The sequence below is a fragment of the Sycon ciliatum genome, chromosome 8, assembly GCF_964019385.1.
Source record: "Sycon ciliatum chromosome 8, ocSycCili1.1, whole genome shotgun sequence".
Classification (NCBI taxonomy): domain Eukaryota; kingdom Metazoa; phylum Porifera; class Calcarea; order Leucosolenida; family Sycettidae; genus Sycon; species Sycon ciliatum.
In genome coordinates, this window is record NC_088650.1 from 4,185,727 (window position 1) to 4,246,674 (window position 60,948).

Consider the following 60,948-nt stretch of genomic DNA (forward strand, 5'->3'; position numbering starts at 1 on the left):
GACGGAGATTTCTACTTGTGCAGCCATTCAGGGAGGAGCACGAAGGCTGTTTTAACATTACATGATTCGACTGTGCACGCACTTTCCAAAAGTGTACTTATCACACACCACGTGAACTCTTAGGCTGTTTGCAGTGCGATATACTTACATGTGCATGCCCTTGCCGCACATTCACACTCCAGTACAAAACATAATTATGCAAATACGTAATGCACATAATGTAACATTCTACGCTTGAAAGCAGATCAGCATTCGAACTTTTTCATTGCCTTCAGGCTGCAACAGCATATTGCAAGAGGGCACAATGGTCCAACCCAACATCTTCCAGTGAACACCATCGGCCATGGCAGTACAGACCATCTGACATTCACTCACACCACCCACATAAAAGAGAAGCAATGTTGATACTTCATAGTTAACACGTTACAAATACTACTGAGGGTGCATATAGGCAGTACACCAGGTTCAGGATGCATTGATCCATTCTTCTGATTCAACTACCTCAGCTGCTCATTTGATCTATGGCTATGCATGCTGTCGTCAGTGAGCCACATCATTGCGAAAGACTGATGACGGAGAGATCAGTGCGCGTGTGTAGTCACAATACTATCAGAGAAATACGTTTGGCAAATATAGGAATACTGTGGACAAAATTGTACACAATAACCTGCCTTGAAGCAAATCTCAGAAAGAAAGCGCTGTGCAGATGCACGTCAGCCGCTTCAGATTCAGTCACTTCGTGAGATCCAATATTCTTCCAACTGTACTGTTCAGCCTTCGGTGATCCACAGAGACAGACAAACAATCTGTTCCGTCCTTCCACATGAGAAACAGAGAGTGAACATGTTCCAGTTCATTCCAGTATGAAGGTGGCGGATACAGGCAATGAAAGTCATCGTTGGGCCAACATAGTCCATCAGCCAGTGGTGCCAAAGTGAGTCCCCTGTTGCACTTACAAATCGAACACCTGGAACTGACATCAATCGACAGCAAAAGCATCACTGAATCCAACCTGCCTACTTTCCCTGGCGAAACTCTTGCACTCCTTTTACAGTGCGCCTTGGAAGTTCGACAAATTTCTTCTTCTTCATCAGCCATTACGAGGTTTTCCATCCGTTTTATCAGGACATCCAATGCGTCTTCAGTGAAAACGTGGAGTTTTGTCAACGTTTGGTGTGGTTTTCCGTGGCGATCGACCTAAAATCGCGAAATAAATCGCCGTCGATTTGAGCAGAGGTGAGTTGGCTTGGAGCACGTACAGATTCAAAAAATATGTGTACATGCGCACCGGGAAGAAGATGAAGATGCTCACCATTTTCAAATAACTAATTCAAAAACTACATGACTATTGTCAAGAGTGGACTCTTGCTATTGTACTGCAATTGTTGTAGTTACTTGTTTGCAACTACAATGGTATCAAGTAGATAATCAAGCGAGGTACACAGGGATTGATGGCTGATCAAAGCCCAAGGGACCAGCCCGAGGGCTTTGATCAGTCATCAAGCCCGACTGTACCTCGCTTGAATATGCTTCAGACGATCCCCAACAATTTTTTTGATTTAGAATTCAATCGCTTTATTCTTTGGGTGATCTCGAGTGTGGTAGATAGTACTTCGAAGTACTGTAGTACAACTGTAACTGTACTACTACCTGGTTGCAACATGTTCAAAGCAGCCTTGCCTTTATTTCAACTGTTTGCTGTCAGCATCCAGAGCCATGGCGTTTGCTAGTTGGTCGTAATGGAGAAGAGAACTGCAGGGCATTCACTCGATGTACAACATCCATCGCCGCAGATTCCTTACTTTTAGCTCTCCACGTTCCTTATTTTTCCAGGGATCAGGACCTTCCCGGGGTGATTCCATTCAGGGTGGAAGCGTAGATCACACTTTTGCCAAACAGTAAAAACTACGCTTCAAACCTGCTTGACATAACTCGGGGTGCACACTTCGGAAACCCGAAGGTGGATGATGTTCAATACTAGCTCATTGTAATCTTCCTGAAGGTATGTATTCGGATGCTCAATTAAATAGAACAGTGAAAGAGATGTGTAATGGAACAACACTCTACAACTTTAGGCGAACAACAATTAATTATTTTATTGTAATTTGAATCCAGGCACACGTGTAATACGGAAACTGCAATGGTTTACACTGCAAATCTTCTCGATTTGCAAGATTTTTCCCGTAATTCACAAAAATCTGAAAGTTCATTCCTGAAACGCGCATGGCACTGATTGGAGATTGGGTTTAGGTCACAACAATGGCTGTCGATGAAATGCCAAAAATGGTCACTTTGTCGGCTTCCCCCTGCAGAGCGTGCAAGTCGTTTACTCTTTTTATTTGCGGATTCGGTGTACAGGGTACCTTACCTCCCCATTGAGGCCAAAATCAAGTATTCGATTTCTAAGTGCAACAGGGTTCTTGAATTTGACGACTTCTGAGTTCTTGGCTGATGGACTAACATGACCAGCCTTCAGACATGAGTTCTCAGAGACCTTCGCTCATGATAATGGTATTCACCCTTGGCTACAATCCTGCAAAACACGTGAAAAGATTGCAGCAAAACAAACTGGATGTTATAAAGAAGCAATTTAGGAAAACTAAGCCTATCGTATTTGTAGTACAGTGAAGCTAAGGTACAACACCCAGCAGGCAGGCAAACTTGCTAATATCCGATGAATTAGCATGCCTGGTCATGGCACACCGGGTACAAAATATGCAACCAGCATAACGTTTCCACCAGTATTGATAATCTATCGTAACGTTATTATCAAACTACATAACTGCTAAGTATGTACAACTACTAACATAAGGTACGATCGGCTTCGAAATCCAATGATTATGAGCAAGCGCGCATATATTTCTACATGTGCCATGTAGATAGAGTGTTTCATCAGGTTCAGTAGGCATGGATCCACAGTTCATTGTTCTGCTTCAACTACCGTAGCTGTGATGTACAAGTTTTGATCTCTGGCTACGCATGATGGTATTAATGAGCCCAATGGCCCACAAAAACCGAAGTGATGAAACTTTCTGCCGTGGGCAGAGGGATCATCGAGTTGCCCACTCTTGGTTATGTACTCATGCCATTACCAACTATCAGCGCACAAGTACTGCTACGCCCTCACTCTGATCCATTGCAACAATATCACCAGGCACATGCATGCTACTGCATCCATTAAACCAAGAGTCGCAAATAGGAAAATCTTTGCTGTGAACCACAGCTAGCTATAAGGTGCTTTGAGTCCAGTTTTGTGGGAAAGTTGCACTGCATGATGCACAATACCACATTGAGCGAAATTCTTTTTTTCACATAGCGTGAAGTGTCTCTCGGGAAATGCAATGCACAGTGCATAGCACATCGCAGAAAAATCTTGTATTGCACCTGCAGTCTAAAACTGCTTGCCAGCCAGAGCTCTTGAGTCACATGCACCAGCATGCAGGAAGTGATGCCCATCACGTGTCACCCAACCTAGAAGTGAAGCTGGACTCAATTTCCCGTGATACGACCTGTGATGGAGCTGCAACAACCAGCGATGCAAGTTTGCAGTCCAATTATTTGAAACTGGCCCGCTATGTTGCTGAGAACATACTCAAGGCAACATTTGAGAAATTACCTTTCGAAAAAATGTTCGGTACAAACATGGCCGGATATTGTTTAAACTTTACGGTACTGTGTGAAGAAAACAACTATTTTATTGCATAGACTAAAGGAGCTATCCAGCATTATCCATAATTTTCACGAAATGAAAGAAGGACCCTCCTCCACCCCCCCCCCCCCCCCCCCCCGATTGATGTCTGTAATATCAATATTTTTTCGAAACGAAACTCCCCTTGACCCACCCACAAACGAAACTTTTTCTCTTCGTGTAAAAGATCGACAATTATGGACCCGGCATTATCGATAATTTTCACGAAATGAAAAGTTTAGTTATGAGTAACTTGTGACCGTCCCCCACCCCCACCTACTCACCCCTCAACGAAAAATAGCTGGAATGGACTAGTGTTTCAGCTATCAATATTTTTCATTACGAAACCCTTCTTGACCCACCCGCCCATGAACGATTTTTTTTCTCGTTTCAAAGATACTCAATCTGTTAAAGATAGATAATTATGGACGGCCCCTAATGTGCCAGGTTAAAAATGAATGGACCGTAGAAGATTGTTTGTGATATCACACGATCAGAACAGGTGACAACCAACACTACATGGCTGTATACTTGATGTGCTGCATTTACTGGGTGCAACGCAGGGAGTTGTAGCATCTAGGTAGACGGCACAGGCGACTGTAAAGCTAAATGACATGGGGTTCGACCCAGGGGTTCCTGTTTCAGCCACCCTTGGGGCACCATTGGGCAGATCTATACACGCTCGTACATGGTATTGCTAACCTGGGCCGTTCTCAGGGTCAGTAGGTCAAGGCCGTGATCGCGGGTTGCACAGATCACGGAGAACCTCCAAATCCTGAACCAAAATTCTATAAAGTATTGTGTAGTCTCCCTACAGTGTAGGTGCTATGACTCCCTGGTGCGATGTACCTGCTGGTAAATAGACAAATTGCAACCAGGCCATAATTCGGATAGAGCAGACGATCCTGTCCTGGACCCTGTTCCACATTCAAAGTATCTAGACTCATATAGTGAGGGAGGAATATTGTGGTACTGACTCCGATTTTCATGCGCTAAGAAATTATCAAGTACATTGTATATGTAACTGTAAGTGATAATCACTCAAAGTACGAAGCTAACAGTAATATTCACTGGTTAGAGGGAAAGGCACAAACGGGAAAGGTCTGAAGAAAAAATTGACTGTCACCACCAGGATTCGAACCAGGGACCTTCGCTTGAGGCCAGCGATGCTCTAATCACTGAGCTAAGGTGTAGCCGTCATCCCAGCCGAGATCGTTCAACATTTTCTTCAGACTTCGTAACGCACACTAACAACATCAGCTAATGGTATACGTACTCTTTTTCGATTGTACATGCAAGCTCTACCTTGTGATGTTGAGCTCTCTTCGTTTGGTGGGGGAACTCCGATCGTCTAATGTGAACCACAGTCCACCTACAATTCTACATTTGCAACGTTGTCCAATGTGCATCGGCACGCATTGTACATAACTGTTACAGCAGAGTGTAGATTATCCGCACCCCTCGGGCGCACGCTTTCTCCAGGGGGTTCGGATGGGGAAAAATTCGGATAACGGAGCAGTCACACATCCATCTAAGACTTGCACATTCCTTCACGTTTCCATCAGTTCTCACATTCTCTTCACAGGAACTAGACACACTCTAGCTCCTCAATATGAAAACTGGCATTTCGAATAAGTGATTGTTCGGAATATCGGCATTCTACTGTACCGTAAAGTCGCGGATAAAAGCCGGGCTTATAAGCACATAAGCCGCTTTCTCCATCAGGTTTTAATGCAAACCATGCTTATTATGCACCACTGATATTTTTGCCAGACTTGTATGCCAGGCTTCTACGTGCGATACCAAGAGTACATAACCCCCCAGAGTGTGCAACGCCTGATCCAGCTCTGCATAGGGTCTTGGTCGAGCGGAATCGGATCTTTGCGTCATAATACCGTACACATCTGAGGGGAACCCGGGGAGTCGCGGGTACTCTTGGATCAAAAACAATGGTGCCCTGCCTCGAGACCGGCCTTGCGCTGGTGTGAAGTTTACGCATGACATCAGAAGATCCGATTCCGCTCGACCAAGACCCTACACAGAGCTGGATCGGCGTTGCACACTCTGGGGGGTTATGTACTCTTGGCGATACGCGTAGATCTACCACTGACTACCGGTATGGCGGCAGTTTTACTATGCACCATACATAGCGCATGCACTCTTGACCCACCCGATCCGCGCTTGCATAGAGCAAGGCTTCTACGCGCGACGGGCTTATATGCATTCGACCCGTTTGATTTTCAGGCTTCTATCTGCGATGTGCTTGTATGCAAACCCGGCTTTTATCCGCGACTTTACGGTATTCATATTCACGCTCTGGAACAGGAGATCCTAGTTCGACTCAGACTGCCCTTTCCATAATACGTTTCCCATGTACTCGCAGTTCTTTTATCGGAACATCTTTTCTTCCCAACCTCAAATCCTGTGCAACACCGGTTGGCTTTCCTCAGTTTCCTGAATGGTGTTACCTCTCAATAGAAGCATGAGTGGCCATTCAATATACCGGTATAGTAAAACATGTCCATAATTATCGGAGAAAGGATCGGATGCGGCTAAATAATTTGAAACTGTCCACCTCTCCTCACTGCGCTCTTGGCCCACATTTACTACACCATAGCGAGGAAGTTTGTTCTTGGATAGATGCTCTACATCCTCCAGACATCTATCCAAGAACAAACTTCCTCGCTATGGTGTGGTGAATGTGAGCCAAGAGTGCAGTGGTGGACAGTTGCAAATAATTTTACTACAATGTGCTAAGCAGAACAGAGGCACTAGCACCTGGGTGGAAACTATTCTGAATTTTGAATGCCACGGAAGGCTGAAGGATACCCATGAAACCACTACCAAAGCAAACACAAATTTGAAAAGCAGTGCATGCATGGTGGCGGTGGGAAAAAGGAGCCAAGGAAAGTGTGTACATATTTTTGTTGAAAGGATGAGAATTCAAAGAAAGCTGGCTGCTTCCTCTATTTCCATGATCGGCCAGTGCCTGCAGCACGAACAGTACATTGTATTACATGTATGTGCATAGACAGACAAATAAACACTAACCTGAGCATGGGTACCGCTTGTATTCGTGGTCAGGAAAGTGAAAGTACGAACGAAGGAGAAGAAGATTGTTGACCATGGCGAAGAACTGCATATCCAGAGGGCACACGGCTTGCCAGAATGGGTCGGCTACATCTTCGCTAATTTTCTATCCTTACAACATTCAGCTTCGAGGTCAAGGACGACGGCATTTTTGGAAAGAAATTTCGAATTTTGGAGAAGAAGCTTGCTTTCGGAAAAATGTTTCTTTCACGCAAGGCAGCATGCCAGGTCAGGCGTGTGAACCAGGTGAACTGTGTCGGCAGATCCTCCCACGTTTACGTTCCAGGCCGAAAGTTTTTTGACCAAGCCGATCGCCCTCGCTCTGACTCCCCCGGGCTACGAAGGAGTAATTTTACAACTCTTCAGGCCAGCTACAGGTCTCTGATGGGGAGCTGCAAGTGACGGATATCGGTCATTTGCAGCCACTACTAAGAGCCTCCTGGTCGTTGCAATCTGATACATAATATACCTCCGTTGTGAGTATGCAGCGAACACACTACGACTGTAGGGTGCTGCCCCGGGCTGAAACGCAGGGCTGCAAGCCATACTCAGGTTATAAACCTGATGAATACGAGAAAGGACGACTGACGACACATTATCCAGACATTACAACGGGAACAGGTAGGATGGTGGAACGACATTTATTAGAGACGGGACAAGAGACCAAGACGAACGAAACGACTACATGCAGTCCGTGCGCCAAGGGGTACTCAAGGGCTGATTTTATTTGCAACCGCGGGAAACGAAGTCACCAAGACGCCTTCATTTGAGGCTTTTGGAATTGGAGAATTTATTGAATTTAGGTATGGCTCTCGTCCCTTCTAGAGAACTAACCAAGACCCTGTGGGGGCAGAAGGAGACTTCTTTGGCTCCGTGAATACACTAGCTATGCGGTGGTCTAGTTAGTTTGAGTGTGTGGTTCGTATTCAAAGTGTTCCAAGCCGCAGTTCACTCGAAGGTCATCGTGGATACGTCTGCACTTGAAAATCAAGGCTGGAAAGGACTGCCTGGTGTGTCCGAACGGTATGTTTTGCACTGAAGGCATTTTTTGTATGAATTGTTGAAAGTGTCTACTTGTTCGAAATGCAAAAGACATGGTCGTAGATCCTTGGCCCACAACACCCCACTAAATAAACTATGACCTGTCGTGAAATTATGTGAAATTGATCAACACAATCATACACAAATTATCCTATGGCAAAGCACTGCAAATGCAAATAATAGCATCCCTTTACCTAGGTCATGTTTGTAGGGCCTTATGCCACATCTTTGCATGATTTCCTCATGCAAATCGTGTGCCTAGCTTCGAAAACACATTGCGCTAAGTGCCGAATATATACCTGTGAATCAGAACAACAGCACTCACTATTGCTTTCATGAGTGGTAATGGTCAGCTGAAAGGAAACTTCTATCCATCAACTCATAAGTAAAGTAATGACTAATCTCCTTGCTGCGCATGTGGTTCCTTCGTATTTACATGTACCGTAAAGTACCGCCAGAGCGCCCCACCATCTCGTCCTTTCGGGGTCGTATTGTGGGGGTGGTCTCCGGTCTGTAGGTTATACGACACGATTTTTGTACACATATTGCACGTTCTGCAGACAATCTGTGCCTTCGAGCGGACACGAGCTCCACACAAAAACCTGCTTAGTGTGACCTTAGTACACTAAGTTGCTCACACCGTACGAACTTCGTTGCACTCTGCCACACGATTTTCCTTTCCCTGGCTGTATTATATAAATCTGTCGCAGCAAAATCAAGGTGGGGCGCTCTCGCGGTACTTTACGGTATGTGCGCCTCTCTGTGTTCGGTGAATGATTTTGAATATTTGCGCACGACTTCAGGATAGTGCACATTGTATGCATGTACCTGCATATGTAATCCTTTCATGATTTAAAAATTAGGAGCCGTGCTTCTCATCACCGTGGACAAGTAAATGTCGGCCAATTACGTAGCGTTTGGAGATTTGCACAAGTACAGTTGCGTGTCGATTATGCGGCAACCGCGGAATAAAATGAATATTCTGGACGACTGAAGCTACAAAGCCATCTTGTGTTAACTTAACAGATAAAAAAGACAGTACTTCGAAGTACCTGTATTTATCACTAGTATTACCCTGAGACAGTCGTGCTCATCTCTAGAGACTGGCTTGTATTTAACTCTACGTAATGGCAACTTTCATGATGCTGACTGTCTACATTTACTTGAAGTAGGACTATAAATACTAAATATAAGGTCTATAAGCTGTCAGTGCGGTGCTGTTGGATACCCGACATGCCATGTGACTGACCGCCAGATACTAGTAAACGACATGCGATTGTACCGGTCACAGTGTAGCTGGGTTTTCACGAAAATTTGAAACTTATACGATTGTGAGAAAAGTTCAGAAACCACACTTACACATACACACGCACGCACACACACACACACACATGCGCGCACGCGCGCGTGTGCACACACACACACACCTGTCCTGTTCTGTTGAGCCACTACCACAACTTAGCACAAGGATCGCATCGGCCCCAAAGGGGCAGTAGAGCGAAAGTGAGAGGTGTTGGCTTCGAGTTCACCTATCTCTACGGTGAACGCAACCTCGATCGAAAGTCATGCCAAACGGATTTATCTACCACACGCGCGCGCGTGCGCGTATACAAAACGGAGGAAGGATTACTTACTCTCCCTGTATGATGTTTCTGTTGTATTCGTGAACAATGTCATTGATGTTTCCCATGCATGTTTTTGAATATGCGAGCATAACTTCCAACATCAAGCACATTCTTGCTTCTCATCAGCATGTACAAGTTTATGTTGGGCAGTTATGTAGCGTTTGTTTTACCGGCTGCGTTTGTTTTACCGGCTGCATTTGTTGGTGCTTGCAGGTCATTGGCATGCTGTCTGTTTCACAGAAGCTCGTGTAACAGGTTCACCGTACAGCTATGAATGCAATGTAGCGTGTTGAAGCCACTTCGGTATGACGTGATGCCTAATTTCCTGGTTGTACCAAAATTGCGAGTATGCAAGTGATCGTCAAGCCTGCCCCTGTACAGTAGCCGTCTTGCCTTGTTACGCCTGGTTCTGACTCTGCGTTCTCGTTTACTCCATGCAATGTTACAAGGAATACTGCTCCCTTCTCAAGCAATTCATTGGCAACAAAACGCTCGGCTATGCCCTGTAACTTTGCTGTGCGGTTTGTGCTTTGTCAATGTTGTGTACCAGTTCATGATCTGTGCTTGCTGGTCTGTTTGTTTTCTCTCGCACAATTGAGGCGCTGTAGCACAGTGTACAGTGTCGATCATCCTGCCCAGGCTCTGATTTCACGTACCACAGTACGGTTTCTCTTGTTGCTCACTGTAATGTGCATGATACAAGCTCCTTGGTACTCCATAATCACCTGGTGCTGTTGCTGCCATTGTTGGACCCTGCTGATATCCTTCTCGCAATGCCCGAACGTTGTTCCAACAAATGCACAACTCGCTCTTAGTTGTCACATTCGGTTTGGTCTCGTTCCAGTCTTTCGAATTGAGTGAGTGCGTAAACTTGTATGAAGTGGTGGAGCAAAAGCCGTGTGCCGGCAAACATTCAATGTCCGGGTGTAATGACGCACCAAGGTCCCGGGACTTGCGTCCAATTCCTGAGTGATTTTTGTGTGCCTAGCCTCTAGGTATCATACCATATTTGTTTGGTTCAACCGTTTTGGATGCCCACTGCAATACCATTCACTGTATTATGTGTGTATGTTATCCAAGAAATCTCCCATATTTTTGGGTGGACAAACCTCGCCATAAGTCAGTAACCTGGCATTTTGCACTAACAGAACTCCTAGGATATCAGCGCCGTCTCAGTACCTGGGGACAGTTGTAAAGAAAAAGAAAAAATATCCTTGGCCCACAATGCCCCACTAAATAATCCGAAGGGTGTCGCGAAGACGACAATTTCCTTACCTTTCTTTCGTGGACGAAAAAAGACACTTCGCTTCGTCCGTTGCGCATGAAACGAAACATGAGGGTAGTGTTTATCAATTAGAATAGGTATCATGCACGAAGGAATGGCGAAAAGGTACTATGCTCGAGCGCTGGTCGTCGTCTTGTTTGTCAATTTTGAGTCCCATTGAGAATTTTCTTCTCCAGACCTCTCAAATTTCCCGCGGTTGCAAATAAAAGTGCAACTTCTAGACGACTTTTTTGAATTTGGCGCACGGACTGCATGGTGATTATTGACGAGTGAGAAAAGAGAGAGTGTCTGAACGGCAAGATAAAGGGCCTGGGTAGCTATGGCAAATATGGGCGCGCAAGTAGCTACCCAGGCCAACGGAACAAAAGGAGACAAAAGGTGAGTACGCAAGTGCATGCAGGCCAGCTAGAAAAGGTACGGGAGGAGGTACCTAACATACCACCCCTCCATGAAAAAAAATCCCGCGTCCTCGCGGAGAGAAAAAAAAGAGAGAAAAAGATTTTAAAAAATGACTGGAGGAGAAAACACACACACACACACACACACACACATACACACACACACACACATATTGCACGCGCGCACGGATCTCACGAAAGTGTTTACTAAAAATGCACTACAGATCATCCCTGTACTACTTATAGTGTGTAATAACTATTGGAGTTTGACGAGGAACGTGAATTACTAGTATTTTGCACGGCTAATACAGCCTAGTTACACTTTTGCTAAACATCCAAAAATTAGAGCCTGGCTCACCATGATGGGACCCCTAACTTGGTAATGTTTTACGAACACACGCGCGCGCACACACTACAAAAAAATTCAGGAAAATAAATTTGACGAAGAAGAATACAAAAAAAGAAAGAGAGAAAGGTAGCTGACCTGCATGGCTTGAACGAGACGAGGTTGACATAGACGAGACGAGGTTGGAGTAGGAGAGACGAGGTTGATAGAGACGAGACGAGGTTGGCGTAGACAAGACGAATGGCGGTTGAGGACGGCTGGGCATGGGATGATCTCAGGGTCGTGGGTCGATCAATAATCGGGCGCCAATGTTGAATACGAAAAAGGATAAAAACTTTTTTCTCACACAATGTATTCTTCTGCTGATTTCTTTTCGCGCTGTGGCACATGCTTGGTGTGTTGTATCACCTCGTTTCTTTTTCCTGTTTTTCACATTTTTAGCTGTCCATATCAAAGTATTTTGCAAGTAGTCCCCCTTCCATTTTAATGTAAATCATGCATGTCGACAAATAAACAGTGCTCACTGCACATCCTTCTTGTTTCTGTACAAAAAGCTTCATAGATTTTCAAGACAATATCGGGAATCCTCTTTATAACTTCCCTCAAAAGGTAAAAGTACCTATTTTGTAGTATGAACGCAGTGTCGACACCATAATAATACATGTACAACTCTAGCCCGGGCTGGTCTGTTTATATGTGCTTTTTCTGGCCCGCCTAGCCGTGATCCCGGGTGCCTCCAGGCGGGATCCCGCCTCGCCGGGCGAGGTATATTATGTATCCGATTGCAACGACCAGGAGGCTGAAAGTAGTGGCTGCAAATGACCGATATCCGTCACTTGCAGCTCTGCATCGGAGGCCTGTAGCTGGCCTGAAGAGTTGTAAAATTACACCTTTGTAGCCGGGCGAGTCAGAGCGAGGGCGATTCACGGCTTGGTCAAAAACTGTCGGCCTGGAACGTAAACGTCGATCTGCCGACACAGTTCACCTGGTTCACACGTCTGACCTGGCATGCTGCCTTGCGTGAAAGGAACATTTTTCGGAAAGCAAGCTTCTTCTCCAAAATTCGAAATTTCCTTCCAAAAATGCCGTCGTCCTTGACCTCGAAGCTGAATGTTGTTAGGATAGAAAATTAGCGAAGATGTAGCCGACCCATTCTGGCAAGCCGTGTGCCTTCTGGATATGCAGTTGTTCGCCATGGTCAACAATCTTCTTCTCCTTCGTTCGTACTTTCACTTTCCTGACCACGAATACAAGCGGTACCCATGCTCAGGTTAGTGTTTATTTGTCTGTCTATGCACATACACGTAATACAATGTAATGTTCGTGCTGCAGGCACTGGCTGATCATGGAAATAGAGGAAGCAGCCAGCTTTCTTTGAATTCTCGTGCTTTCAACAAAAATATTGTACACACTTTCCTTGGCTTCTCTTTCCCACCGCCACCATGCATGCACAATCGAGCTTGCTTTAGTGCCCTGCAGTGCAGAATGCTCCCACCACCGCAACTACCAGCACCGCCACCACCACCAGCAGCAGCAGCACCACCACCACCACCACCATGACCACCACCACCACCACCACCGTGACCACCACCACCACCACCACCACCACCACCACCGTGACCACCACCACCACCGTGACCACCACCACCACCGTGACCACCACCACCACCGTTACCACCACCACCACTGTGACCACCACCACCACCGTGACCACCACCACCACCGTGACCACCACCACCACTGTGACCACCACCACCACCACCGTGACCACCACCACCACCGTGACCACCACCACCACCTTGAACACCACCACCACCGTGACCACAACCACCACCGTGACCATCACCACCACCGTGACCACCACCACCGCCGTGACCACCACCACCGCCGTGACCACCACCACCACCGTGACCACCACCACTGCCGTGACCACCACCACCACCATGACCACCACCACCACCGTGACCACCACCACCACCACCACCGTGACCACCACCACCACCGTGACCACCACCACCGCCGTGACCACCACCACTGCCGTGACCACCACCACCGCCGTGACCACCACCACTGCCGTGACCACCACCACCACCGTGACCACCACCACCACCGTGACCACCACCACCGCCGTGACCACCACCACTGCCGTGACCACCACCACCACCGTGACCACCACCACCACCGTGACCACCACCACCACCGTGACCACCACCACCACCACCGTGACCACCACCACCACCACCGTGACCACCACTATAGAAGCATTGTCCTGCACGGCTGCAAGAGAAAATTATAGTATGCCAGTGCTGTAATGCCCTGCAGTGCAGTATGCTCCCACCACTACCACCACCACCACCACTATGGAAGCATTGTCATGCCCTATTCATCGATCCACAAGAGAAAATATGCCAGTGACTTACTAGCACCTCCATGCTGCATGTGGACCTGGACACAGCACTGTTCCCTCTGCAGGAATAGGAGCGGGGGTATTTCATTGTCCCTGCCTGAAGTAATAATGACTACATGACATGATGCCCAGCTAACTTTGCCAGTAACGAACGACCCTTGATCGGGCATGAGAAAAGTGTTGCTATTTGGGAGTTGTCGTCATTCACAGGGTTGAAAATATACGGCTATATTGTTACTAGGTCTGAAGATAGTGTCACTATCCGTGGGTTGTTATACCCGTGGTTGACTGCAGATACGTTTGGATTATTCTATGAGTATATGAAGGGTATATGTTCAATATTTTCCCGAGGACGTAGCACGAGGAAATTATGGGGAATGCAGTACATGTATACAATGGTGCAATCCATTTCTCCCAGGGCACTTTCCCAAGACTCCTCCCAATATTCATTCTTGGCGCGACCCATGTGAACTGAGCGGGGTGTATCGTTGAATATACCCCTCTCAGAACGTCTACTGATTGGCTGAAATCGCCCAAATCATACCGTGCCATGGATCAATGCATGTCAGGGAGTCGTAGCACCCAAGGAAACAACACGAGATCATGATACCCAAAATGATGTACTGTAAAAGCAGAAATTTTCAGTGGTGTTTTATTTTCGGTAACTTCGGTGCCGACAATTTTTACCGCAAAAATGCACCAGTTCTAGCACCCTTACCTGGAAAGCGGGTATTACCGACAATTATTATTTCCCTCCACCGAACCGCCGATTTTGGAGAATTCCGAAAATATTACACCACCGAAAATTTCTGCTTTTACAGTACACAGATTGGATCCATGGAGATTCTACATGATCTGTGGTTTATACAACTCGTGATCGCGGACTTGACCCACTGGCCCCAAGCATGGGTCAGTCAAGCGATGCTATATGCCAACATGTTTGTATCGCACTTGCCCCTAAGGCAGTAAGGGCAACTGTCACTGGCAGCCCGGGGTTGAACCCACATTATTAATTTGTGAAATTTTCTAGGGTGACACGAAAAGCTTCACGCACTGGGTGGTCACTCTCTATTCATGTATACCACTCTGCCAATAGTGCATAGCACTCTCTTTTGAGCTGCCCGGCTGGCCCTTGTTATGATTTAGGCTGAAAGTCTACCGTGCCGTCTCCCTTATGCTATGACTCCATAATGCATAACTTATGTACAGAAGAAAAAATCACGGGGCTCCGTTGATGAAATTCTGTTTTGTCAAGTGGGCCTTTTTTGATTATTGTGAATGGCGTGTAGTGCCGTAGTACAGTTCCTTTTGCTACATAACGTTTGCAGAAGTCACGTTTCAGCAATTGAACTACTTCGTAGGAAGATCTATGTCTCTGATCTTGTCATTTGGCCCGGCTGGTGCTGTGCATTAACAACCATTGTCAGGCACCCTCGAAAGACCAACAGCGATGAGTTCATGACCCAAGCATTATTTGGGCCGTTAAGTTGACTAAACGGGAGTGTAGCAAGCTTTGATCGGCGTACTTCCTTCCGTACGTAGTGAAATGTTGTCCGAGCTGGATAGATTCTATCTCCTGAGTGTAGCAAGCTTTGATCGGCGTACTTCCTTCCGTACGTAGTGAAATGATGTCCGAGCTGGATAGATTCTATCTCCTGCGGTTTAGTACAAAAGTTTCACACCTAATACTGTAGATTCGACGTCTCCAAGAAAAACCTCCATGGAGACTGGAAACTATAGCAGATCATAAATGACGCAGCAGCTCAGCTGATTTCCCAGCTCGTGTCTAGGTTCATGTACTTTGGTCAACGTGTTGTGGCAGACTCCATGTACAAAGCTGCATACTCTTGGGGTTATTGATTCTTGCTGATAATTCCATCAACGTTATTGCATAGATATGAACATCATAATAATTGAATGTTGGCAAGACCCAACAAGGTGTCCCTAATGACTTACATCAGATCTTCACAAAATGCACATACTGTAAGACATGATTGTATATAACGAGGAAGCAAATCTAACGTTTTAACGGATGACATTTCTTCGTTATAATAAGATCCGTTGAGTCCGTACTGCTTCATATATGCTGTGTGTGGATATGGCAGAATACTGCAAGATCGTTAACATATCTTCTCGTTAACCTATGAGTTTTGGACAATCGTTAAATTTGCGACTCGTTATAATAACATGTCTTACAGTTCATCTTGAAAAGCCATATTTTGGTTTCACATACACGTCTCATTTCTATCACAGAGATCAGCAGCCATGGGCCATTGGTGGCAATACTGGTAGGAGTCGCCCGAGGCTAAGCCAATAATTTCCGTTCTATACCCAATATACATGCCCGAACTGGGCACAAATCTTTCCCATTCCTTGGTGCTGACCCCTTTGATGCGCCCCCGAATCCCTTAGCATTATTAGTACCTCCAATTCATTTCGTCATCAGCTCACCGCATGCTCAGTACTGTGTTGTAAAGTATGCAAATTTTCGGTGCTTTTAAATTGCAGCCTCCCCAGGGCAAAAACACATCTCGGCCACATTGAAATTTCAGCCTGTACTGCTGATGCCTGCATACACTGTCACATTGAACCTTGCAAAACAAATTTTAGGCTACAAATGCCCAGTAAATAAAAGGGGAGAAGGCACTGAACGAAGTGTCAACCTACGAATACAACCTCAGGGCAACAACGTGCTCTTTCTGCTTGTGTAAGCAGAAAGAGCACATTGTTGCACTGAGGTTGTATTCGTAGGTTGACAGTTCGTTCAGTGCCTTCTCACCTTTGGTTACGTAATCTTGTTACCTTTTGCGTTTCCTCTAGTAAATAAAAGGGGGTTGTCAAATGACAACCGCTCTATTCAGTTGCTATTCACTCTTGGCGCATGCGCTGGACGAAAAATTCTTTTATTAGTGATGTCGAAAAAGTATGCGGTTGTCAGTTGACAAACCCCCTTTTATTTGCAATTCAGTTGCGTGATGCCCACCACTTTCCGAATTAAAATGCACAGGCCGACAATAGCCGAAAATAAAATATGTGCCGAATATGCAGTACCTTGCGCAATCTGTTAGAAGACATTGGGGCTACTGGGAATGAATGCCCAAGTAAAATGATGAAGTACAGTAATACAATACTATAGGGAGTGCATTTGGCATGAATGCACCAAGCCAACTCTCCTATACAAACAGTATAGTGTTGCTGCCAAAAATATGATCAGCTAAAGTTGCCTTTTTGCATTATTATGGTTGAACTTTTTTTTCCTGTAGCCCCGTTCCCATGGTGTGGATTTAATCACGAAATTCGTTAGCAAGACTAAGAGGTTTTATGTGAGCTTACTATATTCTACCTGCACTTGCTTTTATCTTTTTTGTGCAGGACTCTGAGAAGCTGGAGGGACCCCACAAACTTCAAGCATTGAGGATACAACTTTTAACCGGGCCAAGAACCAGGCAACATGATGTGCATGTATCACATTCGCTGTGATTGCATCGTTTCAGGGTACACTGACAACATACTAGTACTTGTAGCTAGTCCTTGATTAGCAGCAGTGGCCTGAATTATTGCCTGGTCGCTATTCGTATAATCCTTTGGTGCTTACTCATCGCCTTGTTCTGTCTCTAAAATGGAGTATGGGTGTTCCGAGGCTTGTAATATTTGCTCAAGCCGCGCATTGGCATTGGTGCATGTCGTAAATGCCAGCCACTGCTGCCTAGCTCAACATGTTTTGTATGATGTAGAATGCGCTCTGTGTATCTACAATCGAGTGACCTGCTTGTGTGGGCTAACTGTAACTACACCAACAGTTGCACTAGTATGTGCACTGTGCTGGCACAGTGTATCATACTCAGTCTTGTCGCTTCTCCCACGTTTACTGTATTGTTTAATTCACTGTACACCTCTTGCCCAGCTCCTCTAAGGCCACACAGAATTAGTTTGTTGTTTTGGGCCACTACACTCAGCTCAGGGTGGTGTAAGGTTGGTCTGCTTCTCTCTTCCTTCTCTTCGACGTGTCCAGCCAATCATTCATGTCAAGCTGTGCATAACTTAGATCACTGTATATACAGTCACCTGGCTGGAAACGTCCATGGCTGCAAAATCACATCTTTCTTGATGGACCCCATTTTATAGAGTGGACGACATTCACTTTCCTGATAGACTCACCTCAGATGTTGGTATTGTACCCATCCCTGATTTGTACATGCACCACTTTTTTGGCAACTCCGAACAGTGAGAATGTCTGCTGTGGATAGTTCTCATGCTTTAAACTCATTCCTAAATTGAATGTAAACAAGTACGGTATAATACCACCAAAATGTAGTTCATTACAAGTCATCGATTATGATTCTTTGTTGAGACGAAAGCTTCGGGACCTGGGAGTACTTGTGGGCTCTGATGGTCTGCACTCCTCTTTGCATGGAGTCATCTCCAGGGGTTATGGCGATCGAGTGCATGTATGTTCGGATAAGGGCGTGGGAAAACACTCATCTAAAACATACTCATTTCCTCATGCATACTTTCATTTCTCATTCTTTTTGGCACGCACTCCAGCTCCTCGAAATTATCATGGGATGCATGTTGATGACAGCCTGCTGCCATGCAGCCTGAGCAGTTTGGACAATCAAGTCAATCAATCATTCGGATAATCGGCAATCTATAATAAGACTATATTACTAGAGTTGTAGTAGCTGTATTTCATGTGCAGTGCTACACGAGCACCGAAGAACGTGTTGACCAAGAATGTCCAGCCTGAAATGCTACCGTACTTCCCCACATACAAGCGCATGCGCTTATAAGCGAAAATTTGCTGCAAAAAAGATCTTTGGCTGTGTAAACATGTTCGGGTAGAAGCCCATGCGCTTATATGCGCAATACAGGTTTGTCTGTGTCCTAAACAATGGTGTCATCACACCACTTAGTGGTATATTTCGCTCCCGCCTTTTCACCAATAGTGTTCACATATAAGCACATGCGCTTATAATTGAGGGGTGCGCTTATATTCGGACATAAGCACATGCGCTTATATGTGCGGAAGTACGGTAAGAACGCCACCGCCTAAAGTTTAAAAGAATGGGGGTGTTGGTTATCCGGCAGCTTTCGGGATACATATGATGCTAACATGTTTGTTTCTAAGAACATGCTATAAGAGCGCAGCCGGACAGCTGAAAAATAAGAACACCCCGGGCTAACCTCTTGGACACAACGTTCTTGGACGCTCGACTGTACTGTAGTATGGAAGAACGCTCTTCAGCAGGGATGTTACATTTTAGAAATCATGCGTACAAGATGCCTATTTAAGTCTGCTCTTCTCTTATGACAAGCTTTTATCCCAAAGGTGGAGTGCAATGACATGCATTTGAAACCGTGATCACTAAAAATCCTGCGCTAAATTCTAAGATTTAGAACTATAAGTGATGTTGCACACCCAAGAACGTCGTTCCGAGGGCCTAGGTCGGGGGCGTTCTTGGAAGAACATCATGCTGGATTGTAGATAAACTATATAACCCACATGTGTGTGATAACAAAAGCTGCGGTACAGTGCGGAGAAACTAGTATAACATACTAATATCACCAGTAGGTTTTCTAAACTTCTTGGTCTATACCGGAGAATACCGTAAAAGCCCGTGTATAGGCCCCCGGGCGTGTAGAATAGCAGCCTCGATTTCCTGGGTGTATACAAGGGCACGGGCGTTATTTTGGAACCGGGCGTACACTTGGAATAGGGATAGCAGTAAGTATTGGGTATCAGTACCTGTACATGTACTGGTGTTTCCGGCATACCTGGGCATGGGCGCTATTTTGAAACAAAAGTGTTGTCTTCCCCTGACTGGGCGTGTACACGGAGGGTGGGCGTATGCAGGGGCTTTTACGGTATTCCAGCGAGGGAATCCAGAGCAAGTGCTATGGAAATGGACTAGCGAGAGCTCACAATAGCCAGACAGACCCACGGGTCCTTTCTTGAACCGAACAATAATCATCTATGGCATTCAACGTGCAGTTTGGGAAGCCATGCAGTCCTGGGACAAATATCCAAATGCATTCTTGTCTCTAGACCAAACAACGATTGTTATCATACTTGACAAATTCCAACTCTACGACCACCATGCCAGCTCAAGCAAAAAGAAGCAAAGGAAGCCGGAGATTTCTACTTGCATAGCCATTCAGGGAGGAGCACGAAGGCTGTTTTAACATTACATGATTCGACTGTGCACGCACTTTCCAAAAGCGTACTTATCACATACCACGTGAACTCTTAGGCTGTTTCCAGTGCGATATACTTACATGTGCACGCCCTTGCCGCACATTCACACTCCAGTACAAAACATAATTATGCAAATATGTAATGCACACAATGGGACATTCTACACTTGAAAGCAGATCAGCATTCGAACGTTTTCAGTGCCTTCAGGCTGCAACAGCATATTGCAAGAGGGCTCAATGGCCCAACCCAACATCTTCCAGTGAACACCATCGGCCATGGCAGTACAGATCATCTGACATCACTCACACCACCCACATAGAAGAGAAGCAATGTTGATACTTCATAGTTTTAATACGTTACAAATACTTCTGAGAGTGCATATAGGCAGTACACAAGGTTCAGGATGCATTGATCCATTCTTCTGCTTCAACTACCTTAGCTGCTCATTTGATCTATGGCTATGCATGCTGTCATCAGTGAGCCACATCATTGCGAAAGACTGATGACGGAGAGATCATTGCGCGTGTGTAGTCGCAATACTATCAGAGAAATACGTTTGGCAAATATTGGAATACTGTGGACAAAATTGTACACAATAACCTGCCTTGAAGCAAATCTCAGAAAGACAGCGCTGTGCAGATGCATGTCAGCCGCTTCAGATTCAGGCACTTCGTGAGATCCAATATTCTTCCAACTGTACTGTTCAGCCTTCGGTGATCCACAGAGACAGACAAACAATCTGTTCCGTCCTTCCACATGAGAAACAGAGAGTGAACATGTTCCAGTTCATTCCAGTATGAAGGTGGCGGATACAGACAATGAAAGTCAGCGTTGGGCCAACATGACCAGCTTTCAGACATGGGTTCTCAGAGACCTTCGCTCATGATAATGGTATTCACCCTTGGCTACAATCCTGCAAAACACGTGAAAAGATTGCAGCAAAACAAACTGAATGTTATAATGAAGCAATTTAGGAAAACTAAGCATATCGTATTTGTAGTACAGTGAAGCTAAGATACAACACCCAGCAGGCAGGCAAACTTGCTAATATCCGATGAATTAGCATGCCTGGCCATGGCACACCGGGTAAAAAATCATGCAACCCGCATAACGTTTCCACCAGTATTGATAATCTATCGTAACGTTATTATCAAACTACATAACTACTAAGAATGTGCAACTACTAACATAAGGTACGAACGGCTTCGAAATCAAATGATTATGAGCAAGCGCGCATATATGTCTACATGTGCCATGTAGATAGAGTGTTTCATCAGGTTCAGTAGGCATGGATCCACAGTTTATTGTTCTGCTTCACCTACCGTAGCTGTGATGTACAAGTTTTGATCTCTGGCTACGCATGATGGTATTAGTGAGCCCAATGGCCCACAAAAACCGAAGTGATGAAACTTTCTGCCATGGGCAGAGGGATCATCGAGTTGCCCACTCTTGGTTATGTACTCATGTCAATACCAACTATCAGTGCACAAGTACTGCGACGCCCTCACTATGATCCATTGCAATAATATCAATAGGCACATGCATGCTACTGCACTCATTAAACCAAGAGTCGCAAATAGGAAAATCTTTGCTGTAAACCACAGCTATAAGGCGCTTTGAGTCCAGTTTTGTGGGAAAGTTGCACTGCCCGATGCACAATACCACATCGAGCGAAATTCTTTTTTTCACATAGCGTGAAGTGTCTCTCGAGAAATGCAATGCACAATGCATAGCACATCGCAGACAAATCTTGCATTGCACCTGCAGTCTAAAACTTCTTGCCAGCCAGAGCTCTTGAGTCACATGCACCAGCATGCAGGAAGTGATGCCCATCACGTGTCACCCAACCTAGAAGTGGAGCTGGACTCAATTTCCCGTGATACGCCTGTGATGGAGCTGCAACAACCAGCGATGCAAGTTTGCAGTCCAATTACTGTAATTTCACAAATGTTAAGTGTACTTTTATTTTCGGTACTTTCGGTGCGTCTGTTTCATACCTAAAATTTCAATACACCGAACAAACCCTAACACATAATCCGATAGAGAACTGCTTCTCTGTACCTAAATTATCTGTTCACCTAACCTGGCCTTTTGCTCTCATACCGAAAATATTGAGCACCTAAAATTTCTGAAATTAGAGTATGTGAAACTGGCCCGCTATGTTGCTGAGAACGTACTCAAGGCAACATTTGAGAAATTACCTTTCGAAAAAATGTTCGGTACAAACCTGGCTGGATATTGTTTAAACTTTACGGTACTGTGTGAAGAAAACAACTATTTTATTGCATAGACTAAGGAGCTATCCAGCATTATCGATAATTTTCATGAAATGAAAGAAGGATCCTCCTCCACCCACCCCCCACCCCCCTGTATTGATGTCTGTAATATCAATATTTTCGAAACGAAACTTCCCTTGACCCACCCACAAACGAAACTTTTTCTCTCCGTGTAAAAGATCGACAATTATGGACCCGGCATTATTGATAATTTTCACGAAATGAACAGTTAAGTTATGAGTAACTTGTGACCGTCCCCCACCCCTCAACGAAAAATAGCTGGAATGGACTAGTGTTTCAGCTATCAATATTTTTCATTACGAAACCCTTCTTGACCCACCCATGAACGATTTTTTCTCGTTTCGTGTTAAAGATAGATAATTATGGACGGCCCCTAACGTGCCAGGTTCAAATGAATGGATCGTAGAAGATTGTTTGTGATATCACACGATCAGAACAGGTGACAACCAACACTACATGGCTGTATACTTGATGTGCTGCATTTGCTGCGTGCAGCGCAGGGAGTTGTAGCATCTAGGTAGACGGCACAGGCGACTGTAAAGCTAAATGGCATGGGGTTCGACCCAGGGGTTCCTGTTTCAGCCACCCTGGGGGCACCATTGGGCAGATCTGTACACGCTCGTACATGGCATTGCTAATCTGGGCCGTTCTCAGGGTCAGTAGGTCAAGGCCGTGATCGCGGGTTACACAAATCACGGAGAACCTCCAAATCCAGACCCAAAATTCTATAAAGTATTGTGTAGTCTCCCTACAGTGTAGGTGCTATGACTCCCTGGTGCGATGTACCTGCTGGCAAATAGACAAATTGCAACCAGGCCATAATTCGGATAGAGCAGACGATCCTGTCCTGGACCCTGTTCCACATTCAAAAGTGTATCTAGACTCATAATAGTGAGGGAGGAATATTGTGGTACTGACTCCGATTTTCATGCGCTAAGAAATTATCAAGTATACCGTAAAAGCCCGTGTATAGGCCCCGGGCGTATAGAATAGCAGCCTCGATTTCCTGGGCGTATACAAGAGCACGGGCGTTATTTTGGAACCGGGTGTATACTGGGAATAGGGATAGCAGTAAGTATTGGGTATCAGTACCTGTACATGTACTGGTGTTTCTGGCATACCTGGGCGTATACATGGGCATGGGCGCTATTTTGAAACAAACGTGTTGACTTTCCCTGACTGGGCGTGTACACGGAGGGTGGGCGTAATTTCGAGTGGGCGTATACAGGGGCTTTTACGGTATGTAACTGTAAGTGATAATCACTCAAAGTACGAAGCTAACAGTAATATTCACTGGTTTGAGGGAAAGACACAAACGGGAAAGGTCTGAAGAAAAAATTGACTGTCACCACCAGGATTCGAACCAGGGACCTTCGTTTGAGGCCAGCGATGCTCTAATCACTGAGCTAACGTGTAGCCGTCATCCCAGCCGAGATCGTTCAAGATTTTCTTCAGACTTCGTAATGCACACTAACAGTATCAGCTAATGGTATATGTTATGTACTCTTTTTTGATTGTACATGCAAGCTCTACCTTGTGATGTTGAGCACTCTTCGTTTGGTGGGGGCACTCCGATCGTCTAATGTGAACCACAGTCCACCTACAGTTCTACATTTGCAACGTTGTCCAATGTGCATCGAAACGCATTGTGCATAACTGTTACAGCAGAGTGTAGATTATCCGCACTCCTCGGGCGCACGCTTTCTCCAGGGGGTTCGGATGGGGAAAAATTCGGATAAGGGAGCAATCGCACATCCATCTAAGACTTGCACATTCCTTCACGTTTCCATCATTTCTTCACAGGAATTAGACACACTCTAGCTCCTCAATATGACTCTACGGTGATACATTGTTGCTCCAACCTGTTGCAAACCATCTTGTGCACCGCTTGAATGGTGCTTGGGGTTGTCCCTTCAATTCAATGGAAACTGGCATTTCGGATAAGTGATTGTTCGGATTATCCGCACTCTACTGTATTCATATGCACGCTTTCGGTACAGTCTGGAACAGGAGATCCTAGTTCGACTCAGACTGCCCTTTCCATAATACGTTTCCCATGTACTCGCAGTTCTTTTATCGGAACATCTTTTCTTCCCAACCTCAAATCCTGTGCAACACCGGTTGGCTTTCCTCAGTTTCCTGAGTGGTGTTACCTCTCGATAGAAGCATGAGTGGCCATTCAATGTCATATTATAGTAAAAAATGTCCATAACTATCGGAGAAAGGATCGGATGTGGCTAACTAATTTGAAACTGTCCACCTCTCCTCACTGCGCTCTAGGCCCACATTTACCACACCATACCGAGGAAGTTCGTTCTTGGATAGATGCTCTACATCCTCCAGACATCTATCCAAGAACAAACTTCCTCGCTATGGTGTGGTGAATGTGAACCAAGAGTGCAGTGTGGAGGGGTGGACACTGTTGCAAATAATTTTACTACAATGTGCTAAGCAGAACAGAGGCACTAGCACCTGGGTGGAAACTATTCTGAATTTTGAATGCCAGGGAAGGCTGAAGGATACACATGAAACCACTGCCAAAGCAAACACAAATTTGAAAAGCAGTGCATGCATGCGCATGGTGGCGGTGGGAAAAAGGAGCCAAGGAAAGTGTGTACATATTTTTCTTGACTGGATGAGAATTCAAAGAAAGCTGGCAGATTCCTCTATTTCCATGATCGGCCAGTGCCTGCAGCACGAACAGTACATTGTAATACATGTATGTGCATAGACAGACAAATAAACACTAACCTGAGCATGGGTACCGCTTGTATTCGTGGTCAGGAAAGTGAAAGTACGAACGAAGGAGAAGAAGATTGTTGACCATGGCGAACAACTGCATATCCAGAGGGCACACGGCTTGCCAGAATGGGTCGGCTACATCTTCGCTAATTTTCTATCCTAACAACATTCAGCTTCGAGGTCAAGGACGACGGCATTTTTTGGAAGGAAATTTCGAATTTTGGAGAAGAAGCTTGCTTTCCGAAAAATGTTCCTTTCACGCAAGGCAGCATGCCAGGTCGAGGTCAGGCGTGTGAACCAGGTGAACTGTGTCGGCAGATCGACGTTTACGTTCCAGGCCGACAGTTTTTTGGCCAAGCCGTGAATCGCCCTCGCTCTGACTCGCCCGACTACGAAGGAGTAATTTTACAACTCTTCAGGCCAGCTACAGGCCTCTGATGCAGAGCTGCAAGTGACGGATATCGGTCATTTGCAGCCACTATTTTCAGCCTCCTGGTCGTTGCAATCTGATACATAATATACCTCGCCGGGCCAGCCCGCTTGCCATGTAAAGAGGTATATTATGTATCAGATTGCAACGACCAGGAGGCTCTTAGTAGTGGCTGCAAATGACCGATATCCGTCACTTGCAGCTCTGCATCAGAGAGCTGTAGCTGGCCTGAAGAGTTGTAAAATTACTCCTTCGTAGCCGGGCGAGTCAGAGCGAGGGCGATTCACGGCTTGGTCAAAAAACTGTCGGCCTGGAACGTAAACGTCGATCTGCCGACACAGTTCACCGTTCACACGCCTGACCTGGCATGCTGCCTTGCGTGAAAGGAACATTTTTCGGAAAGCAAGCTTCTTCTCCAAAATTCGAAATTTCCTTCCAAAAATGCCGTCGTCCTTGACCTCGAAGCTGAATGTTGTTAGGATAGAAAATTAGCGAAGATGTAGCCGACCCATTCTGGCAAGTCGTGTGCCCTCTGGATATGCAGTTGTTCGCCATGGTCAACAATCTTCTTCTCCTTCGTTCGTACTTTCACTTTCCTGACCACGAATACAAGCGGTACCCATGCTCAGGTTAGTGTTTATTTGTCTGTCTATGCACATACATGTAATACAATGTACTGTTCGTGCTCCAGTCACTGGCCGATCATGGAAATAGAGGAAGCAGCCAGCTTTCTTTGAATTCTCATCCTTTCAACAAAAATAATAATGTACACACTTTCCTTGGCTCCTTTTTCCCACCGCCACCATGCATGCACTTCTTTTCAAATTCGTGTTTGCTTTGACAGTGGTTTCATGGGTATCCTTCAGCCTTCCCTGGCATTCAAAATTCAGAATAGTTTCCACCCAGGTGCTAGTGCCTCTGTTCTGCTTAGCACATTGTAGTAAAATTATTTGCAACTGCCCACCACTGCACTCTTGGCTCACATTCACCACACCATAGCGAGGAAGTAACTAGTTTGTTCTTGGATAGATGTCTGGAGGGTGTAGAGCATCTATCCAAGAACGAACTTCCTCGCTATGGTGTGGTAAATGTGGGCCAAGAGCAGTGAGGAGAGGTGGACAGTTTCAAATTATTTAGCCACATCCGATCCTTTCTCCGATAATTATGGACATGTTTTACTATACCGGTATATTGAATGGCCACTCATGCTTCTATTGAGAGGTAACACCACTCAGAAAACTGAGGAAAGCCAACCGGTGTTGCACAGGATTTGAGGTTGGGAAGAAAAGATGTTCCGATAAAAGAACTGCGAGTACATGGGAAACGTATTATGGAAAGGGCAGTCCGAGTCGAACTAGGATCTCCTGTTCCAGACTGTACCGAAAGCGTGAATATGAATACCGTTAAGTCGCGGATAAAAGCCGGGTTTGCATACAAGCACATCGCAGATAGAAGCCTGAAAATCAAACGGGTCAAATGCATATAAGCCTGTCGCGCGTAGAAGCCTGGCTTCTATGCAAGCGCAGATCGGGTGGGTCAAGAGTGCATGCGCTATGTCGGTGCATAGTAAAACTGCCGCCATACTGGTAGTCAGTGGTAGATCTACGCGTGCCGCGCGTAGAAGCCTGGCATACAAGTCTGGCAAAAATATCAGTAGTGCACATAAGCATGGTTTGCATACAAGCCTGGTTTGCATTAAAGCCTGATGCAGAAAGCGGCTTATGTGCTTATAAGCCCGGCTTTTATCTGCGACTTTACGGTACAGAATGCCGATAATCCGAACAATCACTTATTCGAAATGCCAGTTTCCATTGAATTGAAGGGACGAAAATGAGCTTCTGCTCATTTTCCCCAACCCCAAGCACCATTCAAGCGGTGCACAAGATAGTTTGCAACAGGTTGGAGCAACAATGTATCACCATGGAGTCATATTGAGGAGCTAGAGTGTGTCTAGTTCCTGTGAAGAGAATGTGAGAAATGATGGAAACGTGAAGGTATGTGCAAGTCTTAGATGGATGTGTGACTGCTCCCTTATCCGAATTTTTCCCCATCCGAACCCCCTGGAGAAAGCGTGCGCCCGAGGGGTGCGGATAATCTACATTCTGCTGTAACAGTTATGTACAATGCGTGCCGATGCATATTGGACAACGTTGCAAATGTAGAATTGTAGGTGGACTGAACCCCCTGGAGAAAGCGTGCGCCCGAGGGGTGCGGATAATCTACATTCTGCTGTAACAGTTATGTACAATGCGTGCCGATTCATATTGGACAACGTTGCAAATGTAGAATTGTAGGTGGACTGTGGTTCACATTAGACGATCGGAGTACCCCCACCAAACGAAGAGAGCTTGCATGTACAATCGAAAAAGAGTACATAATATACCATCAGCTGATGTTGTTAGTGTGCGTTATGAAGTCTGAAGAAAATGTTGAACGATCTCGGCTGGGATGACGGCTTCACCTTAGCTCAGTGATTAGAGCATCGCTGGCCTCAAGCGAAGGTCCTTGGTTCGAGTCCTGGTGGTGACAGTCAATTTTTTCTTCAGACCTTTCCCGTTTGTGCCTTTCCCTCTAACCAGTGAATATTACTGTTAGCTTCGTACTTTGAGTGATTATCACTTACAGTTACATATACAATGTACTTGATAATTTCTTAGCGCATGAAAATCGGAGTCAGTACCACAATATTCCTCCCTCACTATAATGAGTCTAGATACTTTGAATGTGGAACAGGGTCCAGGACAGGATCGTCTGCTCTATCCAAATTATGGCCTGGTTGCAATTTGTCTATTTACCAGCGGGTACATACCAGGGAGTCAAAGCACCTACACTGTAGGGAGACTACACAATACTTTATAGAATTTTGGGTCAGGATTTGGAGGTTCTCCGTGATCTGTGCAACCCGCGATCACGGCCTTGACCTACTGACCCTGAGAACGGCCCAGATTAGCAATGCCATGTACGAGCGTGTATAGATCTGCCCAATGGTGCCCCAGGGGTGGCTGAAACAGGAACCCCTGGGTCGAACCCCATGTCATTTAGCTTTACAGTCGCCTGTGCCGTCTACCTAGATGCTCCAACTCCCTGCGTTGCACCCAGTAAATGCAGCACATCAAGTATACAGCCATGTAGTGTTGGTTGTCACCTGTTCTGATCGTGTGATATCACAAACAATCTTCTACGGTCCATTCATTCGAATCTGGCACGTTAGGGGCCGTCCATAATTATCTATCTTTAACACGAAACGCGAAAAAAATCGTTCATGGGCAGGTGGGTCAAGAAGGGTTTCGTAATGAAAAATATTGATAGCTGAAACACTAGTCCATTCCAGCTATTTTTCGTTGAGGGGTGAGTAGGTGGGGGTGGGGGACGGTCACAAGTTACTCATCACTAAACTTTTCATTTCGTGAAAATTATCGATAATGCCGGGTCCATAATTGTCGATCTTTTACACGAAGAGAAAAAGTTTCGTTGGTGGGTGGGTCAAGGGGAGTTTCATTTCGAAAAAATATTTATATTACAGACATCAATCGGGGGGGGGGGGGGGGGGGGGGTGGAGGAGGGTCCTTCTTTCATTTCGTGAAAATTATCGATAATGCTGGATAGCTCCTTTAGTCTATGCAATAAAATAGTTGTTTTCTTCACACAGTACCGTAAAGTTTAAACAATTTCCGACCAGGTTTGTACCGAACATTTTTTTCGAAAGGTAATTTCTCCAATGGTGCCTTGAGTACGTTCTCAGCAACATAGCGGACCAGTTTCAAATAATTGGACTGCAAACTTGCATCGCTGGTTGTTGCAGCTCCATCACAGGTCGTATCACGGGAAATTGAGTCCAGATCCACTTCAAGGTTGGGTGACATGTGATGGGCATCACTTCCTGCATGCTGGTGCATGTGACTCAAGAGCTCTGGCTGGCAAGCAGTTTTAGACTGCAGGTGCAATACAAGATTTTTCTGCGATGTGCTATGCATTGTGCATTGCATTTCTCGAGAGACACTTCACGCTATGTGAAAAAAAGAATTTCGCTCAATGTGGTATTGTGCATCGTGCAGTGCAACTTTCCCACAAAACTGGACTCAAAGCACCTTATAGCTGTGGTTCACAGCAAAGATTTTCCTATTTGCGACTCTTGGTTTAATGGGTGCAGTAGCATGCATGTGCCTGGTGATATTGTTGCAATGGATCATAGTGAGGGCGTAGCAGTACTTGTGCACTGATAGTTGGTCATGGCATGAGTACATAACCAAGAGTGGGCAACTCGATGATCCCTCTGCCCACGGCAGAAAGTTTCATCACTTCGGTTTTTGTGGGCCATTGGGCTCACTAATACCATCATGCGTAGCCAGAGATCAAAACTTGTACATCACAGCTACGGTAGTTGAAGCAGAACAATGAACTGTGGATCCATGCCTACTGAACCTAATGAAACACTATGTACATGGCACGTGTAGAAATATATGCGCGCTAGCTCATAATCATTGGATTTCGAAGCCGATCGTACCTTATGTTAGTAGTTGCACATTCTTAGCAGTTATGTAGTTTTATAATAACGTTACGATAGATTATCAATACTGGTGGAAACGTTATGCTGGTTAAATATTTGGTACCCGGTGTGCCATGACCAGGCATGCTAATTCATCGGATATTAGCAAGTTTGCCTGCCTGCTGGGTGTTGTATCTTAGCTTCACTGTACTACAAATACGATAGGCTTAGTTTTCCTAAATTGCTTCTTTATAACATTCAGTTTGTTTTGCTGCAATCTTTTCACGTGTTTTGCAGGATAGTAGCCAAGGGTGAATACCATTATCATGAGCGAAGGTCTCTGAGAACTCATGTCTGAAGGCTGGTCATGTTGGCCCAACGATGACTTTCATTGCCTGTATCCGCCACCTTCATACTGGAATGAACTGGAACATGTTCACTCTCTGTTTCTCATGTGGAAGGACGGAACAGATTGTTTGTCTGTCTCTGTGGATCCCCGAAGGCTGAACAGTCCAGTTGGAAGAATATTGGATTTCACGAAGTGACTGAATCTGAAGCGGCTGACATGCATTGCACAGCGCTTTCTTTCTGAGATTTGCTTCAAGGCAGGTTATTGTGTACAATTTTGTCCACAGTATTCCTATATTTGCCAAACGTATTTCTCTGATAGTATTGTGACTACACACGCGCAATGATCTCTCCGTCATCAGTCTTTTGCAATGGTGTGGCTCACTGATGACAGCATGCATAGCCATAGATCAAATGAGCAGCTAAGGTAGTTGAAGCAGAAGAATGGATCAATGCATCCTGAACCTGGTCTACTGCCTATATGCACTCTCAGTAGTATTTGTAACGTGTTAACTATGAAGTATCAACATTTCTTCTCTTCTATGTGGGTGGTGTGAGTGATGTCAGATGGTCTGTACTGCCATGGCCGATGGTGTTCACGGGAAGATGTTGGGTTGGGCCATTGTGCCCTCTTGCAATATGCTGTTGCAGCCTGAAGGCAATGAAAAAGTTCGAATGCTGATCTGCTTTCAAGCGTAGAATGTTACATTATGTGCATTGCATATTTGCATAATTGTGTTTTGCATATTTGCATAATTGTGTTTTGTACTGGAGTGTGAATGTGCGACAAGGGCATTTCTTTGCTTCTTTTTGCTTGAGCTGGCATGGTGGTCGTAGAGTTGGAAATTGTCAAGTATGATAACAATCGTTGTTTGGTCTGGAGACAAGAATGCATTTGGATATTTGTCCCAGGACTGCATGGCTTCCCAAACTGCATGTTGAATGCCATAGATGATTATTGTTCGGTTCAAGAAAGGACTCGTGGATCTGTCTGGCTATTGTGAGCCCTCGCTAGTCCATTTCCATAGCACTTGCTCTGGATTCACTCGCTGGAATATTCTCCAGTATGGAACAAGAAGTTTAGAAAACCTACTGGTGATATTAGTATGTTATACTAGTTTCTCCGCACTGTACCGCAACTTTTGTTATCATACACATGCGGGTTATATAGTTTATCTACAATCCAGCATGATGTTCTTCCAAGAACACCCCCGACCTAGGCCCTCGGAACGACGTTCTTGGGTGTGCAACATCACTTATAATTCTAAATCTTAGAATTAAGCGCAGGGTTTTAGTGATCACGGTTCCAAATGCATGTCATTGCACTCCGCCTTTGGGACTTCTTAAACATGTCATTGCACTCCACCTTTGGGATTAATTAAGAGCTGCATGCATGCCAAAGCTTGTCATAAAAGAAGAGCAGACTTAAATAGGCATCTTGTACGCATGATTTCTAACATGTAACATCCCTGCCGAAGAGCGTTCTTCCATACTACAGTAGAGTCAAGCGTCCAAGAACGTTGTGTCCAAGAGGTTAGCCTTGGGTGTTCTTATTTTTTCAGCCATCCGGCTGCGCTCTTGTAGCATGTTCTTAGAAACAATCATGTTAGGATCATAATTATGTATCCCGAAAGCTGCCGGAAAACCAACACCGCCATTCTTTTAAACTTTAGGCGGTGGCGTTCTTAGCATTTCAGGCTGGACATTCTTGGGCAACACGTTCTTCGGCGCCTGACTTTACTGTAGTTCTGTACATGAAATACAGCTACTTCAGTACTACAACTGTAGTAATATAGAATGCCGATTATCCGAATGATTGATTGTCCGAACTGCTCAGGCTGCATGGTAGCAGGCTATCATCAACATGCATCCCATGATAATTTCGAGGAGCTGGAGTGTGTGCCAAAAAGAATGAGAAATGAAAGTATGCATGAGGAAATGAGTATGTTTTAGATGAGCGTTTTCCCACGCCCTTATCCGAACATACATGCACTCGATCGCCATAACCCCTGGCACACAGCAAACAGCTTCAGAACCTGGGAGAGTATGACATGGGTATGTCACAAGTACTCCCAGGTCCCGAAGCTTTCGTCTCAACAAAGGATCATAATCGACGACTTGTAATGAACTACATTTTGGTGGTATTATACCGTACTTGTTTACATTCAATTTAAGAATGAGTTTAAAGCATGAGAACTATCCACAGCAGACATTCTCACTGTTCGGAGTTGCCAAAAAAGTGGTGCATGTACAAATCAGGGATGGGTTCAATACCAACATCTGAGGTGAGTCTATCAGGAAAGTGAATGTCGTCCACTCTATAAAATGGGGTCCCTCAAGAAAGATGTGTTTTTGCAGCCATGGACGTTTCCAGCCAGGTGACTGTATATACAGTGATCTAAGTTATGCAAAGCTTGACATGAATGATTGGCTGGACACGTCGAAGAGAAGGAAGAGGGAAGCAGACCAACCTTACATCAGCTGAGTGTAGTGGCCCAAAACAACAAACTAATTCTGTGTGGCCTTAGAGGAGCTGGGCAAGATGTGTACAGTGAATTAAACAATACAGTAAACGTGGGAGAAGAAGTGACAAGACTGAGTATGATACACTGTGCCTGCACAGTGCACATACTAGTGCAACTGTTGGTGTAGTTACAGTTAGCCCACACAAGCAGGTCACTCGATTGTAGATACACAGAGCGCATTCTACATCATACAAAACATGTTGAGCTAGGCAGCAGTGGCTGGCATTTACCGACATACACCAATGCCAATGCGCGGCTTGAGCAAATATTTCAAGCCTCGGAACACCCATACGCCATTTTAGAGACAGAACAAGGCGATGAGTAAGCACCAAAGGATTATATGAATAGCGGCCAGGCAATAATTCAGGCCACTGCTGCTAATCAAGGACTAGTTACTAGTACTAGTATGTTGTCAGTGTACCCTGAAACGATGCAATCACAGCGAACGTGATACATGCACATCATGTTGCCTGGTGCTTGGTTAAAAGTTGTATCCTCAATGCTTGAGGTTTGTGGGGTCCTTCCAGCTTCTCAGAGTCCTGCACAAAAAAGATAAAAGCAAGTGCAGGTAGAATAATAGTAAGCTCCCATAAAACCTCTTCGTCTTGCTAACAAATTTCGTGATTAAATCCACAGCATGGGAACGAGGCTACAGGAAAAAAAAGTTCAACCATAATAATGCAAAAAGGCAACTTTAGCTAATCATATTTTTGGCAGCAACACTATACTGTTTGTATAGGAGAGTTGGCTTGGTGTATTCATGCCAAATGCACTCCCTATAGTATTGTATTACTGTACTTCATCATTTTACTTGGGCATTCATTCCCAGTAGCCCTAATGTCTTCTAACAGAGTGCGCAAGGTACTGCATATTCGGCGCATATTTTATTTTCGGCTATTATCGGCCTGTGCATTTTTAATTCGGAAAGTGGTGGACATCACGCAACTGTAAATAAAAGGGGGTTTGTCAACTGAAAACCGCATACTTTTTCGACATCACTAATAAAAGAATTTTTCGTCCAGCGCATGCGCCAGGAGTGAATAGCAACTGAATAGAGCGGTTGTCATTTGACAACCCCCCTTTTATTTACTAGAGGAAACGCAAAAGGTAACAAGATTACGTAACCAAAGGTGAGAAGGCACTGAACGAACTGTCAACCTACGAATACAACCTCAGTGCAACAACGTGCTCTTTCGGCTTGCACAAGCAGAAAGAGAAAGAGCACGTTGTTGCACTGAGGTTGTATTCGTAGGTTGACACTTCGTTCAGTGCCTTCTCCCCTTTTATTTACTGGGCATTTGCAGCCTAAAATTTGTTTTGCAAGGTTCAATGTGACAGTGCATACAGGCATCAGCAGTACAGGCTGAAATTCCAATGTGGCCGAGATGTGTTTTTGCCCTGGGGAGGCTGCAATTTAAAAGCGTCGAAAATTTGCATACTTTACAACACAGTACTGAGCATGCGGTGAGCTGATGACGAAATGAATTGGAGGTACTAATAATGCTAAGGGATTCGGGGGCGCATCAAAGGGGTCAGCACCAAGGAATGGGATAGATTTGTGCCCAGTTCGGGTATGTATATTGGGTATAGAACGGAAATTATTGGCTAAGCCTCGGGCGACTCCTACCAGTATTGCCAACAATGGCCCATGGCTGCTGATCTCTGTGATAGAAATGAGACGTGTATGTGAAACCAAAATACGGCTTTTCAAGATGTACTGAAAGACATGTTATTATAACGAGTCGCAAATTTAACGATTGTCCAAAATTCATAGGTTAATGAGAAGATATGTTAACAATCTTGCAGTATTTTGCCATATACACACACAGCATATATGAAGCAGTACGGCCTCAACGGATCTATTATAACGAAGAAATGTCATCCGTTAAAACGTTAGATTTGCTTCCTCGTTATATATATACATGTCTTACAGTATGTGCATTTTGTGAAGATCTGATGTAAGTCATTAGGGACACCTTGTTGGGTCTTGCCAACATTCAATTATTATGATGTTCATATCTATGCAATAACGTTAATGGAATTATCTCTTTCCCTCAAACTAGTGAGGAATTATCAGCAAGAATCAATAACCCCAAGAGTATGCAGCTTTGCACATGGAGTCTGCCACAACACGTTGACCAAATTACATGAACCTAGACACGAGCTAGGGAATCAGCTGAGCAGCTGCATCATTTATGATCTGCTATAGTTTCCAGTCTCCATGGAGATTTTTCTTGGAGACGTCGAATCTACAGTATTAGGTGTGAAACTATTGTACTAAACCGCAGGAGATAGAATCTATTCAGCTCGGACAACATTTCACCACGTACGGAAGGAAGTACACCGATCAAAGCTTGCTACACTCCCGTTTAGTCAACTTAACGGCCCAAATAATGCTTGGGTCATGAACTCATCGCTGTTGGTCTTTCGAAGGTGCCTGACAATGGTTGTTAATGCACAGCACCAGCCGGGCCAAATGACAAGATCAGAGACATAGATCTTCCTAGTTCAATTGCTGAAACGTGACTTGTGCAAATGTTACGTAGCAAAAGGAACTGTACTATGGCACTACACGCCATTCACAATAATCAAAAATGCCCACTTGACAAAACAGAATGATAGTTCATCAACGGAGCCCCTGGATTTTTTCTTCTGTACATATGCATTATGGAGTCATAGCATAAGGGAGACGGCACGGTAGACTTTCAGCCTAAATCATAACGAGGGCCAGCTGGGAAGCTCAAAAGAGAGCTCTATGCACTATTGGGAGAGTGGTATACATGAATAGAGAATGACCACCCAGTGCGTGAAGCTTTTCGTGTCACCATAGAAAATTGCAAAAATTAATGTGGGTTCAACCCCGGGCTGCCAGTGACAGTTGCCCTTACTGCCTTAGGGGCAAGTGCGATACATACATGCTCGCATATAGCATCGCTTGACTGACCCATGCTTGGGGCCAGTGGGTAAAGTCCGCGATCCCGAGTTGCATAAACCACGGATCATGTAGAATCTCCATGGATCCAATCTGTGTACTGTAAAAGCAGACATTTTTGGTGGTGTAATATTTTCGGAATTCTCCAAAATCGGCGGTTCGGTGGAGGGAAATTTTCGGTAATACCCGCTTTCCAGGTAAGGGTGCTAGTACTACTAAGTATATGTAGTACCGAAAAATTTCGGTGCATTTTTTCGGTAAAAATTGTCGGCACCGAAGCTACCGAAAATAAAACACCAATGAAAATTTCCGCTTTTACAGTACATCATTTTGGGTATCATGATCTCGTGTTGTTTCCTTGGGTGCTAAACTCCCTGACATGCATTGATCCATGGCACGGTATGATTTGGGCGATTTCAGCCAATCAGTAGACGTTCTGAGAGGTGTATATTCAACGATACACCCCGCTCAGTTCACATGGGTCGCGCCAAGAGTGAATATTGGAAGGAGTATTGGAAGGAGTCTTGGTAAATGGATTGCACCATTCTATACATGTACTGCATTCCCCATAATTTCCTCGGGAAAATATTTAACGTATACCCTTCACATACTCATAGAATAATCCAAACGTATCTGCAGTCAACCACGGGTATAACAACCCACGGATAGTGAGACTATCTTCAGACCTAGTAACAATATAGCCGTATATTTTCAACCCGTGAATGACGACAACTCCCAAATAGCAACACTTTTCTCATGCCCGATCAAGGGTCGTTCGTTACTGGCAAAGTTAGCTGGACATCATGTCATGTAGTCATTATTACTTCAGGCAGGGACAATGAAATACACCCCCGCCCCCTTTCCTGCAGAGGGAACAGTGCTGTGTCCAGGTCCGCATGCAGCATGGAGGTGCTAGTAAGTCACTGGCATATTTTCTCTTGTGGATCGATGTACAGTGCGTGACAATGCTTCCATAGTGGTGGTGGTGGTGGTGGTGGCGGGAGCATACTGCACTGCAGGGCATTACAGCACTGGCATACTATTATTTTCTCTTGCAGACGTGCCGTGCACGACAATGCTTCTATAGTGGTGGTCACGGTGATGGTGGTGGTGGTGGTGGTCACGGTGATGGTGGTGGTGGTGGTGGTGGTGGTGGTGGTGGTGGTGCTGGTGGTGCTGGTGGTGCTGGTGGTGGTGCTGGTAGTGGTGGAGGCGGTGACAGTTGCGGTGGTGGGAGCATTCTGCACTGCATGCAGGGCATTAAAGCAAGCTCGATTGTGCATGCATGGTGGCGGTGGGAAAGAGGATCAGGAGCCAAGGAAAGTGTGTACATATTTTTGTTGAAAGCACGAGAATTCAAAGAAAGCTGGCTGCTTCCTCTATTTCCATGATCGGCCAGTGACTGGAGCACGAACAGTACATTGTATTACATGTATGTGCATAGACAGACAAATAAACACTAACCTGAGCATGGGTACCGCTTGTATTCGTGGTCAGGAAAGTGAAAGTACGAACGAAGGAGAAGAAGATTGTTGACCATGGCGAACAACTGCATATCCAGAGGGCACACGACTTGCCAGAATGGGTCGGCTACATCTTCGCTAATTTTCTATCCTAACAACATTCAGCTTCGAGGTCAAGGACGACGGCATTTTTGGAAGGAAATTTCGAATTTTGGAGAAGAAGCTTGCTTTCCGAAAAATGTTCCTTTCACGCAAGGCAGCATGCCAGGTCAGGCGTGTGAACCAGGTGAACTGTGTCGGCAGATCGACGTTTACGTTCCAGGCCGACAGTTTTTTGACCAAGCCGTGAATCGCCCTCGCTCTGACTCGCCCGGCTACGAAGGAGTAATTTTACAACTCTTCAGGCCAGCTACAGCTCTCTGATGCAGAGCTGCAAGTGACGGATATCGGTCATTTGCAGCCACTACTAAGAGCCTCCTGGTCGTTGCAATCTGATACATAATATACCTCATGTAAACGCACCACAGGTTTTGTGTGGATTTGTGTACAACCCCGAGATCCCGTTGCAGGCGGGCTGGCCCGCCTGTCGCCTGTCGACCAGCCCGGCGCGAACTCACCTTTACAGGCTCGTACTCACCTTTTCAGGCGCGCACTCACCTTCGCTCTCGTACTCACCTTAGGCTTTACAGGCGCGAACTCACCTTTAGGCTGTGTTTACATGAGAAATTTCAACCCGGGTCGAGTTCAGGCCGGGTTGAAAGTCTGTACGATAGACAAAAGAGGTGAGCGTTTACATGAAGACAGTTGACCCGGGTCAAATACTGATATGCCACCAAAAGTCCACTTCTACAGTCCTGTATGGTCACGTGAATCCGTTCGCGCGAAATTTGCATCTGCAGTGCTGTTCAAACCTGGCGCGAGATACGCACAGAAGTACGTTTGTACGATTTTCTTGACCCGGGTTGATTTCCCCCTTGGGGGGAGGGTTGAAATCAACCCGGGGCGAAATTTCAACCCGGGTCAAGCGCAATGCGTCATGTAAACGCGCCATTCACATTGTGCACATGGCGGGTTGAAATCTGACCAGGGTCGAACTCAACCCGGGTTGAAACGCTTCATGTAAACACAGCCTTACAGGCTCGTACTCACATTTACAGGCGCGCACTCACCTTCACAGACTCGTACTCACCTTTACTCTCTTTTTTTAATATTTTTTGTACGAGAAACCACGAACCTGGAAACCACGAACCTGGAAACCACGAACCTCGAGAACAGAATACTGCATGATAGAGGTGGTTGCAGACGCAACTGTGGTGGTGAAACTGGAGCATCTCCGCCGACCTGAGGTCTCGGCTTCAGCGACACTTCAGTGCACCAAAACTGGGGAGGAGTAGGCACAGGGGGAGGGGAGGGGCGTCCTTGCCCTTGTTCCCTTTTCTAACCTTTTCTTCCGTTGGCCTGGGTAGCTGGATTCGCGCTTTAGCACATCTATTTCCATAGCTACCCAGGCCCTTGATAAGCTCTGGCTGGGACATTTTCTCGCAGTCTTTCAATCGAACCTCTGAGACTCTCTTTCCAACTGCTGTTGACTTGAACTATTTGATCCTCGTCCTGTTGTGACCGTGGCTGTTGCGTGAGATCTCCCGATCCTAACATTATGTTGACCATGGTGGAGAGCGGCGAGATAGGCTAGCAAAAGAGGCGAGCGAGCCTACAACGTGGCATGACATTCAACATGGTCTATGAACTGTCTAATATTGGATATTGTCTTCATTTCCATGGGCAGCTTGAGCCAATACGAGTATACAGAGAAGATAGGAGATTTGGTAAACATAGTTGACAAAGCTCTGGGAAGCACTGTGCCATTGCGAGTGTCCCGTGCGAAAGTAAACCAATTATACTTGGTGAGATGTTTAGGGACAATGTTCAGTTCAATACGATGGACCAGAACGCATGATGGCTCTGCGACAGGATAGAGATGGGGCTGGTGGAGGCCAAACTATATAGATCAGTAGAGGGGAAAAGAGAGGGTTTCCGAAAAATAATTTTCAAAACCGGAACAACCTTCGCGAGTTTCCATGCTGCTGGAAATTTACCCGTCGAAAAGGACACAATCATTAAAATACGGCAGAGGGGGTACGATATCGACGGGGCAAGTTTCTTCAGGACATCATTCGTAATAGTGTCCAAGCTAGGACTGCGGCGAGACTTTAGTCGGGCGATAGCCTTTCTAACATCCACAGTTGCGGTGATTGATTGATTGATTGATTGATTTTATTTTACTTCTCAAGTTCAAACGGGTTCCTGGCCCAGTTATATGAAAGCGAAGGATAGAATTTGCCAAAATCCTAATGAGCAACAGCATAGGCAATATTATCATAGAAGTGGAGTACTATGCGAGCGAGAATACTGAGAAGAAAAGAAACATGTCAAAACCTGACGAAACACAACCTATTCCAGGCATACATAAGGAAGACAGGCTAGCTTAAAATCTTGCATTTAGGATACGATGCGCACCTCTCTAGGCAAACTGTTCCACAGCAATGCTCCTGCGGTGGCGAATCTCGTTTGGCCACACCGACTGCGAGCTGGCTGGCTGAGCAGACCATTGGCATGCTGATGGCGCGTACTTCTGCCGCTGCATGCTGCTGGTTTTAGAAGCTGGGCTAGAGCAAGGCTTGTGGAGTCATTTAGACACCGCCAGATGAAGATCAGGAGCTTTTGTTTAAAAAGTTCAGTGACGCCGTAAATCGAGTTGGCAGCCAGGAGGGGCTGCATCGCGGAATATGGCGGGCTGCCATCAATGCATCGGATCGCCCGGTTTTGCATGGCTTGCAGAAGCTGAAGTTGGTTCACGCGGAGGGCTGTGGAGAAACAGCAGGCACCATATATCATATTCGGCATGACAATAGCCTTAACATATATCTTGCGCGAGCTGCCCACCAACTGACACGCCAGAGACATCCCCATCCCTGCCCAATCCACTGCAAAGCGCAGGTAGCAACAAAAGCAGCAGCGCAGATACTGCAAGCAACAACAAAAGCAACAGCGCAGATACTGCAAGCAACAACAAAAGCAGCAGCGCAGATACTGCAAGCAAGCAACAATGAAAATCCTCCTTACAAATGCTGGTGGAATCATGTCCAAATTTGGAGAGTTTCAACACGCGCTTGTATCCTCCAAAGCTGATATCGCTGTTGTTACTGAAACCAAGATCACCGCAGAGAAATTCTCCCTTCACGAGTCAGCCATCCCAGGGTACTCCGGCCCACTCCGGCGTGACAGGACTGAACATGGTGGTGGCATAGCAATCTGGATACGCAGCCCATTGGCGTACCATCATCTAGATCAGTACGACTCATCTGTTCACGAAGTAACTTGGCTCACAGTGCAGTCTGCCCATCATGGTAAGATAGTGCTGGGTGCTGTATACAGGCCAGGATCCGCCTCAGACACTGATATCTCAACACTTGAGCACCTCGATGGCATCCTGGATAGCGTCAGAAAACACGGCACCCACACCATGCTGGTCGGAGACTTCAATGTCCACAACACGGCTTGGCTCGGCAGCTCTAAGACCACCCGTGCAGGGGAGTACATGGAGGAACTAAGCGCTGCCCACAGCCTCATGCAGCATGTCCAAGAACCAACTCGAGGTCTCAACACCCTGGACTTAGTGCTCTCTGACTTCACTGGTACTGTGACCACCGGTATCTCGCCGCCGATAGGAAGGTCAGACCATTGTGTTGTCCACGCTGTGCTCGCTCAAGCCCCGCTTGAAAATGAGCCCAGCACACGGAGACGTGTGTGGCGATATGGCCAAGCCGACTGGAACAGACTGCGTGCCCACTACCGTCGCATTGCCTGGGCAGCTGAGTTTCCGGAGGACCCAGAGGAAGCATGCAGCCTTGTTACTAGGCACATCGTGTCTGGGATGCTGCAGTTTATTCCCCACAAGATGCTGGAAACAAGGCCGTCCGATCCGAGCTGGTGGACACCAGAATGCACTGAGGCTCAACGTGCCAAAGAGAAAGCGTGGAAGGCCTGGCGTCACCAGGGGCCCAGCGAATGCCTGAAGCAGTCGTTCATGACAACTGTCACTCAATCTATTACAACCCAACATCGTGCACAACAAGCTGAAGAGCAGACAGTCCGAGAGCGTCTCACACGTGGTTCCATGAGAGACAAGGACTGGTGGAGGAATGTCAAGCGCGCCGCCGGTCTGGGTAGGACTACAGACGTGCCAACACTCACTGATGCTGACGGGCACGAGCACAGTACATCGAAAGCCAAGAGCGAGTGCCTTGCTAGATTCTTTGCTGAAAAATGTAGCCTTGGGGATAATGACATCGACAATGCTGAGTTACCAGCAACACCCTGCACTACCACTCCGGGCCTGCAGCGCGTCCGCTTCCGCGTCTCTGAAGTCCAACAGTGCCTGAAGCGTCTCAACACATCCAAATCCACTGGTCCAGATGAGATCCCAGGACGAGTACTCAAGGAGTGTGCAGCTGAACTAGCACATCCGCTGGCTAGATTGTTTCGCCTGTGTTTTGCAAATGGAGTCCAGCCCCAATCATGGAAAATTGCCCGTGTCGTTCCAGTGCACAAGAAAGGACCCAAATCCATGATGAAGAACTACCGGCCTATATCTCTCCTGACGATCATCTCTAAGATCATGGAAGGTATCATCAATCGGCAGCTTGTGAACCACCTGGAAACCCATCAGCTCTTCTCCTCGTCCCAGTTTGGCTTCCGACGTGGACTGGGCACAAGTGACCTACTGACGGCTCTCCAGCATTCCTGGGCCACTACCCTGGCTGGCGGCGGTCTTGTGCATGCCCTGGCAGTTGATATTGCCGGGGCATTCGACAAGGTTTCCCACCCAGGTGTCCTTGCGAAGGCACAGCAATGTGGCATCCACGGCCAACTCCTGGCTTGGCTAAGGTCGTATCTCCATGACCGAAAACTGACTGTAGTTGTTGGCGGTCAGTCCTCCCCACTGTTCCCGATCAAGGCTGGAGTGCCCCAGGGTAGCCTCCTAGGTCCCACTCTTTTCCTGTTATATGTAAACGATGCAGAACAGTGTTTAGCCCCAGGCTCCAGTCTAGCTGTCTACGCGGACGATACAACACTCTATGCCCTAATCAGAAACCCAGATACCATCGCTGCTGCTTGCAATAGCCTCCAAGCATCTATTGACCGCCTGCAGACTTGGGGTGCCCAATGGAAGATAAAGTTCGAGCCATCAAAATCTCAGGCAATACTCCTTGACCGCCACAGACCATCCCTGGATGTCCCACAGCTCACATTTGATGGCATGCAGGTGCCTGAGAGCCCTCAGCTCAAGCTGCTAGGAGTGTTATTTGACAGTACTCTCTCCTTCCGGGCCCACATCCGTTCCCTTGCCGTTAGAGCCAACCAGCGACTCGGCCTGCTCCGAAAGGCATCTCGGATCCTGGACAGTGCAGGGCGCCTAACTGTGTACAAAGGATTTGTACGGCCTATAATGGAGTACGCCCCTCTCGTCTGGGCAAGTGCGGCACATTGTCACCTCCATCAGCTGGACCTGGTCCAGCGTCGAGCCATGAAGGTTATTGGCCCCTCATTGCTCCCCAGCCTGGCAATCCGAAGGCATGTTTACGGGCTGTGCTACCTGTATAAGCTGCAATGCATACCAGGTCCAGCTCTGCTTACCAACATGGTACCTCCCCCAGCAAGAGTTAACGCTGCACCCCGGACGCGCCGGCAACGCCAGTCCCTCGGTGGCCACTCTTTCCAACTCGCAACTCCTCTGCCAGCCTCCAGTCCAGAGTTCATCCGCCGCTCCTTCCCATACTTTGTCCTGGAGAGCTGGAACACACTGCCTGCCCCAATCCTCGCCGAACGCCCAACTCTCAAGAAATTGCCGACATTCAAGACCAAGGCCTACCATCACCTCCGCCAGACCAATTGGCTATGGGCCACTGAAGTCCACCAGCACTGAGAATAACCGGTTGTCTCTATTATTATCATTTTCTGTCTCTCTCTCTCTCTCTCTCTCTCTCTCTCTCTCTCTCTCTCTCTCACTCTTCCTCTCCTGGGAAGCTCCTCATGCTCATTCTCCCTTTCTCTGTCCATCTCCCCTTCCTGATGCGTAGACCAACTGTTGAACCCGAGACCACTAGGTCGGGGGAGGTTGACCTACCTCATCGGCACGCATGCCACGCTCCTCTGTGTTGTCAAAGTTCGCTTGTCCACTTTTTTCTACATCCCCTTTTGTGTTGCTGGCCAGTGCTTTGTAGTAAAAAAAAAAAAAAAAAAAAAAAAAAGCTGCGGGAGAGGCATCGATGGGCTCGCCACAAGAAGGGGGTGGGGTTGCAGGATAGTATGCGATTGCTAGAGCAATACCTTGATGGGAAAGGCCTTCTGCTCAACCCCACTAAAACACAGTTCATGTTGATACGGCGTCCTGCCCTGCCTGCACTGAGCCCAGCCCTGTACCTGACCTGTAAAGGTATTGTCATTTCCCCTGTCTCTACGGTGAAATACCTCGGTATACTAATCGATGAGCATCTAACGTTCCGCCCACAAGTAGAAAAGGTGTGTTCAGTGGTCTTCGCTAAACTAGCCTGTTTTGCTCATGGCCGTCGCAATTTATCAGCTACAGCTCGGAGAACTTTCTTCTTGTCAATTATACAGTCTACTCTAGAATATGCAAGTAATGCGTATGTGCACTGTTTGAAAACTACCCTATATAACAGGCTTGTAACGGTCAGTCATATTGCGATGAAGAAGGCCTTTGGTTTAGATAGAATGACCCCAACTGCATTAGTTTTACAACGGTGTCATCTGTATTCGTTTGAGCAAAGAGTTAATTTGAAACTATACGTTTTGGTCTATCGCTGCTTGTCATCAATTGCTAGCCCCCTCCTTCAGTCACTGTTTCTCCTGCGTTCAGTTGGCCCGCACACAAATGCTCGTACTCGTGGCCAGGATACAGCTGCCTTAGTATTACCTAATGTACATATTGGGTATGGACTGCGCTCAGTTTCTTTTCTGGCGGCAGGTCGGTGGAACACTCTTCCTCCAAACTGTCGTCAGGCACAATCTGCTGGTACTTTTGCTCACCTCACAAAGATTCACCTAGGGTTCCCTGTAACAAGGCCATGCCTGTTGGGACTCCCCTAGTCAAATAATACTACTACTACTACTTCTACTACTACTACTACTACTACTACTACTACTACTACTACTACTACTACTGACCAAACCACTTTTACGGGCAAAAAAATACCATGGTAAGCACACAAGTGATGGAAAAGAGTGAGTAAGAACGAAAGAGAGAAAGAAAGAGAGAATGCACTAGTATGTCAAGAGAAGTAATCAATTGTTAAGGTCTTTCAGCTATTGTTATATTGTCCAGATTGACGCATGGACACTGAATCTCAGCCGGCAGCCTGTCGACACTGCACCAACAGCGACGAGCGGACGCGACGCTGGTAGGATGATCGGCAACCGCGAAAGCAGGTTATTGCCCACCGTACGAGGCAGAATGCCAGCCGAACACGCAATGCACTGACGATGCTTGAATACCGGATGTCTTTATTGCGCTCCGCGAGCCGACCGGCAAGTGTCGCCAGGAATCGTGAGCACTCCGGCCCCGCCATCCCATTCGTGGCGAACACAAGAGGGGTGAAAGAGCCTCTCTCGACTTCAGTGACCCTGGCACCGTACTGCTGCTTCTTTTGCCGTTCATGGGCCCTGAGTTGGTTAAGGACTTCCGGACCAGACAGCACAGACGCCTTAGGGTGGGTTACCCTAACATCAAAATAAGCGTCTTGCTGCCTTGTCCAGAAGCCCCGGGCACGAATGTCCAGCCGAGCCTCATCAGTCCGGTTAGCCGTCGCATAGGGCAGATCCTCGCCAGACAGCGGCCGGAGACGTGGCTCTGTCTCGACATCGCGAACAGCTTCGGAGAGCGTCTCCGCCAGGATGTCACGCACATTATCGTGCCGGGCAGATGGATACCCGCCGGCGGGGCAGGTTAGCAAATGGTCCATCGTGGAGGCATCACCACAGACACAAGTGGACGGTAGCCCAGGGAGCTGCAGACCATACCGTAGAGCAAGTGCATCACGGAAGTCACTGGCATTCACTACTACTACTACTACTACTACTACTACTACTACTACTACTACTACTACTACTACTACTACTACTACTACTACTACTACTACTACTACTACTACTACTACTACTACTACTACTACTACTACTACTACTACTACTACTACTACTACTACTACTACTACTACTACTACTACTGAAATGTGTTTTTATTGAAAGCACAAAGCAATGAAGATGTGAATGCAAGGAGGGCAATGAATTCAAAAGGCGAACAGCAAAATTGTAACAAAATAGAAAGATAACAAATATTAATGGCAACAGCAATGTTTATACATGAAAAAGGGGAAGGAAAAGGAAAGAAAAACATCCAAACCAGAACTGCTTGAACACCGCCAGAATTGAAACCGAGATTCATACAGAAGAAAAAACTTCAGGACACCGGAAAACAAACTTTAGATCACATTTTGACATTATACGAGATGATGACAAAGAAAAACTATGCCCTAGAGAGCACACGGCAGTCATTCACAAAGCTCGCCGAGCGCTTAGAGCGATAGGAGGACCTAGAGCCACGTAAACAGGTGATACACCAGCGAAGTAGGCAGAATGACAAACGGCATCGCAAATGATTGACAACAACAGAATACACCAAATCAGCATTTTTCTCTAGAATACGGCCAACCAATGCCTTCAAAAACACGGAACACTCCTTCCCTATCATGCCGTTGGTCGCAAATACCAGAGGGGTGAATGTGCCCCGATCGATCTGATTCACTCGCTCTGCGTAATGCCGCTTTTTTTCCCGCTCATTGCGCTCCAATTGGCTCATGGCTTTTTCACGAGACAGCAAGGTGGCCCTGGGATGCGTTACCCGGATATCGAAGAAGGCCTCCTGCTGCCGCGTCCAAAAGCCACGAGCCCTGACGTCAAGCCGCGCTTCCTGGGATCGGTTAGATGTTGACCATGCCAATGTCTCACCACCAAATGGGAGAAGGTTGGGCTCGATTGCCACATCGGGACTTACACTTCTGAGTAGCTCAGCGATGAGATCACGTATCTCATTATGCCTTGCGGTGGGATAGCCACCACAAGGGCACACCATGGCATGGTCAGTCGACAAGTTAGCTCCGCATACACAGTTCGTTGGAAGACCATCAAGCGGTAGACCGTACCGAAGCGCCACAGCATCTCGAAAATCTGATTTGTTAAGTGTTGTGCCATGGGCGGTCCTTGGTTCAACAGTCAGCCAGGAGGACACGCCCTTCTCACCAGCTATCTCCACCAAGAATCGCTGGTCTGGCGTCAGGTGATCATGTACTGTGGCCAGGATCTCTATGTCCCTAGCTTCTCTCTTCTTCTTGCCCTCTCTTAAACGCTGGCGAGTCTCCATCACAGCCTCGCTAACGCTAGCATCGCGTGACGGAATTTCCATTGAAGCTGACGGTGGCCGGTGCGGAAGCCATGATGAGGTGAGAGACTCATCAGAGGTTTCATTGTTGACTGTGTGACGCGGCGGACGCAGTGAGAGCCAAATCTCTGACGCATCACCTCCATCCAGAGAACGAACATCACCGCGCTCCCGGTCAGCAGAGACAATATCCACCGACCCAGAATTCAGCGGCATAGCTTCCACGTTGTTGATGTTAGTTACTGAGTTCCGCTCCACTGCCTCTCCGGACGATTCCTCATCCGCCAATTCGACCTCGGCCAACTCCTCAGCTGCATCTGGCCGGCTCGCAGCCGTTCGCGTGCTATCGGCAGCAAGCTGTGGCACGGCTGCCTCAATTATTGGGCGCACGGCTTCGGTACACTGCGAATACTCACCCTCACATAATGGTGCAACTGGGGGGATGCCTAGCCCGCCACGGCGGCATGGAAGTCCCATAAGCTGACGAAGGGGATCGTCACTGCTTAGAGACACACCAGCAATGGCAGGCAGCAGGGAATTATTGATTGCATCATCCAATCTAGTAAATAGGTCGGGAGAGCAATTTACGGCCCGAAGGCAATAACGCCAGCGCGAAATAATGCTGCGCACAAGCACAGTATATGCAGCATGTGGCTGAGTAGTGGCGAGTTCGGAAAGGTGCTCGACTTGGCGAACCCACTTATCAACCTTGCCCGATACAAATGTGTGCAGGAATCTCTCAGACCCAAGGGCGCCACCAAGATAAATGCAACCATCCGTAACAATTCTCACCCCAGTCCCAGCGAATAATTCCTGCGCTGCGTGCTCGAGAGATGGCTTCACGAGAAGAACTGTCTTCTCCGGATTGGGGTGGTACCCATAGTCGGGTCCCAGCTGCAATAACTTAGACCAGTAAAGGGATGCGGCTTGAAGGGTGCCAGCAGCGGAATCATCATCAGCGTACCACAGCTGGGTGGTGTTTGGACATTCGTGTGAAAGTTTGTTTATGAGAGGCATAACAGCAACAGCGTAAATGGCCATCGCAAGGGGGTCACCCTGGCACGTCCCCTCACGGGAAAGAAGTTCGCCCCCACCCGCTACGAAGAGGCGGCATGGCGCGCCATACGTGTTCTTGAACACCTGACCTAAAGCAGGACAGAGAGCGGGAACATTGTGCAGGGCAGCATTCCTATTTAGAGAATTGAATGCATTAGATGCATCTATTAGCAGCACGGCTTCGGTTTCAGGAAGACCAAAAACCCCTGCCATTGCCTGAACGGCAGCCTCGCAAGCAGCTGGCATGCCAACGCAAAGTTGGCGCGGGGCAGTCGCAGCTCTGACGTCGCTTTCGATCACCTTCATTATCGCTCGCCCTATAATCCTCCTAAACACCTCCCCAACAGCTATGGGTCTAACACCTGGGGATTTATCAAGGGGGATCAGGCGAGCGGCAGTGAATGCCTCCATGAAACTCGGCTCGATATTCGCAGTACACAATACGCGTGCCGAATCCGCCAATGCAGTGCAAAGTCGGTTGGAAGCTGGGCCGAAGCACGTTAGCATCCTGGTCCAGGCCTCCGAGTCTAGTCCGGACGGACCAGCGGCGCCCTTCATGGACCTGCTCACAAACTTGATGAGGCTTGGCGTGATGCGCTCGAAGAGTATTGGGTTCACCCGCTGTGAGTCGGTCGGCGCCACCAATGAGCCAGGAACCGCCGGTGAGGGAGACGGGTGCTTGTCATGCAGTACCTCACGCACAGTCTTGTCACCACCGGCCGAGTCCTCCATCCCGAGCACTGAGCCAGGTGAGTCATCACCTACCATCCTCGCTGCAGAGTGAACCTTCCCTGCGAATACTCGTCGACTGAAGGTTGTATCGTTCACTGTATCAGGCAGTTTCTGGCGACGCTTCCCAGCGGGTAGGTGCGCTTGAATACACCTGGCTTCGTCCAGGATGTCCTCAAGCCTGCCACATGACCACGATTTCATACGTCGCGTGATGTGGGTTGCATTCTCAGCAGCCCGGGACTCCGGGTGAGGTCGCTGTAATAGTAGCTGGCACGCAACCGTTACCGCTGTCCAAGAGATGGGACGAAGTGGCGAGTCAGCGGCAAACGCTGATATTAAGCGGGCCAATTCATTCACAAACGAAGACCCGGCTGAACCATACGGAATCATTACCAGATTCCTCTCCCACTGCACACATTCGTTGTATACGTCTTGGAAGCAAGCTTGTATGTCATCCGCCGGACTGTTCCATATGTTTTCGTCGAAACTATGCTGAGAATCGTCCAGACCGGCCAAGAGCAATGTTGTATCTCCTCCTGGCAATAATGACTGTTCAGGCGATGTCCCACTGATAAGAACGCTTGATTCAGCACTGGTGTTGGCCACATCAAACGACCGGGGCTCTCTCGTTGTCCCTGTTGCTGCGGTCGACAGTTCAGGGCAACTAGCTGGAGGGTCGGTGTTGCGTTGCGTACTGGAGCTAATTGGTGGAGCAATTGGCTGGCTGGCGGAAGTCATGCCACAGGTTGCGGCTGATAGATTCCTGCACCTCAACTTCGCCCTTGGCGCACAGTTCGTACATTTTCTACTGTTCTTGACACAAACACATGATTTGCATGTCCCAGAAGGACCGCATGTGCAACATTTAGCCATACTACTGTGGCATAAGGAAGCTGGAGGTGCAAATGCAGCGGGTGATAATGCAAAATTGCTAGAATCGGTAACAATTGCCAGTTGATAACTGATGTAGAAAAAACAACACCAGAGCAATGCAAAGGTGCGACGGGGAAACACTAAGCCAACGAGGTGAAGAAAACACGGCACTGGTGCTGCGCCCGAGGTGCATACCAAAATGAACTTACGGGAGAGGTTGTGAATGCAATAGAATGCTACCCAGAAAGTGAGGATGTGAACACCCGAAAGAAAAAGGTTAGCCCAGCAGCGCATGCAGAGTGCCAGGCAAAAGGTGCTATCACTGCAACAGTCCCTCAAACAGGTGGGAAACTTCAAATCAAAAGAGCTAACAGCAAGGAACACAACACAACCCAACAAAGCGAATAATAAAAAGCAACGTACCATGAACAGTCCTCCAGAATATTCACCAAGCTTCCTCATCAGCCAGAGCTCCTAAATCACCAACCGTCCTCCACCAGCGCAACTCGCAACTACCACTACTACTACTACTACTACTACTACTACTACTACTACTACTACTACTACTACTACTACTACTACTACTACTACTACTACTACTACTACTACTACTACTACTACTACTACTACTACTACTACTACTACTACTACTACTACTACTACTACTACTACTACTACTACTACTACTACTACTACTACTACTACTACTACTACTACTACTACTACTACTACTACTACTACTACTACTACTACTACTACTACTACTACTACTACTACTACTACTACTACTACTACTACTACTACTACTACTACTACTACTACTACTACTACTACTACTACTACTACTACTACTACTACTACTACTACTACTACTACTACTACTACTACTACTACTACTACTACTACTACTACTACTACTACTACTACTACTACTACTACTACTACTACTACTACTACTACTACTACTACTACTACTACTACTACTAAGGCGCCAATCTTCCTGGCAACTTTGGTCACTATGGCGCTGACGTGTACATCCCAACTCAGGTGGTTGTCAAGAAAGACACCAAGATACCGCGCAGACTTCACTATCGGTAGAGAGGTATTGCAGAACACGATAGAGACCTCAGGCCCGGCATGTTGCGGTGAGATAGTCATCACCTGGCTTTTGGAGGCATTTAAAATTAGGCCGCGTGACTTAAGCCATATGGCGAGATCAGTGACAGCTGAAAATACGGATTCGGAGACTTCCCCAGCGGAAGCTTTTGAATCATACAAGGCAATGTCGTCTTCGAATTGCACGCTGGGTATTGGCGATGAGACCGATTTCACATCACGGGTGTAGACGTTAAAGAGAACAGGCCCCAAGACGGAGCCTTGGGGCACACCACAGGTGCAGTCAAGAGCACGATTTGTGGCCGAAGCGACTGTAACTTGCTGCCTGCGATCTGTCAGGTAATTCGCGAACCACTACAGGGCGACACCAGAGATACCAACGTCAAAAAGGTCTTGGATGAGGATACCATGCCGGACTTTGTCAAAAGCCTTGGACATGTCGAGGAGGCACAGCCCTGTTACCAGACCACTGTCCTTCGCCTTCTGCAAGCTGTCCGTGAAAACACAGAGGGACCTCTCAGTGGAGCACTTCTTCCTGAAAGCAAACTGAGAATCAGGTAGGGCATTACTCAAGTCTAGATGGCGAACTAGCTGACGCTGCACCACTCTCTCCAACAGCTTTGAGACAACTGGAAGGAGGGAAACAGGGCGATAATTGGTGGGGACTGATGGGTCCCCGGTCATGTAAAGCGGTACAAAGGTCGCCAGCTTGAACGCCAAAGGAACCGTGCCAGTGCGGAGGAAAGTGTAAAACAGTACTGCTAAAGAGTATGTCAATAAATCGGAGCACTGCCGCAATAGCGAATCCGGTATGCCGTCACTTCCCGTAGCTTTGCGAGCATCTACCTGCTGAAGGAGACGTTGAACGTCCAATGGAGTTACAGGGAAGAACTCGGTTAGGGAGACAGGCCCGTTGGGGCCACACGGAACGCCGAGATGGTCGGGTCGGTTTGTGTCTGTAACAATAGAGTGGAACGTGTTGCTGATCTCATGGACATTGCAGCACGGATCTTGACGGCACCGTGAGCGCCCTGTCACGGCATTGAGAATTTCCCAGGACTTTCTTGGGTTGCCAGCAATCTCTTTGCACTGGGTGGCGAAGTACGCATTTTTCTTTTGCCGAGAAGCGTTCCGAGCAATGCTACGTGCTCGTTTGAACTCAGTGTAAAGATTTCCATTCGTTTTGTCCTGTCTCCAACGTTTATGAAAGCGACGTTTTCGCTGCATTAGCCTGTGTAGTTCTGCGTCTACCCACCGTTGTGTGGACTGTCTGGGAGGCTTTGAGTTGCAAAGGGGGCATGCTTATCCATAACGTGCATAAACTTGGCATGCCATTCTCTCCACATGATATTTACATCATTGAAGTCAGAAAGGTCATGGAGGTTGGCCTCACAGATATCATGACGGAACGTGGTACTGTGTATCTTATGGATTCTTCGCATGTGCCTTGAGGCCTGCCGTGTAGTCCGGGGAGCATCGACCTGGATATTGCACTCCACGGCACTGTGATCACTGATATCAAGAGGTACGACAGTAGCTACAGTTGCATGGGTAGGGTCAGCCAGAATGAGATCAATTATAGTACCATTCGGACAGCGGGGAGTTTCACGAGTGGGTTCTCTAACGATGTTCTTGAGGCCATACGCGGCACAGAGGTCACTGAGATAGTGATGCTGGGGACTAGGCTGTTTTGGGTCCATGTTGACGTTGAAGTCACCAACCATTGTAATGGAGGCCAATTGCAGCTTGGCACGCAGGATCACCGCTTCTAGGTTTGTCCAGTAAGATACTGATTCCCAGGGGGGACGGTAGATACAACCAATCAAGTGGCAGTCAAGTGGACCTTTTATTTCCAACCAAGTAGATTCGATCTTGTCGGAATGAAGGTCAGGACGGGCTCGAATAGGAAGGTCTTGGTGGTAATAAAAGCAGACCCCACCACCCATCCTGCCGTGCCTCTCATTACGGTGTAGATTGTAACCATGGATACTAAGTTCTCCGTCTGCAATTTCGGGACTCAGCCACGTCTCCAAGATACCCAACACATCGTAGCTGCGGTCGTGGATGAGGGCAGCTACTTCTGCACGCTTGTGCCGTTGGCTACATATGTTTAGGGTGCTGATCTTGAGAGGCGCAGCGGTCTGCGTAGGTGTACTGAAGGTGACTGTGCATGCGGAGTGGCAGGATTCCTAGGGGGAAAGGATTTGGCAAGAGGGTTCAGCGGCATGAGTGTTCAGGAGGAGATAATTTACAGAAGAAAACGGTATATACAGATAGGGTAATAGATGGGCTGGGTTCATAGAATGTGGACAGTTTTCTACGAGTACTTACTCAGTCAGGAGCTGCTGGCAGCTTCGGCAGCTTCAACTCTCTCTGCCAGCTTCTTGGGCTCACGGTTTGAATACTCCTCAGCCCACGCAATTTGCTGGTCGTTCAAGGCAGAGGCAGGTGGTTCAGTGCGCTCCAATAGGACATTGGCGGAGAAGGTGTGTTTGCCTGCTGCGAGTCTGAAGCCTTCTTCATCAGGAGAGGTGGTTGTCCCGCTGCTCTTTTCTTTGTCTCCAGGTTGGCTGAAAGCCGGCACATGGTTACTGGTATCAGTTGTGCCAGTGCTGGCCCCATTCAAAAGTGTTTGAGGCAGTGTTCAGCCCTGTGTTGCTAGCTGCACCTGTCTCCACACTGACGGCAGCTGGCTCTACAGTGGCTTCTGCGGGCTGGCTAGTCACCGTACCCGTATTAGTGGCCGTACTGACCCTGGGAGGGTTGGTACTCGTACCGGTTGTGTTGCGGTGCTGTGCTTGTGGAAGCCGGGAAGCTAGCTAGCTGTAGACTGTTCCCCACGGTTGGGACATGCTTTAGCCTCGTGGCCACTGTTGTTGCAGCGCCAAATTGTTTGCTGTTGGCCACGGTGCCATACTCGAAGTTTCAACTGACCTACGGTAACCGTAGATGGAACTGGTGATCGGAGGACCAGGCTGAGAACACGGGTGCCAGTACTTATTTCCAATCCCTCAAACAATACTTTTTCTGTTGAGGCGACCGAACAATTCGGCCGAATTGGCCCAGCGCAGCACACAATTTACTGTTTTGAAGCCCGACAGGGCACCCAAACACATGCAGATGGGTTAAGTCCACCCCGGAAATATCGCAGAGCACCTGCTCGGTCACACTACGGCAAAAATGCTGCGTCAGCGTCAGAATCATGAGCTTTTCCATGGCAACTGACGCAACGCGGGAAGTTTGAGCGTCAGACGCTGCTGCGTCTCACGTGGGGAAATCGGCTGCGTTGCCGCTGGTGGGAGTGACGCTTGGCGAAAAAACAGTGTCTTTCAAGTAAAATTAGTTTCAAGACTTTTGTCTTTGCTTGAGTTGAGCAGTTATTCGACATTCGTCTGTTCAAGGTTTGTTTTGCTCCCTCTTTTTGTTCGAGATGAGTCCGTGGACCTACGAGGCCGAGGCTGCTCTGCTCCGAACCTGGCGGAAGAGCGAGGCGTTTTCTGAGAAGAAAATGATGTCGAGAAAGGACCAGTTGTTTGAGTGGGTCATCGGCCAACTGGAGCCTGTTGACTTGTGAGTGTTGTGTTGTCGTCAAGAGCCCCAAAAAGGACAACCAGTATGACGAAGTCAGGAGAAACACAGCTGAGATGCGGACTTTTCTTGCCTGATCAATGACACTACAACTGAAAATGGCTTCAAATTCGGAAAGAAACAACAACGATCGTGCACGCGTGGAGCTACATGTAGTACCTTTCGTCTTCTTGTAATCAAAAATCAATGAAAAATTCGAAAACTTTGTCCGACAATTTTTTTGTATAATAAGCAAAAGGCCGGTTTTCGTGGGAATCCGTGTCGTCATTGAGTTTTCCTGGTGGTTTTGTGACGTAGACAAATGCGTCAAGCCGCGGCAGTCATGAGCTGCAAAAAAAAAAAAACACTGTGTGACCCCACGTCTCCGTCAAGTGCTGCGGCTTGACGCTGCGTCCAGCTTCAAACTGCCGTAGTGTGACCGAGGCCTTACCGGAAATCCGGATTCCTGCGTCCAGTATCTTTTCCCGCTCAGCAGAACTCTTCACTGTAACAACGCAATGTCCAGGCTTGCCCTGAAGGTCCACCTGGCAGACCTGACATATATCTACCTCACTCTGCTTGAGCGCCTTGGCGTAAAACAAGTGGTCTGCAGACCAGTCCTTCTCAATCCTAAAAGAAAAGGAGGCCGGAGCAGGAGCTCCAAAACTGCCAACCGTCTCCATCGTACACTTCACAAGACTTGGTGATGACCTGAACAAATGTTTCATGAAGTTGGCTGTGGGCACGAAGAGCTGGAAGTGATAGCGACGGATCATCCGGCACAACAACCGAGGCGAACTGCTGGTTGAGGACTGTAGCCTTGTCGAAACTGCCAGAAACTGGATGACCGTCTTCATCAATGAGGTGTGGAAGGCCACTATCCTGCTGACGATTCCGCTGAGAACGAACAAACTGGTACATGTTAAGGTTACCTGACGCAATGCTGGCCTGTATAGATGCCAAATAGTCACGGTGAAGAGATCGAGATAAGTTTCGTACTCTGTTACGCTGAATATTGAAGGCAGACTGGTTAGCTGGGGTTGGGAACTTCCTATATCGGCTGTAGAGTTCGTACTTCAACTTAATGGCAAGTACTAAATCTCGATTAACCCACGGAGGATATTTCCTAGATACAGATCGCCGGGTGGAGGAAGAGATTTTCCGATAAGGCGACAAGTAGTGGGAAAATGCATCATTCAAGGAAGAGGAGAATCTGGCTAATGCGTCGTCGACATCTGGTGTGTCCATGAGATCATACCAGTTGAGCGAGGAAATGTACATATTTACTGCTACCCAGACAGAAGATGGCACTTGCGCAAAATTGTATGGAGTGGCTGGGGAACTACGGGCAGGATAGCATGGCACTTCTTTTGCAGGCGTTCGGGTTACAGATACATATGCTCAGTGTACCCGGTTATACGTGCTTCTGTCGGGATAGGCCAATACCAGCGAACCAAAGGGCGCAGTTCCGAGGTTATGGTGGTGTTGCCATCCTTGTACGAGATGGGACATTTTTGCATGCAGCCCAGCGCTCAAACATTGACTCCTTGGTAGTTTTAGTTTTATTCCAAGCAATACATGGCTGGGGCAGCCAATGACAATTTGCATGGCGATTGCAGGGTTTTATAGCCAGCCACGGCCAGCAAAAAAAGGAAAAAAGAAGGCGAAAAGAAAAGGAAAAAGAGAGCACATAGAAGCAGAACTTCATGTTTTTTTATTAGTGTTTTTTCTCTTCTCTTTTTTTGGCTTGGGCAATTATCATCATGCACTTGTATGTCATAATTGACAATCTTTAGGCATAACCATGTCATCTATATGTTCATAAACGCATCCATTCTCATATTCTGGCATGATTACACGCCTCCGCACAGGACATATTGGAGCGAGCCACATTGGACTCTGTCCACGCACTGTATCGACTTTATTGTTAGCACATACATGAAGAAAACACTATTGATTCATGGTTTTTCTGGAAGTTCAATTTGTCTTTATACCCGTATCCATTAGAATATTCCATTGCAAAGTGAAAACACTCGATAATGTGAAGAGAGTAGGATTTGCTGGGACTGATGGGCGGAACGGTTCAAGTAGACGCTGGAGGCTGAACTACTCTGCCCAACCTGAAGCGTTTTCTCATTCACAGTGACGAGCCTGACATCCCACAACACATATCCATGTACACAGTCACTTCAGACACTTTGTGTGCATGTACGGTCATGAAGTTGCAGGGAGGGTGGAAAACACGTTTTCTGTACACGTGTAGGATAGCGCTATCAGCAGGCGATTTCTGTTTGATTTCTTCTTCGTTTTCTTCCAGCTCAAGAGTACATAACAATATCTCCACGTTTTCCTCTGTTATTGCTCCACTCTACTCTGATGGCATTAGTTTCGTCTCACTGATGCGTAAAAGGATAATAATCCTTTTACGCCATCACCTCTCTCAGTTCAAGTTCAAGTCCTGCCTGGGAGCGGTTTTTCCAGCCGTGCTGCTACCCACAGTCAACTGGGAACTTGTGGCCAGGCACAAGGGGTACATGAATGCAGCTAATGGGGTCGTTTTCGGCACTTGTGCCAGTGGTTGTGAGACTTGCCCACTCACCCCCACCGTTAGGCGCTGCATCTGCCGCTAGGGTTTATCGGGTGTTAGCGGCCGTCGTGAGTTCCCTTCGGGAACGGATACGATAATTTACTTTTTTACTTTACCTCTTTCAGTTGTGGTAGTAGTAGAGTTCCACAACCCCCACCGTCACCACCACCACCAACTTTCATTCATTCTGCATGCATACACGTAACGTTACTGGACTGGTGATTGAGGGTCACGGACTCGGTACTATGTTGCACCATCGCTTTTGGTATGTGCCAAGTACATGTAGCTGGTTTAGAGAGCAATGAATGTGACAATCACTTGGTGACAATTTTTTCTTTCTAAACGCCATGTGGTGCACGTAATGGGAACATGCACCAGCCTTGGTGGTGGGGGCCAGGCGTCCATCGACCAACTGGTCTCGGCATCTTCACGCTCTGTACGCACCAGATAAATGGAAGTATGAAGGAAAGAGAAAACACAGGAGAAGCGGAAAGGGAGGGCGGGGGGGGGGGGGGCATATTGGGAAAGAGAGAGTACATGAGAGCGTGTGGTTCAGCAAAATTCAAGTAGCAGATTTACAAGGCGTCGGTTGCTTGCATCCAGTTGCTGGTCAGCAGGTGATGGTGGACCATCTTCTTGAACTGCAGCATCCCGTCCTTGTATGGCTGCCATGCGAGGATTCTCCGAGGCAGGCAGTTCCATGCGCTCAGCACGCAAGCAGGGAAAACATTGACAGGCAGACAGCCGCCAGGCACGCACGTTCTGGAAGACAGCCAGGCAAGTTCTGGCAATGATATTCAATGAATGTGTCAGTACTATTCTGCCTGCCGAAACCTTCACATGTTATGCATGTAAATGCGACATAATAGGCAGAAGATCTAAACGGAAATGCGATGTCCTCAGCTGTCTACGGTAAGCCTGACCGGTCTTGGCTACTGTACTGGTTATAATGGTGATTTCCGAGATGTAGAAGTTATCATGTTTCAACACCGACCCTGTGCTACCTGGGAGAATACCCTGTCTGACCGGCCTTGACTGCTGTAATTGTGATAATGGTGTTGTACGAGCGGTAGATGTGATCATGTTTCAATATCAAACCTGTCCTCCTACATAAAGGCATACCCTGTCTGCTGAAGAGCGCAAACTAGACTGAACGCCGTGCGTTGAGAAGTCTCTGAAGATCAGTCTGCAGTAGTCAGTCAGTTATCAACCACTCCGTAAGCAATTGATCGTGTCCGCTTCAGTTCTTCCTCGCGCACAGAATGGCCGGCGTTGAGCGGTATCAGTTGCTAGAAATGGGGTGCCCAGCGGTGGGCTGCCCTAACGTCTGGTAAGTCATACTAGTAGAAGATGGGACACAACCATCTCCACACATGCATTGTACACACTTTTAGTTTCCGCACTCTTCTCATCACTTCCCTGCAGCACCTCATTGCATATCTACTCAATCCGTTTTTTGTACCCATTAGTTTTTCGGTTTTCACCCTGATGGGATGGGCCATCATTGGCAGAAAAATATAATTGGTTGACAGTTTAACATGACATGACGTATGCAGCAAAGAGTCCGTATTTTGAGTGTTTGAGTTGAGGTTTACTATTCAGGACAAAGCCATTGTGCAAGTAAAGAATCTGTTGAAATGTACTCAAAAGAGTGGGACGTCGGCGGAAATTGAGACTGTGTGGAGATTTGCATCACCAGAGACTTTGCCTTCGTTCTCACTGTAAATACTATTTCCAATGGCTCGGGAGTATAGGAGTACTGTTTGATGTTGAATCCATTATCATCTGATCTGTATGCAGCAACCCAGTCAACTGGAAAAGCGTCGCTTGTGATGGTGTGTTGGAGATCAGCCAGAGGGGGAATTTGAGATGCGTTTGCACTAGACGTTCATCCACGTGTGTTAACGGCAAGCAGATGTATTCGTTTATCTTCGACTGTGGACTTCAAGGACCGGACTCTCCACATGACCTTGGCCTCAGCCGATTCCGCGAAGCAGATCGCCAGAGCATCAGCCACGCCATGGCTGCAGCAATGAAAATTAAGCGCCATTCGTCCAACGATCTGGCATGGCTGAGCAGCCTTTTGGCCGCCATAGCAGAGCAATATGGAGCACCCCGATAACTGATTCGGATGTAGAAATAATATGCTTGCACTCGGATGGCGAGCCAAGGATAAATTTATAGAAAAAAAAGGATCAAGAAACTACAAGTTCCGCTATAATGTCCACGAACACCACTCGGTTTTGCATGATTCTTGTTCGCATAGCTTCCCCATTTATTGATCTTCGCATCTTTGAGCCACACAAGTTGTGTGTTATGTTGCTTTGCGTCCTTGAATCGTGGTTTGACCGCATTTTTCAGTGGTCTTGCCAGTATCGTCAACGACGTGCATGAACATCCGCCAACGTCCTTCACAGCTGAGACTTTCAGCTTGTGCTTGTCTTGGTTGCGCTCGCCTTCTCCTCCTCATGTTATTTCTATAACTTAGAACCTTCCAAGTTGGAAGGCTGTTGGAGTGCGCATCCAAGATATGCTAGAGCTATTAGCCAGTTAGTTGTAGAACGTCAGTACCGTCGGTCAGTGTCGTGCAATGTTATCGCATGAGCTGATTGTTTAGTAACTGGTGGTATTAGTGGACATAATAGCGTAACTTGTAGTTTCTTGGTCCTTTTTTCTTTCATCATTCTTTCTTCATGACTAATACCGCCGAAGTCGCAACTTCTAAGTTCTTCTTTTCTTTACGATAAATAACATGCTGCAGTTTAAATAACTACATCGTATACTTCCGTAACATATACTTACAACCCTGACTCGGTCTTGCCCTGCAGAACTGATTCAATGAACAGTCAAACGTGTAGTAATATTGTGTCTTGACTCTGAAACTAAAAATACTTTGTTCTACATGTTGATCACGACCTATGGCACACTTGTCGCTGTGTGTGTGTGTGTGCGCATGCGTGTGTTTTTTTGATTGATTGATTTGGTTGATTTTTATTTCACGGATCCTCGAGAGGCAAATAGATGCCTATCGAAGGGAATCTCCTAATGTGTCCGTGTGTCCGTCACCCCGCTGCGTATGTTTTTGTTGTTGAGACATGCAAGATTGCATCTGTGTGTGTAATGTTGTCTTGGCATGATGCAATGAGAAGGGCTTTTTCTGGCTCATGTTAAAAGAAACACACAGCAGCGTAGTCAAAATAACGTAGTGCTTAGTGGTCACCCTCACACATACATGTACATGGCATGGCGTGGGTGATCAACTCAGCATTGATGCACTTGCATGTTTTTTGAGCGAGATACATGTAAAAATCTTACAAGTGACATCATGAAAGTACGCAGAATGCCACTTTTTTATTTTTTTATTTTTACTATTGAACACTCACTGCATGATGAACTAAAATGAGGAGGAGAACTCGGCACAATGGTACATATCCAGCAGGACGGAGTGGGTGGGACCTGTGAACCTCAGCCGACCAAGGGTCTCGGCATCACAGCTGCACATGTGCACCAAAGGAAACAAAATGGGGATAGGAGGGGCGGGGAGCAGGACAGCAAGAACTCTAAGGGAAGGAAAGAGAGGAGGGAGGGGAGGAAACCAGGAAACTTGTTAGTTTGCGAGTTATTCCAAGATATGAGTGCAAACAAGTACGCAAACTATGTCATTCGGATCTTCCCAAGTTGTACATTGTACTGTTGAGATACCGAATTCAAATAAATCATTACCATACCATACCATACCAAACAAGTACAAAGATAGCAGTATCAAGATAATGATGCTGAGGTGAAAGTAGAGGCTGATTGCCGTGCAGTTTTGACGAAAGATTAGAGTGAGAATGGACGAGAGTTAGAGAGAGATAAAGACAGATGGATTGGGAGTTTGATGATAAGGGAGTGCTCCGAGAACATGAACAGGGTCGTAGTTTCTACCAAAACCTGTAGATCAAAAACGAACGTACGCTACGTCCTACACTACCGCCTTCCACTACACTAGACTTCCGTCGCGGCCACAGTGCTGCAGCAGACCTGTTGTTTGTTGTTGTTTTCTTTGTTTGAGTTCGCTAAACCCAAACGGACAGAACTGTCCAGTGACAAGGGAGCGAATGATGAGCGTCATAATCACTATGCATCAAAACATCTCTGGGCAAAATGAAACAGACTACAAGAAGGGTTTGCACAACATTAGTACACAAAGGGGAGTACG

At 46.9% G+C, this 60,948-nt stretch overlaps 3 long non-coding RNA genes across 3 annotated transcripts; 2 read left to right on the top strand and 1 right to left on the bottom strand.

The window, feature by feature from the left end:
- Window positions 1–7,466: 7,466 nt before the first annotated feature.
- Window positions 7,467–10,361, top strand: LOC135822985 (uncharacterized). The gene is made up of 2 exons (XR_010554582.1): window positions 7,467–7,801; window positions 9,658–10,361. It is a non-coding gene; the product is annotated as an uncharacterized LOC135822985 (long non-coding RNA).
- A 22,130-nt stretch (window positions 10,362–32,491) lies between these two features.
- Window positions 32,492–37,668, bottom strand: LOC135823495 (uncharacterized). The gene is made up of 2 exons (XR_010554725.1): window positions 37,301–37,668; window positions 32,492–33,443 (listed from the first exon to the last, which is right to left on the bottom strand). It is a non-coding gene; the product is annotated as an uncharacterized LOC135823495 (long non-coding RNA).
- A 20,075-nt stretch (window positions 37,669–57,743) lies between these two features.
- Window positions 57,744–59,664, top strand: LOC135822857 (uncharacterized). The gene is made up of 2 exons (XR_010554561.1): window positions 57,744–58,077; window positions 58,548–59,664. It is a non-coding gene; the product is annotated as an uncharacterized LOC135822857 (long non-coding RNA).
- The last annotated feature ends 1,284 nt before the right edge of the window (window positions 59,665–60,948 follow it).